Source organism: Littorina saxatilis, linkage group LG16, assembly GCF_037325665.1.
Source record: "Littorina saxatilis isolate snail1 linkage group LG16, US_GU_Lsax_2.0, whole genome shotgun sequence".
NCBI classification, from domain to species: Eukaryota; Metazoa; Mollusca; class Gastropoda; order Littorinimorpha; family Littorinidae; genus Littorina; species Littorina saxatilis.
The window spans coordinates 7,269,687-7,341,264 of NC_090260.1; the positions used below are offsets into that span (position 1 = coordinate 7,269,687).

Genomic DNA, 71,578 nt, shown 5'->3' on the forward strand with positions numbered 1-71,578 from the left:
ACCCTCTTACGTCATAATGTGACGTCAATGTAATGTGACGTCTTCAAATGTTAGAGTTTCTACCACAGACATACACACGCACGCACGCACGCACATACGCACATACGCACATACGCACGCACGCACAGACAGACAAAGTTACAATCGCATAGGCTACACTTACGTGAGCCAAAAATCAAGTACTTTTCAATGACTATTTAACAAAACTCTATTTTCAAGCACTTTTCAAGGCCTGGAAAAGGTTTTCCAATTTTCAAGGAGTTTTCCAGGGTTCAAGGACTCTGTACGAACCCTGCCACTGTGTGACAAAAACAATAGGACATTTGTCCTCCTGCATGAAAAATGTATAGGACATTTGAAAAAAATATCCTCATATGTCCGATGTGGATGTGAGGCCCTGAACACCCCAGAGGTGTGTGAAGAGAGAGAAGAAGAGCACGACTCACCATATCTGAAGCTTGATCTTCTTCCCATCCAGTTCGATGGTTCGGATTTTGAAGTCAATACCTGCACAACACAAGTTGAAATGTTAATCCCGGTTATAACTTATAAGTTAAGTATTAACTATCGTACAGTGGAAAATCAGTGATGGTGCTAGTATTTTTTCAAACCAGTACGCAAACTTTTACAATGCAAACCGTCCAGAAAACCCCCGGAAGACTGGTCATTGGAACCAGACACTGAGTCACAGTCCAACTCAAGAGAACTGCTTTTGTTGTTTTACCAGCGAAAACAACCGGTAGGTCCAGACCTGCCTACCCCAAAAATTATAAGGAGTAATGAGCCCAGCCAAAAAGAGTAATCTGGTGGTAGAAAGAGTAGTTTTTCGTTGTGAAAAGTAACGGCCATCGGTGGGTGTGACTGAACAATGAAAGGAGAACCCAAATAAAGAATATGACACTACCTTGCCTGTAGACATCCTCATTTTTCTCCCAACGAAGAATTAGTTGTTCATAAAGTCTTGCAGGACACAAACATTCTTCTGCACACTTTCTGTTCATATTCAGTTGCTTCGCAAAAATAAAATGTCATTGATTTTCTCAAATTGTGAAGTCAATCAAAACGACCCTAGAACACAGCACTGGGAAACTACACTGATTGAAAAGATCTAGGATGACGAAAGCAAAATATGTCATGTGGTCACACGAAGATGACCCACAGTGGTTCCTGCAACGTAAAAGATCCAGATCCAGATCTCAAGAAATCAGCCTCGCACATAACCAGCGCTCCACCATTAGTGTAATCAAGAGTTTGCTGAATGAGCATAGAGTTTATTTGGAGGTGGAGGGCTTTTTTCAAAGACTTGTAATACTAATAGCATGACTTAAATGTGCCAAGTTGTGCTTGGCTGTACTGCCTGGTGCCGAAGGTTCCTGATCTTGATTTCAGGAGGAGCAGACTCTCCAATGTCTCATCTGACAAAGCTCGCAAAGCTCGGCAAGAGCAAAAATACGGATCGGATTTGTATCGGGACGAAATGCAAAAAATCGTACTTTCGGTTTCTTAAAAATCGTATTTCCATCGCGGAAAGCGTAGTGGCGTAGTTTGGAATAAAAATCGTAGTAAATTACGCCCAAATCGTAAGGGTAGGCAGGTCTGTAGGTCATACCGGCAGCCAAGTTTGATCCGGTATTTTCTTATTTCAACCGGTAAAATACCGGTTAACGCCAATACTGTAAAATTAAACACGTCCTTCCTTTTCATGTGATATGAGTCAGTCATGGCAGTCTGTACTGACCAGTGCTGAGCACATTTTTACTCTGAGCACATTTTGAATCATTTGTATGAAACACTGTGATGTAGTATACAGTTGTACCAGAACCTTAAATCTATAGAGCGCTGTAGGCATGAATCGCGAACAGCGGTAGCTCTACTAGCTTGCCTACCAATCCACCCGTTTCATTTTCATAGACTGTACACTATCCACTTAGTCTTTCACTCTGGCATCCTTTGGTGCACCAACCAGTGAGGATAATAGACCTTTTCGGTATACACGTATCTGAGCAGCTCTCGCGAGACACGTTCTTTGTTATGCTTTGAACGTCGTGAGAACTTCGAACCTCTGCTTTTGCAGATAGCGCGAGATCGCTGTACCACATGCTTTGCTATGCTCTGAAGTTTGCAAGAGCTTACGAGAGCTTGGAATACCGAAAGGGTCTATTGCCCTTTGGCTTTATAGGGATTCCCTCAGTACGAAGAAGAAGATGAACTTATTTCAACATGTATTGTAAAGGGGTTCCCTCAATACAAAGAAGAAGATGCACTATTTCAACATGCATTATAATTTGTATAGGGATTCCCTCAATACAAAGAAGAAGATGAACTATTTCAACATGTATTGTATAGAGATTCTCTCTCAATACAAAGAAGAAGATGAACTTATTTCAACACGTATTGCATAGGGATTCCCTCAATACGAAGAACTTACAATAAGTTATTACAACATTTTTCACTGAAGCTGATCGAAAATATGTATAAGTATAACCAGACCATGAGCCTCGCCCTACACACCAGCTGGTCTGTCAAGCAGTTATCAAAACATGGTTTGAGTGTGTGCAAACGACACTGTAAGTGCCACGACCACGTAGAGTAGGAAGTTGTGTGTGACGGTGGAATCCTTACACACCGTGTTACTGTTAACGCGTAACAGACATTCCGATGCAACTCTCGCACTATAACACATCACAGGGTTCACAGCTGGCCCCCGCACAGTTAAATAATAAAGGAACAGGGCAATGCATGCAACATGACATAGACGCAATAGGCGTGTAATAATACTAAAATGCCTTCCAACTTGTCGTCACATGGGGTCGGTCGATTTGTGGAATCTTCGCATCCCAGTCACCGAAAAATGCCACTTGGCAGACTACTTGTTGATCCAGACTTTGTACTTCACGATCCAGGCTTCCTACGTGATCAACTCACCTATCGTGGATATAAACGTCGAATTGAATGCGTCTTCTGAAAATCTGAAGAGTAAACATGTTTTTCCGACGCCAGAATCACCAATTAGCAGAAGTTTGAAAAGGTAGTCGTATGTCTTAGCCATTTTGGCCAACTAGCGGAAACACCCTCATTTACATAAATGCTGATGACGTCTGTAAAAGGGTCACTTCCGTTTGAAGAGGTCATATTCTCATGAGTCACCGTCACGCTAACTGGACAAAGTTTGTTTTACCGTTTTGTCGTGTTTAAACTTCCTGCTTACATCTAACAGTGAGCACATTAGGCGATGCACTGAGCAACTACCCAGTTTTCCCCAACCCAACGGCAAGCGAAGCTCAGAGTCAAGCTTTTCGCGTTGGGTCTCATGTGGTAGCAGACGACGTTTGTGAAGTCAAGGCAGATAACTGATACGTCACGCACCTGACAGTGCAAACCAGAACTTGTCACATACATGATGACGCAAAGACCGCCACATGTACACTGCCCTCGCTTGCTTGTTACATCGTTGACTAATTTACTTTCCATTCACCGGTCTGCCCCACTGTTACCAGCAATAGCAAGTTAGTAATTGTATAGGGAATGGGCTACGACTATGAGTTTTGAAATAAGTCCATCACCTAACAAGTCTGATAAATTATAATCATTGGCACTGGCAGTCTTGTTTTGTGTCATGGATAGTGTGACATGCCAGCGCAGTACTGTCTGATTAAACTCAACAAACTGGTCTGAACAATACTGTTTTGTCGATGGAGGATATATCGATATGATGAGAGCTTCAGACGGAAATTGTTTCGTTGTCACTGTTTTGTGATAAAGGTTATGTGTGTGAATATTCGATATTTCCTTTTTTTTCAAACCCACATTTACACACAGGTGAGCACGCGTGAAAGCATGCACGTGACGCAGATCACTTTGTATTCCTCCACAGCATGTTGACAACCACTCGGGAACTTATCATACATTGGGGTAAGAAGATGAGGGTGCATGGCAGTTGTCTCCCTGTAAGGTTAATATAAGCTTACTTGATGAGGAAGAAAAGGTCTTGCTTGAGTGCCTGTGGTTTTGGTCTATTTAATCTATGGGTGGTTTGATTACGAATTAAGACAGCTGTACGTAGTTCTTACCACTCGAGACAACTACACCATTCTCAAGCGTGCATGCCGTAAAGGTTTGTATTGATGCGTCTTGCCAAGTCAGCAATCCTTAGTCTCAATCATTGAATGAAAACTTAGATGCGACTAGGTGTTACTTTCAGTTTCAAAACTTTGTGTAGAGGTCGGATTCCGGTAAACCAAGAAGGCACAAACTGCACTGTGCTAAATCCGACTGTATGTAAACTTTAGCGTGTTAAATTCATAGTTCATAATTCAGAGGCATTTAAGTCTCCAAATTTGTAGAACCTGCACTTGTAGATCATAAGTCATTTAAGATCCCTTTGAAATTTCGGAATGAACTTCGATGAACTGCACGAATGCATTTCGTTTACATGGGTCAAAGAAGGAATTATCCGTATGAGCGGACAAGGGAGACAACTCTTTCATGTAAATGATGTCCCATGGTTGACAACGTGCGCCGTTTTCCGTGCATTTTTGTCGATTGAACAACCAAATTAATCAATTATGCTAAAGTTTGGAGCTCAAGATTACCACCTAACGATGTGAATGAGCTCATTTATAGAAATGCCCCGCCAGTTGAAACAAGGTAGGGGTCAGTCTGTGGAAATTTCCCCAATTGGGCCATAGCGTCGCGCGTGAGAAAACTTGCGTTTCTCCTGTTTGTTTGAAAATTAAATGTGACGTGTAAACGCAAATACTGAATAAATAAACAACACAGAACAAGGCAGAAGGTATCATTCTTTATTTTAATAACAAAATAAATCATCAAAGGCAAAAGGAAAGTGGTGTTGAGCTTGGTGAAAGTTGCATCATTTTTAAAAAAAATGGCTGCCTCAGTCAGTCAGTGGGACTACCTACCATTAGGGTGAAATAATAGGAGAGAAGGTTATTCCAGCTTGCAGGTTGTTTGCATCAGATACAGCTTGACCGTGATAGACAGATGACAATGTTCTCTCTGTGTACCCAGACCGTGATAGACAGATGACAATGTTCTCTCTGTGTACCCAGACCGTGATAGACAGGTGACAATGTTCTCTCTGTGTACCCAGACCGTGATAGACAGGTGACAATGTTCTCTCTGTGTACCCAGACCGTGATAGACAGGTGACAATGTTCTCTCTGTGTACCCAGACCGTGATAGAGACAGGTGACAATGTTCTCTCTGTGTACCCAGACCATGATAGAGACAGGTGACAATGTTCTCTCTGTGTACCCAGACCGTGATAGAGACAGATGACAATGTTCTCTCTGTGTACCCAGACCGTGATAGAGACAGGTGACAATGTTCTCTCTGTGTACCCAGACCGTGATAGACAGGTGACAATGTTCTCTCTGTGTACCCAGACCGTGATAGAGACAGATGACAATGTTCTCTCTGTGTACCCAGACCGTGATAGAGACAGGTGACAATGTTCTCTCTGTGTACCCAGACCGTGATAGAGACAGATGACAATGTTCTCTCTGTGTACCCAGACCGTGATAGACAGGTGACAATGTTCTCTCTGTGTACCCAGACCATGATAGACAGGTGACAATGTTCTCTCTGTGTACCCAGACCGTGATAGAGACAGGTGACAATGTTCTCTCTGTGTACCCAGACCGTGATAGAGACAGGTGACAATGTTCTCTCTGTGTACCCAGACCGTGATAGAGACAGATGACAATGTTCTCTCTGTGTACCCAGACCATGATAGACAGGTGACAATGTTCTCTCTGTGTACCCAGACCGTGATAGAGACAGGTGACAATGTTCTCTCTGTGTACCCAGACCGTGATAGAGACAGATGACAATGTTCTCTCTGTGTACCCAGACCGTGATAGAGACAGGTGACAATGTTCTCTCTGTGTACCCAGACCGTGATAGAGACAGGTGACAATGTTCTCTCTGTGTACCCAGACCGTGATAGAGACAGGTGACAATGTTCTCTCTGTGTACCCAGACCGTGATAGAGACAGGTGACAATGTTCTCTCTGTGTACCCAGACCGTGATAGAGACAGGTGACAATGTTCTCTCTGTGTACCCAGACCGTGATAGAGACAGGTGACAATGTTCTCTCTGTGTACCCAGACCGTGATAGACAGATGACAATGTTCTCTCTGTGTACCCAGACCGTGATAGAGACAGGTGACAATGTTCTCTCTGTGTACCCAGACCGTGATAGAGACAGGTGACAATGTTCTCTCTGTGTACCCAGACCGTGATAGAGACAGGTGACAATGTTCTCTCTGTGTACCCAGACCGTGATAGACAGATGACAATGTTCTCTCTGTGTACCCAGACCGTGATAGAGACAGGTGACAATGTTCTCTCTGTGTACCCAGACCGTGATAGAGACAGGTGACAATGTTCTCTCTGTGTACCCAGACCGTGATAGAGACAGATGACAATGTTCTCTCTGTGTACCCAGACCGTGATAGAGACAGGTGACAATGTTCTCTCTGTGTACCCAGACCGTGATAGAGACAGATGACAATGTTCTCTCTGTGTACCCAGACCGTGATAGAGACAGGTGACAATGTTCTCTCTGTGTACCCAGACCGTGATAGACAGATGACAATGTTCTCTCTGTGTACCCAGACCGTGATAGAGACAGGTGACAATGTTCTCTCTGTGTACCCAGACCGTGATAGAGACAGGTGACAATGTTCTCTCTGTGTACCCAGACCGTGATAGAGACAGATGACAATGTTCTCTCTGTGTACCCAGACCGTGATAGAGACAGGTGACAATGTTCTCTCTGTGTACCCAGACCGTGATAGAGACAGATGACAATGTTCTCTCTGTGTACCCAGACCGTGATAGAGACAGGTGACAATGTTCTCTCTGTGTACCCAGACCGTGATAGACAGGTGACAATGTTCTCTCTGTGTACCCAGACCGTGATAGAGACAGGTGACAATGTTCTCTCTGTGTACCCAGACCGTGATAGAGACAGATGACAATGTTCTCTCTGTGTACCCAGACCATGATAGAGACAGGTGACAATGTTCTCTCTGTGTACCCAGACCGTGATAGAGACAGGTGACAATGTTCTCTCTGTGTACCCAGACCGTGATATACAGGTGACAATGTTCTCTCTGTGTACCCAGACCGTGATAGACAGATGACAATGTTCTCTCTGTGTACCCAGACCGTGATAGAGACAGGTGACAATGTTCTCTCTGTGTACCCAGACCGTGATAGACAGGTGACAATGTTCTCTCTGTGTACCCAGACCGTGATAGAGACAGGTGACAATGTTCTCTCTGTGTACCCAGACCGTGATAGACAGGTGAGAATGTTCTCTCTGTGTACCCAGGCCATGATGGTGACAATGTTCTCTCTGTGTACCCAGACCGTGATAGACAGGTGACAATGTTCTCTCTGTGTACCCAGGCCATGATGGTGACAATGTTCTCTCTGTGTACCCAGACCGTGATAGACAGGTGACAATGTTCTCTCTGTGTACCCAGACCATGATAGACAGGTGACAATGTTCTCTCTGTGTACCCAGACCATGATAGAGACAGGTGACAATGTTCTCTCTGTGTACCCAGACCGTGATAGAGACAGGTGACAATGTTCTCTCTGTGTACCCAGACCGTGATAGAGACAGGTGACAATGTTCTCTCTGTGTACCCAGACCGTGATAGAGACAGGTGACAATGTTCTCTCTGTGTACCCAGACCGTGATAGAGACAGGTGACAATGTTCTCTCTGTGTACCCAGACCGTGATAGAGACAGATGACAATGTTCTCTCTGTGTACCCAGACCATGATAGACAGGTGACAATGTTCTCTCTGTGTACCCAGACCGTGATAGAGACAGATGACAATGTTCTCTCTGTGTGCCCAGACCGTGATAGAGACAGGTGACAATGTTCTCTCTGTGTACCCAGACCGTGATAGAGACAGATGACAATGTTCTCTCTGTGTACCCAGACCGTGATAGAGACAGGTGACAATGTTCTCTCTGTGTACCCAGACCGTGATAGAGACAGATGACAATGTTCTCTCTGTGTACCCAGACCGTGATAGAGACAGGTGACAATGTTCTCTCTGTGTACCCAGACCATGATAGACAGGTGAGAATGTTCTCTCTGTGTACCCAGACCGTGATAGACAGGTGACAATGTTCTCTCTGTGTACCCAGACCGTGATAGAGACAGATGACAATGTTCTCTCTGTGTACCCAGACCGTGATAGAGACTGGTGACAATGTTCTCTCTGTGTACCCAGACCGTGATAGAGACAGATGACAATGTTCTCTCTGTGTACCCAGACCGTGATAGAGACAGGTGACAATGTTCTCTCTGTGTACCCAGACCGTGATAGAGACAGATGACAATGTTCTCTCTGTGTACCCAGACCGTGATAGAGACAGATGACAATGTTCTCTCTGTGTACCCAGACCGTGATAGAGACAGGTGACAATGTTCTCTCTGTGTACCCAGACCGTGATAGAGACAGATGACAATGTTCTCTCTGTGTACCCAGACCGTGATAGAGACAGGTGACAATGTTCTCTCTGTGTACCCAGACCGTGATAGACAGGTGACAATGTTCTCTCTGTGTACCCAGACCGTGATAGAGACAGGTGACAATGTTCTATCTGTGTACCCAGACCGTGATAGAGACAGGTGACAATGTTCTCTCTGTGTACCCAGACCATGATAGACAGGTGACAATGTTCTCTCTGTGTACCCAGACCGTGATAGACAGGTGACAATGTTCTCTCTGTGTACCCAGACCGTGATAGAGACAGATGACAATGTTCTCTCTGTGTACCCAGACCGTGATAGAGACAGGTGACAATGTTCTCTCTGTGTACCCAGACCGTGATAGAGACAGGTGACAATGTTCTCTCTGTGTACCCAGACCGTGATAGAGACAGGTGACAATGTTCTCTCTGTGTACCCAGACCGTGATAGAGACAGGTGACAATGTTCTCTCTGTGTACCCAGACCGTGATAGACAGATGACAATGTTCTCTCTGTGTACCCAGACCGTGATAGACAGATGACAATGTTCTCTCTGTGTACCCAGACCGTGATAGACAGGTGACAATGTTCTCTCTGTGTACCCAGACCGTGATAGACAGGTGACAATGTTCTCTCTGTGTACCCAGACCGTGATAGACAGGTGACAATGTTCTCTCTGTGTACACAGGCCATGCAGGTGAAAGCAAAGGAGGGCGAACAGTTGCTGAGTAAGGTAGCGTTACCATGGAGACGCCCTCTGAGCGTCCTGCTGCAGCGGTCACATGACCCTCACCGACTGGTTGCCATGGCTACCATGGTATACAGACGAGGAGGGAAGCGGACGTGTGAGTCGTGGGACCAGCTGCTTACCTCCCTTGGCAACAACCACCCCTGTGTAGACACAGCGGGAAACCTGTGTTTGTAGGTCACACCTTGCAGCAATGATGGTTATACAAATATTATACATTATTTGTATGTTTGACCAAAATATGACATTTTACACAGATCGAGACAGCCAGTGTTCATCCGAGCGGTCGAGATCTGTGTAAAATGTCATATTTTGGTCAAGAATGCAACTAACATTTATGTATCGATCGATTCTGGTTAAAATTTCTTTTAGTTTTATGATTGAATGCACACAAACATGCACTGTTTTGTAGTCTCGGCTGGCTGCCTAAATATGAAGTTTTGTCGGCCTCTGACGTCACATAACTCAAAGAAGGGAAATCGAGTGTTCAATGGATACATTATATAGTGTTAACATCCCTGTATGGAGGAGATATCTGGCATGAATAGAAGATGTTGGGCAATAACTCTGTTCGGTTTGTATGGGTTTGAAAGAGTGAACAGGGCAGGGATGTAGCTCAGTCAGTAGCGCGCTGGATTTGTATCCAGTTGGCCGCTGTCAGCGTGAGTTCGTCCCCACGTTCGGCGAGAGATTTATTTCTCAGAGTCAACTTTGTGTGCAGACTCTCCTCGGTGTCCGAACACCCCCGTGTGTACACGCAAGCACAAGACCAAGTGCGCACGAAAAAGATCCTGTAATCCATGTCAGAGTTCGGTGGGTTATAGAAACACGAAAATACCCAGCATGCTTCCTCCGAAAACGGTGTATGGCTGCCTAAATGGCGGGGTAAAAAACGGTCATACACGTAAAATTCCACTCGTGCAAAAAACACGAGTGTACGTGAGAGTTTCAGCCCACGAAGGCAGAAGAAGAAGAAGAAAGAGTGAATAAACTTTGCTTTTAATAAGTAAACATTTCCCACATGACAATATAGGCCAGTCACTAGCGTAGTAGCGAAGAGTGTGTTCAAGACGCTAGGACAAGGAGCATGTGTTGTTTCAAGCTTGTCTGACTAAAAGCAAGAGCAGTAACCGATACAAGGCAGACAGAGTCCTTACTCTGTAGACAGAAATGGACCCTGTAGAATGTTAGCAGAAGGAAATGAATAGAGTCAACATCTCTATTACAATGGTAGTGAGAGTCAACATCTCTGTTACTATGGTAGTGAGAGTCAACATCCCTGTTACTATGGTAGTGAGAGTCAACATCTCTGTTACTATGGTAGTGAGAGTCAACATCTCTGTTACTATGGTAGTGAGAGTCAACATCTCTGTTACTATGGTAGTGAGAGTCAACATCTCTGTTACTATGGTAGTGAGAGTCAACATCTCTGTTACTATGGTAGTGAGAGTCAACATCTCTATTACTATGGTAGTTAGTTAAAGCCATATGTACTCGATGACTATACACGCTAATTGCTTTACCAACAGCTGGAGACATGCTAAATTAAGTTCCCTGCAAAATATTGTGGTCTAGGACCCCTTCAATGTTGAGATATGTTAATTTTCATTTTGATCTGGATCGTCCTATTTATAGATTTGCCAACAGAGGTAGCGTTGACGCAAGGGAAATAACTCCGCGTCTTTGTTTACATCCAAAGTTTTTGAGACTCTAAAACAAGCTGTAATGCATGTATATGGTCCGCGCATGGCGACATATCGTCATTACATGGTCTTATGGTGCGTTTGACATCGATTATGGGCAAACTACACTTTGTAAACACGGGAGCGCGTACATATGCCTTTAACATCACCTGTTACTATGGTAGTGAGAGTCAACATCTCTATTACAATGGTAGTGAGAGTCAACATCCCTGTTACTATGGTAGTTAGAGAACCGGCACGGTTGGCCTAGTGGTAAGGCGTCCGCCCCGTGATCGGGAGGTTGTGGGTTCGAACCCCGGCCGGGTCATACCTAAGACTTTAAAATTGGCAATCTAGTGGCTGCTCCGCCTGGCGTCTGGCATTATGGGGTTAGTGCAAGGACTGGTTGGTCCGGTGTCAGAATAATGTGACTGGGTGAGACATGAAGCCCGTGCTGCGACTTCTGTCTTGTGTGTGGCGCACGTTATATCTCAAAGCAGCACCGCCCTGATATGGCCCTTCGTGGTCGGCTGAGTGTTAAAGCCATATGTACTCGATGACTATACACGCTAATTGCTTTACCAACAGCTGGAGACATGCTAAATTAAGTTCCCTGCAAAATATTGTGGTCTAGGACCCCTTCAATGCATGTATATGGTCCGCGCATGGCGACATATCGTCATTACATGGTCTTATGGTGCGTTTGACATCGATTATGGGCAAACTACACTTTGTAAACACGGGAGCGCGTACATATGCCTTTAAGCAAACAAACAAACAAACTATGGTAGTTAGAGTCAACATCACTGTTACTATGGTAGTGAGAGTCAACATCACTGTTACTATGGTAGTGAGAGTCAACATCACTGTTACTATGGTAGTGATCGGAAGATACATATCTGCCAAGGTGACGCCACATTGTTCAAATCATGGAAAGTCAGAAACGGTTCTCTTTGTAACATCCACAGGAATTGAAATATACGGTACTTGTTTATCATACACATGTTTCTTTTTTACATTTAGTCAAGTTTTGACTAAATGTTTTAACGTAGAGGGGGGAATCGAGACGAGGGTCGTGGTGTATGTGTGTGTCTGTCTGTCTGTCTGTCTGTCTGTCTGTCTGTCTGTCTGTCTGTCTGTCTGTCTGTCTGTCTGTCACTGTGTGTGTAGAGCGATTCAGACTAAACTACTGGACCGATCTTTATGAAATTTTACATGAGAGTTCCTGGGAATGATATCCTCAGACGTTGTTGTCTTTTTTTTGTTTTGATAAATGTCATTGATGACGTCATATCCGTGTTTTTTGTGAAAGTTCAGGCGGAACTGCCACGCTCTCATTTTTCAACAAAATTGGTTGAAATTTTGGTCAAGTAATCTTCGACGAAGCCCGGACTTCGGTATTGCATTTCAGCTTGGTGGCTTAAAAATTAATTAATGACTTTGGTCATTAAAAATCTGAAAATTGTAAAAAAAAAAATTTTTTTATAAAACGATTTAAATTTATGTTCATCTTATTTTCCATCATTTTCTGATTCCAAAAACATATAAATATGTTATATTTGGATTAAAAACAAGCTCTGAAAATTAAAAATATAAAAATTATTATCAAAATTAAATTTTTGAAATCAATTTAAAAACACTTTCATCTTATTCCTTGTCGGTTCCTGATTCCAAAAACATATAGATATGATATGTTTGGATTAAAAACACGCTCAGAAAGTTAAAACGAAGAGAGGTACAGAAAAGCGTGCTATGTATCCTTCTCAGCGCAACGAATACCCCGCTCTTCTTGTCAATTTCACTGCCTTTGCCATGAGCGGTGAACTGACGATGCTACGAGTATACGGTCTTGCTGAAAAATTGCATTGCGTTCAGTTTCATTCTGTGAGTTCGACAGCTACTTGACTAAATATTGTATTTTCGCCTTACGCGACTTGTTTTATCCATTTTCCTGACACTCATAAGTAATTAAGATGTGTTTGAGTGTGTGTGCAGCAATGAAATGTAAGGTGTGCTTCGTGTGTGTGTGCAGCCAACCCATGCTGTTGTGTTTCCCAGAAACCTTCATCCAGGGATTCCTTCACTTTTTGCTGAATCAGCAGGACTGCGTATCCCCCGACAGTCTGCACAGGTTTGTCCGTCAGCTGGGCCAAGCGTCGGGTCAGAGGTCACCGCTGGTTCAGCCACTCATGGACAGGCTGGTGTCTCTCGTTGCTGACCGCTGCAGATTGGTGGACGATGGTGCCGATGAAGGTGGAGTGTGTGACAGGGAAGGGGGAGGGGGGAAGGACGTTCTTGTCAGACATGGTGCTGTTGAGTTGGACAGTGCTAGCGTTCATCCTGGCGACAAGTCAGAAAGCGGTGTCAGAGACAAAAGTACTGTGGACATTCACTGTGCAGACAGATCTAAACGGGGGATGTCATGTGGCAGTGGTGTGGGTCTGGGTGTGGGTGTGGGTGTGGGTGTGGGTGTGCCGCCATGTCAGGACGCAAGGGAAAGCAAGTCAGTTTGTGTTTCTCGCTCTGGCGCTGAGGATGGTAGAAGTAAGGTGTGTAGCAACCTGTCCGGCATCACTCGCATGCACAGTCAACACCTGACTGACCTTGATGCACACACAGCTACACTGCCGTCTGACCTTCACCCTGCGACCTTGAGGTCACCTTCTTCCTCAAAGAGGTCGGAAAGGTCATGCGCGGTCAAGGACGCCCAAGAAGCCGACAGTTCAGTCATTGTGGTGGACAGTGATGGGGAGGAGGAGGTGTGCGTTGCCGTGGAGACCGGGGGGAGTGTTGGGAGGGATGAGGCCGACCACAGGGCAGTCTATGCAAACAGCCAGGTGGACACCACTCCAGCACAACTGGATCACCCTGGTCATGGTGTGGCTGACATTGAGGCTGAGTACAAGGTCTGCTCAATTCTTGTTTTGAATCATAATGTTCCTATTTCATTCTTTTGTATTTTGTGTGTGTGTGTGTGTGTGTGTGTGTGTGTGTGTGTGTGTGTGTGTGATTACAAGAGATGTGTTCCTGTGTTCGATAAATTTACGTTCCTTCCTTTGGGTTGCAAGTATTGATTGTGTCGCATGTCTCAGTATGTAGATTTTCATTTGCATCTTGATTTTTAACTTTCATGTTGGGACACAATTATTATTCGTTATTTCTATTTTTGACCAAAATATGACATTTTACACAGATCAAGACAGTCAGTGTTCCTCCGAGACCGCGCTAGCGGTCGAGGTGAACAATGTTTGTCGAGATCTGTATAAAATGTCATATTTTGGTCAAAAATGCAAATCAATCAATCAATCAATCGATGACGCTTATATCGCGCATATTCCGTGGGTACAGTTCTAGGCGCTCTGCAGTGATGCCGTGTGAGATGAAATTTTATACGGCCAGTAGATGCAGGCATGGGAATTGTCCGCCGAATGGCGGATTTCCGCCGAATTTTTTTTTTGTTCCGCCGAAAATGCAAAAGTGTCCGCCGAAAAAATAAAGGGGGGAGGCACACAAAAAAAGCACCGGTTACTTTGGCCTTTGCGCAAAAGCCCGCGAAAACTTTCCGTACTTTGTTCACGCACTACTACCGCCCGCCTCAGTTATTGAACTTTTATGTTTGAAAGTAAACCAGATTGCACAGATTGTGTTACAAGTTACATTTTCCTGTTTGTCTCAACAGATAAATTTTTTTACAAATGTAAACCATATATATATATAATACATGTAAGCAAAATTTGGTATGTTTTTTGTACTAAAAACTCTGATTCTAAAAACAGAATTTAATGGCAAACTTGGAGCTCAGATGACACCAGATTGCACCATCTGGGTTCTTTGGAGAAAAAAATTTCCGGGGGGGCATGCCCCCGGACCCCCCTAGTAAGGCTAGGCGCTTCGCGTCGTCGACTTGACGCTTCGCGTCTTCAGTTATAAATTTTCCGCCTTTTTTACAATTTTCAATTCCCATGCCTGAGATGGTAAATAACATATTTTGGTCAAAAATGCAAATAACATTCATGTATCGATCGATTCTGGTTAGAATTCCTTTCAGTTTTTATGATTGAACACTATTTTTTAGTCTGGGCTGGCCGCCTAAATATGAAGTTTTGTCAGCCTCTGATGTCACATGGCTCAAAGAAGGAAAATCCAGTGTTCAATCGATACATTAGCTAATTTAGCAGTTCTGCAAAGTACATGTAACACAATGCTGACAACAAGCTGAAGCATTAGAGCCTCCTTTTGATGAGGAATTGTCTGAGTTGTTACTCCAACAGGTATTGGTGTTTGTGTTGTCTGACGGAACATTGTTAGCAGTGAACGAGCGGTGAGAAAGGTGTGGTGTGGCTGTGACCTGTGACCCCCATGATCTTGCATCGCAGGGAGACGTACAGAGACTGCGCGAGGCCTTGTCTTCCGGAGAGGAAGATGCACCTGGTGACCTTGACCTCGACTTCCTGGCTGCCCTGCCCGCCTCGCAGGTTGAAACTATATAGTTCTTTTCAGTCAAAAAAACCAACACATTTATCAGTTGAACTATTTTGAAACTCTCTTTGTGCTTTGGTGGCCCTTGCCTTGAGCTGTAGCTCTATAATCTGATACATTGGTCATTGTAGCTCTATAATCTGATACATTGGTCATTGTGTTTATCCAACATATGTGAGAGAGACACCCGTGAGATAATAATCGTTCAAATCACACGTGTGTATATCATGTAAATGAGGTCATGTCAAGCAAGTCTGGCAGGGACCTGTTTTTCCACAGCTTATGATGCCAAAGTCACCGAGACAAACGTCATTATAGAAAAAAAAATTGCGCTCGCTAATTATCCTCGATGAATCTTTAGAACTAACACGTCACGCCACACTCTCAGAGTGACGTTTCTTTGCTTTGACGTAATAGATTGCACGAGGCTTTAGAAGAGATCGAGGTTCCAAAACAAGCGTCTTCAATTTAGCTGCCTCGACTGCAGGACATTTTCAGTAAAATACACGTAAGTACAGTATGTAGGATAAACAGAATACTACATGGCTTGCTGTGTCGTACCAGATTTACACTCGTTGCTTTTTCAAATAGTGAACAGCTCGCTTTCGCTCGCAGTTCAATATTTAAAAAAAAACCTCGTGTAAATCTGGTACGACACAACAAACCATGTAGTATTCTCTATTTCTCAGAGTTAACCCCCCCCCCCCCCCCCCCCCTATCGCTCGGCGTCCTTCTTTTTAAACTCTCCTCCTGAACCCCCAGAGGATCAAGCGAGGTGGGTGTGTGGGGAGGAGGGTGGGTTTGGGGGTGGATTTCACGCATCACTGCAAGTTGCCCCCCCCATCCCCACAGCCCTGAACGTCAACCAAATGTTGTACTAGCCTTTGGCAAGTGATTCTCAACATTTACTAGCCAAAGAGCAAACTTTACTTGCCAAACCAACCATTTGTTTCAGCAAAGTTACTCGCATTTGGAGAGTAGGTGAACATTTTTACTTGCCAGTTACATGTTTCTTCTTGCCATGGCGAGTGAAATACTCGCCACTTTTAGGCCTGCCTCACCCTAAATGGCGGGGTAAAAAACGGTCATACACGTAAAATTCCACTCGTGCAAAAACAACCACGAGTGTACGTGGGAGTTTCAGCCCACGAACGCAGAAGAAGAAGAAGAAGGCCTGCCTCACAAATAGCAGTGGTGACACCGACCACAAATAGCAGTGGTGACTGTTGTGTGCAGGTGGCGGCGGTGTGTCAAGGGGTGGGGCTTGCTGTGTGCAGGTGGCGGCGGTGTGTCAAGGGGTAGGGCTTGCTGTGTGCAGGTGGCGGCGGTGTGTCAAGGGGTGGGGCTTGCTGTGTGCAGGTGGCGGCGGTGTGTCAAGGGGTAGGGCTTGCTGCAGTCCAGTCCTTCCTGCTCCCTGATGTGCTGCAACGTGTGGTGACCCTCTCCAACAAGTTGAGTCATGGAGCCAGCACAGCATTAGTCCAGGCTATCATCACACACACAGTGAGTAGTGTGACCCTCTCCCACAAGTTGAGTCATGGAGCCAGCACAGCTTTAGTGCATGCTATCATCACACACACAGTGAGTTGCGTCTTTGAGTCGTCTGTATGGATCCCGTCATGTCTGTGTACAGACTCTATTAAAGCGACGGGCATGACAGTAAAATGTCTATAAGACTCAGGTTCCTTCATTGGAACCTCCTTTCTAAACCTGAACAAACACACAGAGCATGAGGTCTCACAAAATGGACGGAGTCTTAAAGTGGTTAGGGTAAATTCACACATTTAATATAACACAAAATCAGAAAAATTAAGGTCTTAAAAATGGGGAGTCCACACTCTTTGTTAAAAGCAAAAATAGCAGTCTAAAAAATAGCAAGTGCGCTGGCTGTTCTTTGAGTTAAAATGGAGGTTGAGATGAAGCGTGGTTTGCTGTGCAGTTGATGAGTGTGGAGGTTGAGATGACGCGTGGTTTGCTGTGCAGTTGATGAGTATGGAGGTTGAGATGAAGCGTGGTTTGCTGTGCAGTTCATGTGTGTGGAGGTTGAGATGAAGCGTGGTTTGTTGTGCAGTTCATGAGTGTGGAGGTTGAGATGAAGCGTGGTTTGCTGTGCAGTTCATGAGTGTGGAGGTTGAGATGAAGCGTGGTTTGCTGTGCAGTTCATGAGTGTGGAGGTTGAGATGAAGCGTGGTTTGTTGTGCAGTTCATGAGTGTGGAGGTTGAGATGAAGTGTGGTTTGCTGTGCAGTTCATGAGTGTGGAGGTTGAGATGAAGCGTGGTTTGCTGTGCAGTTCATGAGTGTGGAGGTTGAGATGAAGTGTGGTTTGCTGTGCAGTTCATGAGTGTGGAGGTTGAGATGAAGTGTGGTTTGTTGTGCAGTTCATGAGTGTGGAGGTTGAGATGAAGCGTGGTTTGTTGTGCAGTTCATGAGTGTGGAGGTTGAGATGAAGCGTGGTTTGTTGTGCAGTTCATGAGTGTGGAGGTTGAGATGAAGCGTGGTTTGCTGTGCTGTTCATGAGTGTGGAGGTTGAGATGAAGCGTGGTTTGCTGTGCAGTTCATGAGTGTGGAGGTTGAGATGAAGCGTGGTTTGCTGTGCAGTTCATGAGTGTGGAGGTTGAGATGAAGCGTGGTTTGCTGTGCAGTTCATGAGTGTGGAGGTTGAGATGAAGCGTGGTTTGCTGTGCAGTTCATGAGTGTGGAGGTTGAGATGAAGCGTGGTTTGCTGTGCAGTTCATGAGTGTGGAGGTTGAGATGAAGTGTGGTTTGCTGTGCAGTTCATGAGTGTGGAGGTTGAGATGAAGCGTGGTTTGCTGTGCAGTTCATGAGTGTGGAGGTTGAGATGAAGTGTGGTTTGCTGTGCAGTTCATGAGTGTGGAGGTTGAGATGAAGCGTGGTTTGCTGTGCAGTTCATGAGTATGGAGGTTGAGATGACGCGTGGTTTGCTGTGCAGTTCAAGAGTGTGGAGGTTGAGATGACGCGTGGTTTGTTGTGCAGTTCATGAGTGTGGAGGTTGAGATGAAGCGTGGTTTGTTGTGCAGTTCATGAGTATGGAGGTTGAGATGAAGCGTGGTTTGCTGTGCAGTTCATGAGTGTGGAGGTTGAGATGAAGCGTGGTTTGCTGTGCAGTTCATGAGTGTGGAGGTTGAGATGAAGCGTGGTTTGTTGTGCAGTTCATGAGTGTGGAGGTTGAGATGAAGCGTGGTTTGCTGTGCAGTTGATGAGTATGGAGGTTGAGATGAAGCGTGGTTTGTTGTGCAGTTCATGAGTGTGGAGGTTGAGATGAAGCGTGGTTTGCTGTGCAGTTCATGAGTGTGGAGGTTGAGATGAAGCGTGGTTTGCTGTGCAGTTCATGAGTGTGGAGGTTGAGATGAAGCGTGGTTTGTTGTGCAGTTCATGAGTGTGGAGGTTGAGATGAAGCGTGGTTTGCTGTGCAGTTCATGAGTGTGGAGGTTGAGATGACGCGTGGTTTGTTGTGCAGTTCATGAGTGTGGAGGTTGAGATGAAGCGTGGTTTGTTGTGCAGTTCATGAGTGTGGAGGTTGAGATGACGCGTGGTTTGTTGTGCAGTTCATGAGTGTGGAGGTTGAGATGAAGCGTGGTTTGCTGTGCAGTTCATGAGTGTGGAGGTTGAGATGAAGCGTGGTTTGCTGTGCAGTTCATGAGTGTGGAGGTTGAGATGACGCATGGTTTGTTGTGCAGTTCATGAGTGTGGAGGTTGAGATGAAGCGTGGTTTGTTGTGCAGTTCATGAGTGTGGAGGTTGAGATGAAGCGTGGTTTGCTGTGCAGTTCATGAGTGTGGAGGTTGAGATGACGCGTGGTTTGCTGTGCAGTTCAAGAGTGTTGAGGTTGAGATGAAGCGTGGTTTGCTGTGCAGTTCATGAGTGTGGAGGTTGAGATGAAGCGTGGTTTGCTGTGCAGTTCATGAGTGTGGAGGTTGAGATGACGCGTGGTTTGCTGTGCAGTTCATGAGTGTGGAGGTTGAGATGAAGCGTGGTTTGCTGTGCAGTTGATGAGTGTGGAGGTTGAGATGAAGCGTGGTTTGCTGTGCAGTTGATGAGTGTGGAGGTTGAGATGACGCGTGGTTTGCTGTGCAGTTGATGAGTATGGAGGAGACAGCGTCACGTGACATGACGTCATGCCTGAGTGACCTGGCCGCCGCCTTCCCAGAACAACTGGCCGCTGTTCTGTGTGACTGTCTGCAGCAAGCACCGCTCAGTGGGTTCCTTGTCTGTCTGTTTATCTGTCTGGCTCTCTGTCTGTCACACTCTCTCTCTCTCTCTCTCTCTCTCTCTCTCTCTCTCTCTCTTAGACTGACCGCTGTTCTGTGTGACTGTCTGTAGCAGACACCGCTCAGTGAGTTCCTTGGGTGTGTGTCTCTCTGTCTGTCTGTCTTTGTCTCTCTCCCTGTCTGTCTCTCTGTCAGCAAGATTGGTGCAGTACTGTACCAACCCTTGAAGCGGTCGTCTCATGTTGCAGGCAGTGTTCAGGCAGAAGTGATGTCGTCAGTCTGCAAGAGCTGGGACCCTCCCGCCCTGCTCGGCTTCATCAGGTACATGTATTGTTTGTCATCACTCCCTGTGGTCAAGTATTTTCTGTAGTGCCTAGCTGTTGTACAGAGAAGGCTACCTTCATCAGAATTGTATCTGATACATGTAGTTCATTGTATAGTGTAATATAGCCACACACACACAAGCTTGCACACACACACAAACATACACACACACACACACACACACACACACACACACACACACACAAACAAGCTTGCACACAAATATACAGACAAACACACACCATACACACACCCACACACACCAAATTTCAACTTTCATTTTTTCAATTCCCCCCCCCCTCCCCCCCCCCCCCCCCCCTGTCAGAGGTGTGTGCAGGTCAGACAGACAGGTAGACCAACACCTGGTCACAGTGCTGCAAAGTGCGGTCAACAGACATGTGGATTTGAACCCCGATGACCTGCTGGCCGTGCTGCGTGTGCTGGAGACAGGGGCTTTCCCCTTAGCCGCTGACGTCAAATACGGCCGTCTAGTGCTCACCCTGGTCAGGGCCCACAGGAAGCAGGTAAGGACCTTAGTCGTTGACGTCAAGTACGGCCGTCTAGTGCTCACCCTGGTCAGGGCCCACAGGAAGCAGGTAAGGACCTTAGTCGCTACAGCCTGGTCAGGGCCCACAGGAAGCAGGTAAGGACCTTAGTCGCTACAGCCTGGTCAGGGCCCACAGGAACCAGGTAAGGACCTTAGTCGCTACAGCCTGGTCAGGGCCCACAGGAACCAGGTAAGGACCTTAGTCGCTACAGCCTGGTCAGGGCCCACAGGAACCAGGTAAGGACCTTAGTCGCTACAGCCTGGTCAGGGCCCACAGGAACCAGGTAAGGACCTTAGTCGCTACAGTCTGGTCAGGGCCCACAGGAACCAGGTAAGGACCTTAGTCGCTACAGCCTGGTCAGGGCCCACAGGAACCAGGTAAGGACCTTAGTCGCTACAGCCTGGTCAGGGCCCACAGGAACCAGGTAAGGACCTTAGTCGCTACAGCCTGGTCAGGGCCCACAGGAACCAGGTAAGGACCTTAGTCGCTACAGCCTGGTCAGGGCCCACAGGAACCAGGTAAGGACCTTAGTCGCTACAGTCTGGTCAGGGCCCACAGGAACCAGGTAAGGACCTTAGTCGCTACAGCCTGGTCAGGGCCCACAGGAACCAGGTAAGGACCTTAGTCGCTACAGCCTGGTCAGGGCCCACAGGAAGCAGGTAAGGACCTTAGTCGCTACAGTCTGGTCAGGGCCCACAGGAACCAGGTAAGGACCTTAGTCGCTACAGCCTGGTCAGGGCCCACAGGAACCAGGTAAGGACCATAGTCGCTACAGCCTGGTCAGGGCCCACAGGAACCAGGTAAGGACCTTAGTCGCTACAGCCTGGTCAGGGCCCACAGGAACCAGGTAAGGACCTTAGTCGCTACAGCCTGGTCAGGGCCCACAGGAACCAGGTAAGGACCTTAGTCGCTACAGCCTGGTCAGGGCCCACAGGAACCAGGTAAGGACCATAGTCGCTACAGCCTGGTCAGGGCCCACAGGAACCAGGTAAGGACCTTAGTCGCTACAGCCTGGTCAGGGCCCACAGGAACCAGGTAAGGACCTTAGTCGCTACAGCCTGGTCAGGGCCCACAGGAACCAGGTAAGGACCTTAGTCGCTACAGTCTGGTCAGGGCCCACAGGAACCAGGTAAGGACCTTAGTCGCTACAGTCTGGTCAGGGCCCACAGGAACCAGGTAAGGACCTTAGTCGCTACAGCCTGGTCAGGGCCCACAGGAACCAGGTAAGGACCTTAGTCGCTACAGCCTGGTCAGGGCCCACAGGAACCAGGTAAGGACCTTAGTCGCTACAGCCTGGTCAGGGCCCACAGGAACCAGGTAAGGACCTTAGTCGCTACAGCCTGGTCAGGGCCCACAGGAACCAGGTAAGGACCTTAGTCGCTACAGCCTGGTCAGGGCCCACAGGAACCAGGTAAGGACCTTAGTCGCTACAGCCTGGTCAGGGCCCACAGGAACCAGGTAAGGACCATAGTCGCTACAGCCTGGTCAGGGCCCACAGGAACCAGGTAAGGACCTTAGTCGCTACAGCCAAACCCCCATTTTAAGACCACCAACATTCTGAGAAAATCAAGTCTTAAAAAGTATTCTTAGGAGGGAGTCTTAAACTGGGGGTCATTTGACAGAGGTCAAGCCTCACATTGATAGGTTGAAGTCAGTTTCATGAAGAAATGTGACCACAGTTATGCCGGCGGTCACCCGTCTCTGGTTTGCAAGTCTCAGCACTCTATAGTGGGTTCTCTCCCTTTGTCACTATCAAGCAAGTCTCTGCGCTCAATAGCGGATTCTTCACAAAGCTTTGGCACTGAATTGACTGTAATAAAACTTTGGCACTGAATTGACTGTAATAAAACTTTGGCACTGAATTGACTGTAATAAAACTTTGGCACTGAATTGACTGTAATAAAACTTTGGCACTGAATTGACTGTAATAAAACTTTGGCACTGAATTGACTGTATTAAAACTTTGGCACTGAATTGACTGTAATAAAACTTTGGCACTGAATTGACTGTAATAAAACTTTGGGCTCAATTAATATCTGGCTTTAGGTCATCGCACAAAGTTTATTTTTAGGTATTCCTGGTGTGTGGTCACCTAATTACATCCCCCGAATTGAGCTGTGTAGCTCTTGGGGCGATTGAGACTGTTTTCTTGTTAGTTATAATCCCTTTACCAGAACATGTGAGCAGTACTATTTCTGTGTTAAGTCTGTGTCTTTGGTGTGTGTAGGTGTGATTGTCATTGTTACCGTGTATCACGTGCAGATGACGTCGCTTCACTCAGCGGTGCTGCACAGCATTGCCGGCGTTCACACCTCACTGGTTCGCAAGTCTCTGCGTTCCTTGGTGGATTCTCTCCCTTCCTTGGTGGATTCTCTCCCTTCTTAGCTCTGAAGCCAGTCTTTGCAACACTGCATGTTTGTGTGTGTATGTATGTGTGTGCAAGCGTGTTTGTTTGGGCGTTTATCACTATGTGTGTGAATTGGTATGTGAATGTGTTTGTGGTTTGTCAAACTATGTGACTAAAGATTGTTTTTCTGGTGTGCATTTGTTGAGCAATAAACTATTGATTGACCACATTGCTGATTTCACTAGTCTGTGTTATAGTGAGTGTGGAATGTGTGTGTGTGAGTGTGACTCCGTTGTGTGCATTAAGTGTGCTTGTGTCCTGTTTGTATGCACAAGTATGTGTGTGTTAATAATGTGAATGCTGTGTGTGTGTGTGTGTGTGTGTGTTAGAGAATCTGCAGCCTTGCCAAGTTCTTTGTTTTGCAAAAACAGAAAACGTAGATGTAGAGAATACTACATGGCTTCCTGTTTGATACCAGTTTTACAGGAGTTGTGTTATTAAATATTGAACTGCGAGCAAAAGCAAGCTTTTCAATATTTGAAAACGCAACGATCAGTGTAAATCTGGTATCACATGGGAAGCCATGTAGTGTTCTGTTTATTCTTCATATTATACTTTGTCTATAGCTCCAAACGTCCCTCATTTGAAACGCCAAAATTGAAGATGCTTCAAAATGGAACCTGGATCTCTCCGAAAGCCTTGTGTAATCTTTGACGTCAAAGCAATGAGACGTCACTATAGAAAGCATATTGTAACGTGTACGTTTTTAATTCTTCCCCAGTGTTCCAAGAATGACGTTTGTCTCGGTGACTCGGCATCACGGGCAGTGGAAAATCAGGTCCCTGCCAGACACGACCTCTTCACATGCACTGTGGAGTGAACAATATTGTTATGTTATATGAAGTCTTATATCGCGCGCGTATCTCCAGACTCGGACTCAAGGCGCAGGGATCTATTTATGCCGTGTGAGATGGAATTTTTTACACAATACATCACGCATTCGCATCGACCAGCAGATCGCAGCCATTTTAGCGCATATCCTACTTTTCACGGCCTATTATTCCAAGTCACACGGGTATTTTGGTGGACATTTTTTATCTATGCCTATACAATTTTGCCAGGAAAGACCCTTTTGTCAATCGTGGGATCTTTAACGTGCACACCCAATGTAGTTATGACATGAGTGGTATGCATGGCTGTCAACCTTTTGACTATGAAATTCCTGTGGGGGTCCGGGGGTCGAAGAGTTTTTAAAGAGTGATGGTGCTAAAAAATAAATATTCTGGTATGTTAATTGTTAATTTTATGCTAAAAATTGCGGTTGATTTGTAAAAACCTCACGTTAGTCTTTGGTTTTTGATCTTTTTTGTTGCCATTTTCGGCTGCATTTTTAGAAGGCCAAAACCGGAAAGAAGCACAACTTATTTTCTGTACATGCGCACATTGACATTGGCTGGTCTCAGTTAACCAGAGCGTCTTTTCACCAGTTTCGTCCGAAAAAAGAGGCTGCTTTCGATTTCACAAATTATTTAAAGAAAATTCCTTTTCGTGAAAATCGATTGGGTTAGTAGCTATGGGTATGTCACACGTATATATATGTAGGATAAATAAGTTTATTTACTGCTCAGCAGTAGTTTTTTAACACAATAGCCAGCAAATGGTCTTTACCAAATTTTATTGTTAATCTTCAGAACACCAAAACTACAGCCATATTTTTCATCTCCTCTGTTTAGGCCAAAACACCGGACAGGTAACAGTAACATTACACATTGTCTTAAAGGGATGTTCCAGTGTATTGCATAGTACAATGAATCAAATAAATTAATAAGACATGAATCCATTTTTAACATTATCAATCACAGACACTGCATGCCTCATCAGACTACAATCATCTCACCTCATCAGACTACAATCATCTCACCTCATCAGACTACACTCACCTCATCCAGACATACACAACACACTACTCTGTCAGAACCACACACCTTTCACTGCCTCATCAGACTACACTCATCTCACCTCATCCAGACATACACAACACACTACTGTCAGGACCACACACCTTTCACTGCCTCATCAGACTACAATCATCTCACCTCATCCAGACATACACAACACACTACTGTCAGGACCACACACCTTTCACTGCCTCATCAGACTACACTCATCTAGACATACACAACACACTACTGTGTCAGAACCACACACCTTTCACTGCCTCATCAGACTACACTCATCTCACCTCATCCAGACATACACAACACACTACTCTGTCAGAACCACACACCTTTCACTGCCTCATCAGACTACACTCATCTCACCTCATCCAGACATACACAACACACTACTGTCAGGACCACACACCTTTCACTGCCTCATCAGACTACACTCATCTCACCTCATCAAGACATACACAACACACTACTGTCAGGACCACACACCTTTCACTGCCTCATCAGACTACACTCATCTCACCTCATCCAGACATACACAACACACTACTGTCAGGACCACACACCTTTCACTGCCTCATCAGACTACACTCATCTCACCTCATCAAGACATACACAACACACTACTGTCAGGACCACACACCTTTCACTGCCTCATCAGACTACAATCATCTCACCTCATCCAGACATACACAACACACTACTGTCAGGATCACACACCTTTCACTGCCTCATCAGACTACACTCATCTCACCTCATCCAGACATACACAACACACTACTGTCAGGACCACACACCTTTCACTGCCTCATCAGACTACACTCATCTCACCTCATCCAGACATACACAACACACTACTGTCAGGACCACACACCTTTCACTGCCTCATCAGACTACACTCATCTCACCTCATCCAGACATACACAACACACTACTGTGTCAGAACCACACACCTTTCACTGCCTCATCAGACTACACTCATCTCACCTCATCCAGACATACACAACACACTACTGTATCAGAACCACACACCTTTCACTGCCTCATCAGACTACACTCATCTCGCCTCATCCAGACATACACAACACACTACTGTATCAGAACCACACACCTTTCACTGCCTCATCAGACTACACTCATCTCACCTCATCCAGACATACACAACACACTACTGTATCAGAACCACACACCTTTCACTGCCTCATCAGACTACAATCATCTCACCTCATCCAGACATACACAACACACTACTGTCAGAACCACACACCTTTCACTGCCTCATCAGACTACACTCATCTCACCTCATCCAGACATACACAACACACTACTCTGTCAGGACCACACACCTTTCACTGCCTCATCAGACTACACTCATCTCACCTCATCCAGACATACACAACACACTACTGTGTCAGGACCACACACCTTTCACTGCCTCATCAGACTACACTCATCTCACCTCATCCAGACATACACAACACACTACTGTGTCAAAACCCCACACCTTTCACTGCCTCATCAGACTACACTCATCTCACCTCATCCAGACATACACAACACACTACTGTGTCAGGACCACACACCTTTCATTGCCTCATCAGACTACACTCATCTCACCTCATCCAGACATACACAACACACTAATCTGTCAGGACCACACACCTTTCACTGCCTCATCAGACTACAATCATCTCACCTCATCCAGACATACACAACACACTACTATGTCAGAACCACACACCTTTCACTGCCTCATCAGACTACACTCATCTCACCTCATCCAGACATACACAACACACTACTGTATCAGAACCACACACCTTTCACTGCCTCATCAGACTACTCATCTCACCTCATCTAGACATACACAACACACTACTGTGTCAGAACCACACACCTTTCACTGCCTCATCAGACTACACTCATCTCGCCTCATCCAGACATACACAACACACTACTGTGTCAAAACCACACACCTTTCACTGCCTCATCAGACTACACTCATCTCGCCTCATCCAGACATACACAACACACTACTGTCAGGACCACACACCTTTCACTGCCTCATCAGACTACACTCATCTCACCTCATCCAGACATACACAACACACTAATCTGTCAGAACCACACACCTTTCACTGCCTCATCAGACTACACTCATCTCACCTCATCCAGACATACACAACACACTACTGTCAGGACCACACACCTTTCACTGCCTCATCAGACTACACTCATCTCACCTCATCCAGACATACACAACACACTACTCTGTCAGGACCACACACCTTTCATTGCCTCATCAGACTACACTCATCTCACCTCATCCAGACATACACAACACACTACTGTGTCAGGACCACACACCTTTCACTGCCTCATCAGACTACACTCATCTCACCTCATCCAGACATACACAACACACTACTGTGTCAGGACCACACACCTTTCATTGCCTCATCAGACTACACTCATCTCACCTCATCCAGACATACACAACACACTACTCTGTCAGGACCACACACCTTTCACTGCCTCATCAGACTACACTCATCTCACCTCATCCAGACATACACAACACACTACTGTGTCAGAACCACACACCTTTCACTGCCTCATCAGACTACACTCATCTCACCTCATCCAGACATACACAACACACTACTGTCAGGACCACACACCTTTCACTGCCTCATCAGACTACACTCATCTCACCTCATCCAGACATACACAACACACTACTGTGTCAGAACCACACACGCTTTCACTGCATCCATAATTATACATTTGTGATGGCGCAATAAAAGACCAAGTGTATTAGATTCAGGATTAAAAATTGAGTTGTTAAATCAATGCACTGGAGCCGGGGGAGATAGCCAATAAAACACACATAGTTCTCTGCCTCCATAATTATACATTTGTAATGGCGCAAAAAAAACACCCAGTGTATTAGATCCAAGATTACAAATTAAACTTTCAAATCAAAGTACTAAAGTTAGGGGAGATAAAAAAAAAATAAAAAAAATTAATTCCTCTTTTGGAAATGTCCAGCTTGTGAATGCATGACCAACGCCACAGCCAGCACTCCTGTCAGTGGTAGTCAGACCGGGGAACCCCTGTTTTGCATTTGGAGTATTCTCAAACAAACTTGGTGTACTTGAGCGTACTCCACACAGCATTTGAACATCCATGATTCAAACATGCTTCGCACGCGTCTGTCGCGCCAATAATCAAGTTTATCAATACATTTAAAATACATGCTTCTTTCAATATTTACCGACAAAAACTGTAATCATGTGTCAAAAAAATGGATCAGCTTTGGGATGCGCTTGTGAAGAAAAGTAGTCTAGGAATTTTTTCTCGTTGGATTTTTTCCACTAACAGTACTGATCATATTCTAGACAATCATGCGTGCAAAATAGTTTGGGTTTCTAGGTGTGGCTGATTGAACACAGGGGGGCAGGGACCTGACATGAACTGTCTGCGGGGTACAGAGGCTACAAGGCAAAGCAACTCGACAGATTCAGTCAGTCTGCTAATATGAATTGTTGATGCGAGGGCTGGGGGAAGTCTGTGGCGTATTTCTGCAGGTAGGTACACGACAGACGCATGGGGGTTGACGTCCCTGCGAAGTGATCCAGTGCCGCCTGCAACAACAACACATCTGTATCATGTACACTTTACACACACACTATCACAATAACAATGCAACACGCACACCATCACAATAACAACGCAACACACACACCATCACAATAACAACGCAACACGCACACACATCAACACACAACATCTGTATCATGCACACTTTACACACACACCACACTATCACACCTAACTATAACATCTCTTATAATTATGTGATTTGTATTTTTGATCAAAAGCTGTCAATTTGCACACAGTCAGCGTACCTCCGAGACCGCACCAGCAATCATTCTTGAGATCTGCGTAAAATGTTATAGTTTGGTCAGAAATACAAACACCATTTATGTCTGGTTCAATTTTAGTCAGAAGTGCTTTCTTTTTCTCTCTAGATTGAATGCACACAAACATGGCCTCCCTTGTAGTCTCGGCCAGCCGCCTCAATATCAGTTTCAAACTTACTCTGACGTCACATGGCTCAAAGAAGAAATGTCCAATGTTTACTTAAATAACACGTTAACTACTATGCAGTGTAATGAATTGACACAATGCATTGAGTGTCCTAAGAGTGCTCTCCCCTTGTATGAAGGCCACTGTGAAGTAACGGACGACAACCTGCTGCTGTGAAAGTAGACCATCTAGAGTGCTCTCCCCTTGTATGAAGGCCACTGTGAAGTAACGGACCACAACCTGCTGCTGTGAAAGTAGACCATCTAGAGTGCTCTCCCCTTGTATGAAGGCCACTGTGAAGTAACGGACGACAACCTGCTGCTGTGAAAGTAGACCATCTAGAGTGCTCTCCCCTTGTATGAAGGCCACTGTGAAGTAACGGACCACAACCTGCTGCTGTGAAAGTAGACCATCTAGTGTGCTCTCAGTCCCCCTTGTATGAAGGCCACTGTGAAGTAACGGACCACAACCTGCTGCTGTGAAAGTAGACCATCTAGAGTGCTCTCCCCTTGTATGAAGGCCACTGTGAAGTAACGGACCACAACCTGCTGCTGTGAAAGTAGACCATCTAGAGTGCTCTCCCCTTGTATGAAGGCCACTGTGAAGTAACGGACGACAACCTGCTGCTGTGAAAGTAGACCATCTAGAGTGCTCTCCCCTTGTATGAAGGCCACTGTGAAGTAACGGACGACAACCTGCTGCTGTGAAAGTAGACCATCTAGAGTGCTCTCCCCCTTGTATACAGGCCACTGTGAAGTAACGGACAACCTGCTGCTGTGAAAGTAGACTATCTAGTGTGTGGATGCTTAAACCTTCACCGGATCACGCCATGTAGGACACATACTTTCTAAAGAAGGATTCAACGTAAAAAGTAAAGGTTGTACACGACCCACGCCATCTGAATAGGGATAAACTCTTTACCAGCTCTCTACAGAGCATGGGTCGTCTACAACCAACGCCATCCCAATAGGGATAAACACTGTAACATACCTTCTTTAATTACATATGGCTAGTTCACGACACAACATCGGGACTGTGTATAGTTCAATTAACTTACGTCAGTGTTTAATTGTTTGTTTACAAAGAAAATCCTTCAAAAATTGATCGATAGGAAGGTTCAATGGTGTTAGGGGATTACATGAAGTCTCAATCAAAATCTCAGAATAGTTTTAGAGATCCAGACACTTTAGTTAGTCCTGGTTGTCAAAGACCCAGGAAGGTGAAGATTAAACTAACACACACATCAACACACAGGGTTTCATTTACTAGTGCACCCTGCGTCATTGGCGCATCAAATCTGAAAATGTCCCACCACTATTCCCTTCAGTGCGTCAAAGGGCGCATTGAGATTACGTACCACTGCGCCATCAAATGTACACTTTACACAGATAACACGATATAGCGGCTAATTCTCAGATGGCACCATATTGCACCATATTGCATCTTCGGTAACAACAAAAAACCGCATACAGGCCTCGTATGCGCGTCTTGCCTTCGACTATGTCCCATGGGAATTTGGCTGAGGGGGACAAATGTCCCATTGCCCTTTTCTCCCAGGCTAAACCCTCAACACATAACACACGTATCATGTATGATTTGCACAAACACCATCACAATAGCATCCATATTAATATTATTAACTATTCAGTCGTGTAATAAGTTCACAGAATGTATCGAGTAACTTGGAACGAGTGCTCTTGCCCTGGTGTCATGGTCAGCGTGAATTAACACCAGTAACCAAATACCACCTCCTCCTGTGAAAATAGACTCTTGTGTGTATGCTTGAAGCATGACTACTGAGTGTTGTCACATTCAACACTGCAATAGTTTACCTCTACCATTGATGCTCACACAATCAGACCACTGTTGGAACCAAACTTGCATCAGTCATGGATGGCCAACAAAACCATAACCAAGCAACTTCCCTCATTCTCTCACCTGTGTGAGGAGTTTGGCCACACCTGTCCTCATTCTCTCACCTGTGTGAGGAGTTTGGCCACACCTTTCCTCATTCTCTCACCTGTGTGAGGAGTTTGGCCACACCTGTCCTCATTCTCTCACCTGTGTGAGGAGTTTGGCCACACCTTTCCTCATTCTCTCACCTGTGCGAGGAGTTTGGCCACACCTTTGCCCCTGAAGGCTGGCGGTACCTCCGTGTGCCACAGGTCCACGGTTCCATCATCACCTCGCTCGTACTGCAACAAGGCCTGGTCTGAAAAAGGAGAACAAACAACTTTATTATTTCACCTGAAACATGATTCCTGCAGCGACTTGAAACATGCAACGCAAGAAAATGTCATCGTCTACCCTGAAACATGAGATGCAAAACAATCTTATTACATGTATCTTGACTGAACAATGAGACGCAAAACAACCTTATTATCTCCCCTGAACTATGGGATGCAACTGCTAGGTGTAGCAGAACAAGACAGAAATCCATCATTGGACAACTTGTTTTCATGCCCCCAGCTGATGCAAGCAGGAGGCTTTTTCTTATCATGCGCGCGCTCCCCCCCCCCCCTCCCCCCCCCCCCCAACACCTCCTGTATTAAACACGAGATGTTGGTGGGGAAAACGGTCTTCATTCATGATTGCAACGCTCTGTGTAGGTACAGCAAGTGTCTCCAAGGGATACTGTACAGACTACAGAGATGCAGCTGCTTCCCTCATAACATTAGGCCTAAAAAAAAAATAGGTGTGGTTACGGTAACCCGACCTACCCTATTTTTAGGGGCCGACCCTATAACTTTTTATTACATTTGTAAAAAACAAAACAAAAAAAACAAGAAAACGAGTGCAAAAAACGCAATGAAAGCGAAAGCGCCCGAGTCGCACACTTATTTCCCTGTCAAGTAGGCTTAATTTGTACACATTAGAAAAAAAAGTTTTAAAAAAAAAAGTGATTGCCTACCTTCCTACCCTATTTTATTTGGCTATGTTACCGTAACCACACCTATTTTTTTTTTTTTGCCTTATCACCAGACATGACACTTTCCCTTATAACATTATCACCAGACATGACACTTTCCCTCATAACATTATCACCAGACATGACACCTTCCAACAAGAGAATTAAAGTGCCCCCACCTTGACCTATTGTGATGACAAACTGGTTGCCGCTCTCGTCGTGACGCACGGTCAGATCCTGATTGGCTGGCTCGGCCTGTGTGGTGGGGGGGGTGGAGGTGCTCATCGCTGCTCGAGGTGACACACTCTGCTTGGCAACGCTTGGCTTCACTCTGCACGCTTCACTGCACACACACCCTGCCCCTGTTGCCCAGACTGTGGCCCTTGTGGAGGCAGCAGAACTGAAAATCTGCAACATGCATTTCACACATTTCTCATTCAGCATTCTTCACACTTTTGGCTGAAAAATGCATCAGACTTTTTTCCAGCTCCATATTTAACAATTTGAGAGCAGCAGAAAGGGGTCAAGTCTGACCAAAGTGTTTGTACTATTGCAGATTCAATCTTGAACCCGATGGAGTTCCTCCGAAAGCGGCGTATGGCTGCCTAAATGGCGGGGTAAAAACGGTCATACACGTAAAATTCCACTCGTGCAAAAACACGAGTGTACGTGGGAGTTTCAGCCCACGAACGCAGAAGAAGAAGAAGAACCCGATGGAGTAAGCAAAATTTAACACCAGGCCAGTGTTTTTCCCAGGCTCATAGTCATAGAACCAGGGTGGAAAACATTTACAGGTCCACATTTCCTGGGTCAAAAAAAACCAAACAAGAAGGGCAAAGCCCATACGACTCACATGCTTTACACATTTTTCCTACCAAAATACATGTGACCTTGACCCAAGGTCAAGGTCATCCAAGGTCATGCAACACAAAGCTGTTAATTCAAGACATAGGAAGTACAATGGAGCTTATCAGGCTCTTTCTACCATGAGATATGGTCACTTTTAGTGGTTCACTACCTTATTTTGGTCACATTTCATAAGGGTCAAAGTGACCTTGACCTTGATCATATGTGACCAAATGTGTCTCATGATGAAAGCATAACATGTGCCCCACATAATTTTTAAGTTTGAAACAGTTATCTTCCATAGTTCAGGGTCAAGGTCACTTCAAAATATGTATACAATCCAACTTTGAAGAGCTCCTGTGACCTTGACCTTGAAGCAAGGTAAACCAAACTGGTATCAAAAGATGGGGCTTACTTTGCCCTATATATCATATATAGGTGAGGTATTCAATCTCAAAAACTTCAGAGAAAATGGGAAAAATGTGAAAAATAGCTGTTTTTTAGGCAACATTTATGGCCCCTGCGACCTTGACCTTGAAGCAAGGTCAAGATGCTATGTATGTTTTTTGGGGCCTTGTCATCATACACCATCTTGCCAAATTTGGTACTGATAGACTGAATAGTGTCCAAGAAATATCCAACGTTAAAGTTTTCCGGACGGACGGACGACTCGGGTGAGTACATAGACTCACTTTTGCTACGCATGTGAGTCAAAAACGGTAGGATGTCAAAAATGTCTGTCTTGGCCACAATACAAAACATGTTGCTGCACAGTATTACACTTACAGGCTTGTTGAGACCACTTGAATACAATCATGTTCAGCTACTAATATTATTACTGAGTAATATCACCTACAAGTTCACAGACTCACACTGACACAGAGACACACACGCGATCAGACCCCTGCCAATCTCGTGCAAGGCATGGAATTGAGTTGTGTTTTATTTGCTGTCATAAAACAGGGATTTGTCCATGTGCCAGGAAAACAACTTCTGGGTACTTCCCAATTATAGGAAGTGGACCATTTCTACCCAACAGTATGTGTGTGTGTGTGCTGTGTGTGTGTGTGTGCTGTGTGTGTGTGTGCTGTGTGTGTGTGTGCCGTGTGTGTGTGTGTGCTGTGTGTGGGTCTGTGCAGTCAAGAGACATAGGTGTAGGTACCAGGGATTCATTATGTTGGGTCTGTGCAGTCAAGAGACATAGGTGTAGGTACCAGGGATTTTATTATGTTGGGTCTGTGCAGTCAAGAGACATAGGTGTAGGTACCAGGGATTTTATTATGTTGGGTCTGTGCAGTCAAGAGACATAGGTGTAGGTACCAGGGATTCATTATGTTGGGTCTGTACAGTCAAGAGACATAGGTGTAGGTACCAGGGATTCATTATGTTGGGTCTGTGCAGTCAGGAGACATAGTGATAGTTGTAGGTACCAGGGATTCATTATGACCAACATCTTATGGTGAGAGTCCACAAGAGCTTGACAGGTGTGATTTATAGGTTGCACTGACGTCAGTCTTCGGTCGTTTTGTGGGTTCATGCAATACAAGACCTATTTTGCATAACGACATGCCATGGCTACAGTTATATCAATTAAAAAAAACACCACCACACAATGTTTTGCGCACCTGAAAAATGCAACACAGTTACACACAATTTTGCAATGAGCACTACCCTTGCAGTTTTGCACTGTTGCAGAATTAAAAAAAAAATGTATAAGTTGAAATGTTCATGCTCTCTTCATAATGGCCACTGTTCTGAGCGCGCCACCAGCTCAATTCGGGGGCTACGTAGCCAGGCTCAGTCAGTAGGCTGTCACTGACTGACTGAGTCAGTAGCTTGCGACGACCTTTGAACTGACACTGACCACAGGCGGAAGTGCACTGACACCGCGAGTATGCATCACAGACATCAAATACACACGGCGACTCGCTGTGTCTTACTAACATGTGCAGAGCTTTACACGACATATGGTATGTACCTGATGATTTCTCTTGGCCCATGCAACGTCTTGTCGTGAATGTCTGCACAGCACACCAGCAGTCTGTAGAAAGACCACTTGAATCGCTCGAAAGGAGGTCATCTTGAATCCGTAAAGTGGCCTCCCCTGCGTTTCCTGTTTCGTTTCACAGTCAGACGTAACCTTTTATTTCATTCACTTGATGTATTCGGCGCCTTAAACATCGGGGAATGGATGCGTCTGTTATTAAAAAAAAGTAAAATTGAAATTAATGTTATGGAGATTGATAGCTTCAAATTTCATTCACACTGAAAACAGACATTTTGTTTTTCAAGTTGTAGCAGACGACGATTTGTTTGAATGGACATTATTTCTCAAGAAACCGAAAATACGATTTCGTTTTTCATTTGCATAAGTTTTATTCAATGGTTAAAACTTTAGGGAGAATGTCCAGATTTATATTTAGAACAAAGCAACAGCTGTTAATTTTACTGTGGTATATACCTTCTAATTTTGTTATGTCAAAAAAGACATTTTTGTCAAAGTTGTAGCAGACGACGTTTTGTTCAAGAGGGACATCCGGTCCGACTAAACTACGCGCCAGCACGCGCTAGCACGCGCTAGCACGCGCCAGCCAGCACGCGCCAGCTTGAACCATAGCACTTATATACTTTATTTTTATATTTCTAGTTAGTTCATCGTCCATTCTCACATAATACAAAATTTCAAACTTCAATGATAAAAAATACGGAAGTTATGACGAGTTTAAGGAGAGCTAATGCACTACTCTCAAATCCGACGATTGTCGGACATGGAGCCACGGCCTTAGCTAGGATAGCTCTCCTATAACGCGTCTTAGCTATCGTAAATTTTATCACTGAAGTTTGAAATTTTGTATAATGTAAGAACTGACGATGGAATGACTAGAAACATACATATAAATTATATTATATAACAGCTATGAATCTCAGTAGCGTCCACTTAAATTTGGTAGCGCGCAGTTTTAGTCCGGATTTTGTCGGATTTGAGAGTAGCGCATTAGCTCGCCTAAAACCCGTCATAACTACTGAAATGTTCAACACTCAAGCTTGAAATTTTGTATTATGTAAGAATGGACAATTAACTATATAGACTATAAAAATAAATTATGTAAGTGTTATGGATCACCGGGTAGCGTCTACTTCAAAGTGGTAGCTTGCAGGCTGTTTAGTCAATGGCGGAAATCGTCGGATTTGAGAGTAGTGCATTAGCTCTCCTTAAACTCGTCATAACTTCCGTATTTTTCATCATTGAAGTTTGAAATTTTGTATTATGTGAGAATGGACGATGAACTAACTAGAAATATAAAAATAAAGTATATAAGTGCTATGGTTCAACTGGCTGGCGCGTGCTGGCGCCTAGTTTGAAGTAGAGTGATCGATAACACTTACATAATTTATTTTTATAGTCTATATAGTTCATTGTCCATTCTTACATAATACAAAATTTCAAGCTTGAGTGTTGAACATTTCAGTAGTTATGACGTGTTTTAGTCGAGCTAATGCGCTACTCTCAAATCCGACAAAATCCGGCAGTGACTAAAACTGCGCACTACCAATTTTAAGTGGACGCTACTGAGATTCATAGCTGTTATATGATTTATCTGTATGTTTCTAGTCATTCCATCGTCAGTTCTTACATTATACAAAATTTCACACTTCAGTGATTAAAAACAATGTCGGATACGGAGTCATTCGTTCGAACACAGTCAGTCGGATGCAGAGCCACTCATTCCTCTGTGTGTGTGTGTGATCCATAGCACTTACATACTTTATTTTTATATTTTTTGTTAGATCATCGTCCATTCTCACATAATACAAAATGTCAATTTTCAATGATGAAAATTACGGAAGTTATGACAAAACTTCGACATTGACTGAATACAGACATTAAGGCCAAAAAAAAAAAAATTGTCTGTTTAGGGTAACATGACCAAAAAAAGTAGGGTCGGTAGGTAGTTTTTTTTTTTGTTTTTTTTGTTTTGTTTTGTTTTTTTGTTGTTGTAAATGTTGGCTGAACATTCACTTCTTATATTTGATGAATACATGTTTCAAAACTAACGTATAAATAAAACAGAGAGAAAGGGAGAGAAAGAAACGCCAAATGTCTTTTTTTAGCATTTTTACCTCTTTTTTTTTTTTTTTTTTTTTGAAATCAAAAAAAAGTTTTTGGGTCGGCGCCAAATCGATAGGGTCGGTCGGGTTACCCTAAACAGACAAATTTTTTTTTTTGGCCTAATGCATACCAACTGTACAACCACTTTGAAGCAGGCACTGCCTTGACCTGTATCATTTATGTTACTTTATTCTTTAATTATACACAATTTCAGCTCCATAAATCAAAATGGTGATGGTTGTGTTGGATGATAGCAGAACTGCTAGGATAGTCTCAACTTCAAAGAACTTAGGACCAGCATTAGTTATAATTATACAACACGAAGCCGGTGGCGATCTGTCGGCAACTATTTTTAGTGAAGTATTTGAGCAGCAACAATGGAAAGATACGTCAGTCATGTATTTGCCATTATGTCAAAGAAGGGCGTTGTTGGTTTTTTTTTCGTCGGAAAGGGTTTGAAGTTTTTGAGCATAATTATTATTATCATTTTATCATTATTCTTCTTCTTATTATTATTATTATTATTATTATTAATATTATTATCATTATCACTATTATTCTCATTACTAATGCACATTAAGTGCGCTCACCCCCCCCCCTCCTCCTCCCCCCCCCCCCAAAAAAAAAAAATTCTTTGTTTTCTCCCTCTTGTCTCTGTACCTGTGTCCTTTTTATATTTAGTCAAGTTTTGACTAAATATTTTAACATCGAGGGGGAATCGAAACGAGGGTCGTGGTGTATGTGCGTGTGTCTGTGTGTCTGTGTGTGTGTGTGTGTGTGTGTGTGTGTGTGTGTGTGTGTAGAGCGATTCAGACTAAACTACTGGACCGATCTTTATGAAATTTGACATGAGAGTTCCTGGGTATGAAATCCCCGAACGTTTTTTTCATTTTTTTGATAAATGTCTTTGATGACGTCATATCCGGCTTTTCGTGAAAGTTGAGGCGGCACTGTCACGCCCTCATTTTTCAACCAAATTGGTTGAAATTTTGGTCAAGTAATCTTCAACGAAGCCCGGACTTCGGTATTGCATTTCAGCTTGATGGCTTAAAAATTAATTAATGACTTTGGTCATTAAAAATCTGAAAATTGTAAAAAAAATTTAAAATTTATACAACGATCCAAATTTACGTTTATCTTATTCTCCATCATTTGCTGATTCCAAAAACATATAAATATGTTATATTCGGATTAAAAACAAGCTCTGAAAATTAAATATATAAAAATTATTATCAAAATTAAATTGTCGAAATCAATTTAAAAACACTTTCATCTTATTCCTTGTCGGTTCCTGATTCCAAAAACATATGGATATGATATGTTTGGATTAAAAACACGCTCAGAAAGTTAAAACAAAGAGAGGTACAGAAAAGCGTGCTATCCTTCTTAGCGCAACTACTACCCCGCTCTTCTTGTCAATTTCACTGCCTTTGCCATGAGCGGTGGACTGACGATGCTACGAGTATACGGTCTTGCTGAAAAATGGCATTGCGTTCAGTTTCATTCTGTGAGTTCGACAGCTACTTGACTAAATATTGTATTTTCGCCTTACGCGACTTGTTATCTTTCACCATCTCTCACAAATAACACCAACCACACCCCACCCCCACCCCCCCCACACACACACAAAGTTAACACACACACATCTCCTCTCTCTCTTCTGGTCTAGTTACTGTGCCGACTGTGTGTATGTCTTCGGTGTTATCTTCGTGGGTTTCTTTGTACGTCTCGTTCTTAACCCTTCATCGAACGATGCACTGTATGTAAGTGCCGTCCTCACAAAGAGGATTTCTAACCTGCAACTCATCGAAATCGTATCCTAGTCACTCTTCTTTACATCTACACCAAGATAAAGGGAGGTAAAGCTAGCTAACAAACAAACAACTGTTCCTGCACTTTTTGATTGTTTTGCCATGCTATACAACTTATTTTAATTAATTTTTTAATCATTGTTTTTAATTAATTTTACTAGAACGGTAGCATATCAACAACATTCGGCTTAAAAAGGCTTGTTCATCCTGTGAGGACGCAAGACTTCAAGTTTGTCCAAATAAATACATGCTGAAAAGTATGTTGTTTCTTTGCCCTGTGAAGTAATGAACATGTCCATTGTTCTGTGCTGCAAAGTGCAGAATGTCATTTAATTTTAACTTTGATATGCTTAACTCGGAACATGGCGATATGCTCATTTGCACCTCGTGTCCATGGGTGTATCGTCGGGGCTTCCATCCCCAACCGAGCGGGTCCCCAGGTGGTGGATAGGGGAACGGCCCCAGGGGGGTCAGCTGCGAATCAGAATAAGCAGCCAAACGGGTAGCGTTCACACACACACACACCGTGGCACACAGAGGAATGACTGGCTCCGCATCCGACTGACTGTTGGAACGAATGACTCCGTATCCGACATTGTCGGACATGGAGCCACGGCCTTAGGATAGCTCTCCTATAACGCGTCTTAGCACTTATATACTTGATTTTTATATTTCTATTTTTATAGTTCATCGTCAGTTCTTACATTATACAAAATTTCAAACTTCAGTGATAAAATTTACGATAGCTAAGACGCGTTATAGGAGAGCTATCCAAAGGCCGTGGCTCCATGTCCGACAATCGTCGGATTTGAGAGTTGTGCATTAGCTCTCCTTAAACTCGTCATAACTTCCGTATTTTTTATCATTGAAGTTTGAAATTTTGTATTATGTGAGAATGGACGATGAACTAACTAGAAATATAAAAATAAAGTATATAAGTGCTATGGTTCAAGCTGGCGCGTGCTGGCGCGTGCTAGCGCGTGCTGGCGCGTAGTTTAGGCGGACCCGGGACATCATTTCGCACGGAACTAGAATATAAATTCTTTTTATTTAACGTATTTTAGATTCTCTGGTACATATATGTTACACCTTCTAAATTTAGAACACATTCAATAATTATAGAACTCCCAATTATAATGTTATTGCAGTCCAAGAAGAAATTCGAAACTTGCGAGATGTGGTGAAATGACCGCGCTTGCGCAGAAGGCTTTCCGTCCACCCTGCAAAACCACGTGAAAACCCCACACTACAGTCTTTCTTTTACTCATCTAGCTTCAAGGCGAAACCATGCCTGTGAGTATGGCGACTGAAGTTCATTCGTTTTCTTAACCGATGAAGTACATTTAGTTCAACGGGGTAATTTCTCCTAAAGATCGTAACTCGTTGGAGTTTATCATGCGTACTTTGCGAGAGGGGAAGCCATCTTACCTTGTAAAACATGGAAAATACTGTGCAGTGAGAAGTGGACCACGAGATGTGATGAATGCAGGGTTCACGGGGATTAGACAGCGAGCGTAACAGCCGTTGTCTGGGGTTTTATAGGACATATTTCGTTTTGTGTTGAATTATATGCTCCATATTATTACCTCTCGGCATACAATTATTACCTCTCAATCGTAGTTCGACGACACGTTTTGTACTTAACGGTGTAAACAAACATGGCGGCGAAATCTCACATCGCACTCACGTGGTTCCAAAAATACTCGTAGCCAGTGCTTTCAACCGGTAATTTTAATTTTATTTATTTTTGACCAGATGCATTCCATATTAAAATTTGTGTCAGCTGACAACTAGTTTAGGGGCCAGTTTAGGTTGTGTCTCAAGTGAGTTTTGTTGTGCTGAAGTAACTTTGAATGTGTTTTGTAGCTCGCAAAGGATTTGTTGCACCCTTCTTTGGAGGAGGAGAAGAGAAAATGCAAGTTGAAGCGCCTGGTCCAGAGCCCCAACTCCTACTTCATGGATGTTAAGTGCCCCGGTAAGTAGTTCCTCTTATTGTCAGTTGAATTTCAGCGTGTTAAATTCATAGCTCAGAATCCAGTGACATTCTTTACTTATTTTTGATACAAGTCCATGTAAGCAAGCCAAAGAACATTTGTCGTGAAATTAATTGACGGATTGAGCTCCAAACGTAAGCATAATTAATTAATTTGGTTGTTCAATCGACAAAAATGGCGTAGGTTGTCAACCATGGGACATCATTTACACGAAAGAGTTGTCTCCCTTGTCCGCTCATACGGATAATTCTTTGTTTGACCCATGGCCATGTAAACGAAATGCATTCGTACAGTTCATCAGAGTTCATTCCGTAACTTCAAAGGGATCTAAAATGACTTGTTATGATTACAAGTGCAGTATCTACAAATTTGGAGACTTGAATGCCTATGAATTATGAGCTATGAATTTAACACGCTAAAGTTCAAGATTACCATTGATCCGTTAATTTAAACAGGGATCGCGTTAACGCATGGTTTTTGAGTCACTTGAGAAAAAGTGACTCTATGTAATCGGTCAGTGTTAGTCTGTCCGGCCGTCCGTCCGGCCGGCCGGCCGTCCGGCCGGCCGGCCGGCCGTCCGTAGACACCACCTTAACGTTGGACTTTTCTCGGAAACTATCAAAGCGATCCGGCTCATATTTTGTTTAGTCGTGACCTCCAATGACCTCTACACTTTAACGATGGTTTCGTTGACCTTTGACCTTTTTCAAGGTCACAGGTCAGCGTCAAAGGAAAAATTAGACATTTTATATCTTTGACAAAGTTCATCGGATGTGATTGAAACTTTGTAGGATTATTCTTTACATCAAAGTATTTACATCTGTAGCCTTTTACGAACGTTATCAGAAAAACAAGGGAGATAACTAGCCTTTTCTGTTCGGCAACACACAACTTAACGTTGGGCTTTTCTCGGAAACTATAAAAGTGACCGGGCTCAAATTTTATGTGAACGTGACTCCCAGTGACCTCTACACTTTGACGTCTGCTTTGGTGACCTTTGACCTTTTTCAAGGTCACAGGTATGTCTTGAAGGAAAAAAATTGAAATATCATATCTCTGAAACTATTCATCGGATTTGATTCAAACTTTATAGGATTATTCTTTACATCAAATTATTTACATCTGTATTGTGTTGTGAATAGCAATTTCTTCCTGTCCATCTGATGCCTCATATAATATTCAGAACTGCGAAAGTGACTCGATCGAGCGTTTGCTCTTCTTGTTGCGTATTTGACGCGTTTTAAAATCCGCCCACGCATTTTCCCGACGCTTATGCGTAACGCCTACAAAACGGCATGCTCGACAGCACATCCCAATACTGACTCAGACTATAGCACGCGCGCGCGAGTTTAGAATCTCTAGTCTGTTCTGGATCAAACATAGCACAAGCGCGCGAGTTCAAATCTAAAGTCTGTTTTGGATAAAACAAAATGAGGTGACGTGCTCTTGGCATAAGAGTGACGCAAAGCAACGCCGGTCGGTTTTAAAAGTGTTATATGGCTCAAAATCATGTAACTATGTAGCAGTTTTTCTTTTATGGTGCTTGTAAATTTATCGACCCGGCGGAAAACCGTGAAAGTTGTAGGTATAAAACGGGTTACATCTTTTTATTACTGGAAATTAAAATGAGTAATCTTCTGTTAAGCTTTGCAGATGTGGTGACTAGTGCGTGCACTTGTTACTTCTTTGGAAACCTGTAAAGCCTATTTGATTCTTGGACCTAAGTTGTTCCCTATTGGAACATTTTAAGGATGGTCTAAGACTTCTGCTTCTGCTATTTTAACTTCAGTAAGAACCGGACGGATAAATCCCCCCTTCGTTACCTAAGTGTTTTGTCCCTAAACCTAAATCAAGTTTCCCCCTTTTAGAAGTACCATACGCAAAACAGGCGGGACACCAAAAGGAGCTTATCTGAGTTTGCGCAGGTCACCTAATGTTTAATTTCCCACCTAACTAGCTATTTTAGGACCGTTCAATCAAACGTCCCCTGGCCTTAACAGTCCGGTTGTTTATTTTCTGACCAACTACGAAATTTCCGCCTATTTACTTTTAAACCTTTACTGGGGTTTTGAGGTAAACAAACCAGTAGCATGCGAGGTTATCCTTTGAAGCTATCTATTCCTATCTGTCCTGACTTTGTGAAAATGTGGCAAGATTCTCTAAGCTATCTATTCCTATCTGTCCTGACTGTGAAAATGTGGCACGGTTCTCTAAGTTATCTATTCCTATCTGTCCTGACTTTGTGAAAATGTGGCAAGATTCTCTAAGTTCTTTTAGTTTTACACTGCGTTTTCCCTACGCTATCCCGTAGAAAGAATGCGAAGTCTCTTCTTCTTGTCCCAATTCTAAATCTTGATCTAGTCCACCTTGCCTCTCCTCTCTAACTATTCTAATCCCTAACCTAGCGCCCTCAGTCTATGTCCTTAGGCCAAAAAAAAAAAAATGCTTTGGTTACGGTTTCCCGACCGACCCTAACTTTTTGGGCCGACCCTAAACTTTTTTTTGGTCCTAAAGCTAAAAATAAAATGAACCAAACACATACATACACAAAAAAAGCCCACACACACACACAACAACCCACCGAAAACGACAACACCACGGCACAGAGAAAACATCGATCGCCGGCGAGCAGACAACAACAAGCCCGACAAGGGACACCACTCCGCCTTTTACAACTCCCATATCCAAGGGAAGTCAGTCTCGTGCGTGCGTTCGTTCGTTGCGCGAACGTAAAAAAAAATGTCGTCTGCATTTGCAATCGTATTCGGAAAGTGCGTTCATATCGAACAAACACAACTGATAAGTCGGTACTCGAAGAGTGCAACCTTGGTGGACATTTTTCATGATTTTCATCCAACTTTGGACGGCAAACTGTTCGGGATAAAATGATTGTGTTGGGTCGACGAAAATAAGTGCCGAGCCCGAAGACTCTTTCGAACTGGACTTTGGCATGACTCTCGAAAACTTGGAAAGTTTCCACATCAAATCACTTCACTTCAAGTGTGTTCGTTTGACTCCTGATGGCAGTGAAGCGGACGAATACACCAATATGAAAATACCTCGAATATCCTGCATACACAAATATTTTTATCATTTCAAGAGGGACCAACAAAAAAACAAAAAAAAAAAGAAGTTTAATCGACCTACCTACCCTATTTTTTTTGGCCATGAAACCGTAACCAAAGCATTTTTTTTTTTTTGGCCTTATTCTAACCCATTCTACTCTGTCATAAAGCCTGTCCTAATGCGTGTAGGAACTTCATTTTACACTGTCTTTTATACCAATCTGCATGGCAACGTAAACAAACACACAGAACCAGAGGCAGATTGGCTGACCGAAAAAAACATTAACCGCAATACTTTTAAAACATTACGCAGCCAATGTAGTCCGTCCTTTTTCCTTTATCTTTACACTTTCAGATCACAACAAGCGCTCTTTTAATAACTGTTCGCAATATTTAAGCAACCTACAACACTATCTTCATCAAAGAAACCTTGTCTCTCCTCTCTTTACGAATTCTGTTTCTCCAAGTAAGATCACTGAACGACTAGCGTTTAACGTTATTGCCACAACGAGTCGCTATGACTTTCACGTTGCCTGACTAAATTGACAACTATCTTACAATGGCTTGAAAGCATATTTCAAACACTTTCATTCACATTTCCACCTTTTATCATATTAACTAACACATTTTCCCAATGAATATGAATCTTTTCTGGCACCGTCCAAAATGGCCGACCGAAACAGAAAGTTCAATTACCTCCCTTGCGTCGTCTATCAATCTCCTTCTACCTTGGTTTCAATACCAATTATACTTCGTTAGGCTGGGGCGAGCGATAGCACGACGGAGGGAACTCTGCATGCCATGGCAGTCCCAAACCTTCAATCATTTATTTTATCAAATGCTAACTTTTTCAAACATGGCTCTCCCGCACAACTATTACAAGTAGGTGTGTGCACACCTTGCAAAGGAAAAATTAAAACTTTGCTGTGTTCTGTGTTATAGTGAGTGATGGTGTGTTACCGACTGCTACAAGATCACCACAGTGTTTAGGCCACAAAAAAAAATTGTCTGTTTCTGGTCACCCGACCGACCCTAAATTTCGACGCCGACCCTAGACTTTTTTTTTCCAAACTCAAAAATTTTCTCTTTTTTTTGGTGGTAAAGGACAGGGTGAGAAAATGAACAACAAAAACGTGTGAAAACGAAAGTCCGCTGACGATTTTTAAATGTGTTGAGTGTCTTGTCTCTATGTATAGTGAATCCAGTCTCTGCGCGATTTTTAAAAGTTAGTTTTATTGGTCTACATTTGGGGTAAAAAAAAAATTAAAAAAAAAATATCCCTACCTCAGACATGGGACTGGTCCGATTTTTATCGGAATTCCGATATTTTCCTTAGCTCACAGACCATTCTTGAGATCGATGCAAATTCGTTGAGAAAAAAGGGGGGGGGGGGGGAGTTGGTATGAACCGTTCAGCTGAAGCTGTCTGCGTCTGAAGTCAGTGCATTCGCTCCCCAGCACTCGCGTGAACCCATAGGTGGTGGTATGAACCGTTCAGCTGAAGCTGTCTGCGACTGAAGTCAGTGCATTCGCACCCCAGCACTCGCGTGAACCCATAGCAGTATCATGGGTCGCGTTTGATTGGCTGTTGATCTCCGACGATTATTGCCGAGGCTTAATTATTCACCGATGGTTGTTTTGATTGGCTCCCGATCTCCAAACACCGTAGCATCATGGCGTCTGGATTCCATATTGTTTTGTCGGCTGTGGAAGCTCTTACGATCGACGACCAAAGTGTGAAAAACAAGTGGAAAGCCAACTGGCTGTCAGAAGAAGTGACTGTCACTATCAACAAGAAAGAAAGGCGCCATTGGCGACAGTATCGCCAAAATAGTATCCATTCCCGGTCAGGCCGTGTGCACGTGGTGCGACAACGGCCACTGCGTGGTGAAATACGGACTTAGTGGAAAAAAGGTGTTGGTTCGTCACATTGAAAGCAAGAAGCACAGAGGGCTCTTGGAAGCACGTCTCTCTCTCTCTCTCTCTCTCTCTCTCTCTCTCTCTCTCTCTCTCTCTCTCTCTCTCTCTCTCTCTCTCTTTCCCTCCATCCTGTCTGCGCTGAGCCGATGACCCGCAGTTGCTGGTAGGCCTGAATAAGGAAAATTAACACCAACTCAAGGCAAAACAACCGATTTATAGATTAGAACCTTTTTTTTGGGGGGGTAGGTGGGGTGGGAGGGAGAGGAGGTGCACTCTGTTCAGACATTGTAGCAGCTTTGATGAGTTATCTTGATTGCTTTTTGGCTCACGTAAGTGTAGCCTATGCGATCGTAACTTTTTCTGTCTGTGCATGTGTATGTCTGTGGTAGAAACTTTAACATTTGAAGACGTCACATTATGGCGTAAGAGGGTTAGACGTCACGCGAAGGAATTACTGAAAGTCTCGGTCATTGTCATTTTGAGCGAGCCGAGACTAGTTGGCAGTCGTGTCCCTGTAAGTTACAGGCTACATGCAGACAGACAGATCTAGATCTATAGTGTCTCGCTTTCTTGCACAGTGTCACCTATGCTTACTGTGTGTGTGTGTATGTGTGACGGAGTGATTGAGTTTGTGTTACTGTTTGTCGATTTCTTACGTGAGCCTTGAAGGCTTCGCCTCTTGTTTTCTACATTGTCATTATCATGTGATTACAGGCACCTGTGGATGTGAAGCAAAATGTTTTGTTTAAAATGCTAAAACATATTATTCTTGTGGTTTTTATAGCTTTTTAAAAAGGCATGATCTATTTTTTTGCTATCAGGAGAGGCCCCAAAATGGCCTTTATAATTCTAACATTCATTTTCCGTCAGGGGGGCTTCGCCCCCCTGAACCCCCCAAAGGGGCGTTGCCCCTGGACCCCACCAGGGGCCTGAGCGGCCCCTGGACCCCGGCTTAGTTTCCTATTTTTTGAACGTTTGCTGGTCTCATGCCTGCTACCTACCGACCCTATTTTTTTTAGCCATGTTACCAGAAACAGACATTTTTTTTTTTTTGGCCTTAGCCATGCCCAGACCGTTGTGCTGTGTGTTACAGTGTGTGATTGTGTGTGATATTGTGTTCCAGGCTGCTACAAGATCACCACAGTGTTTAGCCATGCCCAGACCGTTGTGCTGTGTGTGATGGTGTGTGATATTGTGTTCCAGGCTGCTACAAGATCACCACAGTGTTTAGCCATGCCCAGACCGTTGTGCTGTGTGTGATGGTGTGTGATATTGTGTTCCAGGCTGCTACAAGATCACCACAGTGTTTAGCCATGCCCAGACCGTTGTGCTGTGTGTTACAGTGTGTGATATTGTGTTCCAGGCTGCTACAAGATCACCACAGTGTTTAGCCATGCCCAGACCGTTGTGCTGTGTGTTACAGTGTGTGATATTGTGTTCCAGGCTGCTACAAGATCACCACAGTGTTTAGCCATGCCCAGACCGTTGTGCTGTGTGTGATGGTGTGTGATATTGTGTTCCAGGCTGCTACAAGATCACCACAGTGTTTAGCCATGCCCAGACCGTTGTGCTGTGTGTTACAGTGTGTGATATTGTGTTCCAGGCTGCTACAAGATCACCACAGTGTTTAGCCATGCCCAGACCGTTGTGCTGTGTGTTACAGTGTGTGATGGTGTGTGATATTGTGTTCCAGGCTGCTACAAGATCACCACAGTGTTTAGCCATGCCCAGACCGTTGTGCTGTGTGTTACAGTGTGTGATGGTGTGTGATATTGTGTTCCAGGCTGCTACAAGATCACCACAGTGTTTAGCCATGCCCAGACCGTTGTGCTGTGTGTGGGGTGCTCCACCGTGCTGTGTCAGCCAACAGGAGGCAAAGCCAGGCTGACAGAAGGTGAGTTGTCTCCGTCTTGACAGGGACCTTTATTCTTACAATGTTTCACACTTGCATTGGGCCACCTTGTGGTTCGCTCAGGGTCCGGCAATGTTTCACACTTGCATTGGGCCACCTTGTGGTTCGCTCAGGGTCCGGCAATGTTTCACACTTGCATTGGGCCACCTTGTGGTTCGCTCAGGGTCAGGCAATGTTTCAATCTTGCATTGGGCCAGCTTGTGGTTCGCTCAGGGTCCGGCATAGTAACTCCCAACTTCGTTCTGCCAGTGTACTGATTACGTGGGGTCTCATTTCGACTTTTTAAGGCAGTGTGTCGCCTTTCAGGCACCGGCACGGTTGGCCTAGTGGTAAGGCGTCCGCCCCGTGATCGGGAGGTCGTGGGTTCGAACCCCGGCCGGGTTATACCTAATGTAATAACACCATATTTGGGTGCATGCATATGAGCAAGAGTACAACAGAGCGTCGAGTGCCTGTATCACGAGTTGGTCACAAAACTAGCCTTGTAAAGGCAACCATTCTACATGCACCTCAATCAAACCTGTTCTAATCTGTTCAAAATAAGTTGATTTCAATATGCATGTCTTCTTGTGTTCAAATCTGTGTCTGTTAAGTTATATATCTGTGGATTAGTTCGAAAAAGTCGGTTGTCGGCGAAACGCGAAACGTGACACAATTCACACACTACACTTTGAAGCTGCATGTTCGCTTTACCAGAGACAATTTGAAACTGAATCAATCATATCATGTTATGAAAGACAAAACAGTTCAATGCAGGTTTACTGTCAGGACGAACGAATGACCGGCGATGTGTATAATTGCGTTCAAAGGACGGCTGCTTGCGCGTAACCGTCGCGTTAGTTTTTCGTACCGAGTTCGTCTTCATTTTAACAACGAGTTGGAAGTCTCGCGTAGGTGGGAAACAGCATGATTTTAAAGCTTCTGTCGCTGCCTTCATTTCGGCATAGGACTTTAAGCGGTTTCTTGATTCCACTCTACATAGCAGTCCAAGGGAAAAAATAATTGAAAACCGCGTAAATCTTATGTTACGCGCATGCAACAAAAAACGATCCCTCACTAGGACGTGAACGAGATTTTGCGTAAGCGGCGGCCATTTTGAATATTGTTTACAAAAGAGCTGGCCACATGCTGTTTTGGTCGAAGCATTGATGGATCATTGTGGCGAAAAAGCATGAGGTAAGTTTTGCTGTTTATGGTTACGTTTATGCAGTTTTGTCAGTGAAAGACATGAAATGCAAGTAAAGTGACCAAAATACATTATCATTTTTATGAACAACGGCATGAACGTGAAAACAGTGTTAGCAGGGGTTATCTTAGTCGCATTTGGAATTGTGGAAAATGTTTGTTGATTTGTTATGAGCACATGTTTGTGAGTGACCATGCTTACTTTTGGTGTTACTGTTTTTAATGTTACATGCGTGAATATGTTTGCTTTAGGAGAATGATTTTCACATGTTTTTTAGCGAGAAGACCAATTTTGGACGTAGTGTTGTGAGATCTCGAAGGATTAAAAAAACATTTTACGACTTACCATTTTTTTACCATCTTGACGCGTGATTGTAACTTAACACGAAAGTACATATCGTTAACGTTACGTACAAGCAAGTGCTGCATTCATTTTAGATCGGGGAAATTTTAAAGGAAAACAAATATGCAATAATCTGAACATTTGCATTCTCGATGAATGTGGATGGCCCCGGTACGATCTTAAACCCAAGTTTGAATGTTCTGTTCGTACGTAACCTAACGCAATCACAGTGACAACATGCCCGTGTAAAGTTACATGCTAACTATCACCTTGTTGATGGAAACTGAATCTGCAAGTACCTGTCTGATTTTTCAAGATGATGCGTTTTGAATGGCGATCTTTAACTTCAGTTTGTGTTTTCGCCTGCACAAGGGATGTTTTAGTGATATATGTGTTTGTATGTAACTTTACTCCATAAAGAGTGGTGTTAAGTTACACTCATGTATTTTTCATCACACAAGTTTGGTATAGCAAAATCTATTGAATAGGAGCTTTTTAATACAAATGAATTGTTTGCTTCATGGTAACATTTGAATTATAATTGTGCATTATGTTACATGCAGTAAAAACGTGCATGCAAGTAACTTAACACGATAAATGCATGTTATGTACCTGCAGTCATACTGACATTTTCAAATGGCATTGCTAAGATGAACTCAGGATTTCATTGACTGGTTCCATCCCACTTTGAAAGGTGACTGGATGGAAACAGTCAACAATTTTGCTTTTCAAACTGTTTAATGCTTCAAAATGGATTTAATATCATATTCTTACTCCGAATCACATTAGCATTGAGTCACCTGAGATGCTTATCACTGAAAAACGCTTACCCGGCTAAAGAATTTAAAGGGAAGCAACCCCATCACCAAAACGAAAGTGAAAGTAGCTTTGGTAATGGGCCAGTACACCGGGAGTTACCTCCCATACGGGTGTATGCCACGTCACTTCCTCTAGGAACACGTGCCTATTATCATACGTCTTTTTCACCTCGGAGAGGACGGTTTACTTTTTGACGCTCTGTGGCTGACCTTGGTGTTTGAGTGACACCCGCCGGCCACGTTACCCAGCTTGTCTGCTCGCCTTGCCTACAGTTTGGTGAGCTCGTTCCCGTTTGTTGTTGGTTGTTTGCGCTGTTTCGTTACTGTACGTTGTCCGTTTTTTACGGACTTGTGTGTCAGTGACTTGCGTGTTTCGCCATTTTGTTGTGTGAGTTAGTTAGCTAACTCGTGTGACTTTGCTAGTAGCTCTGCGTGCCCTCTTTCTGTTTGGGCAAGTGTAGCTTTAGTATTTTGTTGACGCGTAAGCGTGTGTGTTTACTGTGTTTTCAGTCGTTTTGACTTACGTTTCAGTAAATCTTTTTGGCTTTGCCACGTGTTGTTGACGTTTGTGTCAGTGTCTTGCGTGTCGACATTTTGTTGTGTGAGTTAGTTTTCTAGCTCGTGTGACTTTGTTTGTAGCTCTCCGTGCCTCTGCTTGTGGGGCAAGTTTAGCTATAGTATTTTGTTAACGCATTAGTGCGTGTGTTTACTGAATTTTCCAGTCGTTTAGACTTATGTTTCAGTAAATTTTTTCGCGTTGCCACGTGTTGTTGTCAACATGTCTGATTCAGACAAGCGCCGTGGCAAGTCGGACCCCAAGGGGAAAATTAAGGCTAAGTCTTCCTCTTCCAAAGCAACGTTACTTGTTACAGACCAAGAGCGTAACACTTTGTTGGCTGTACCAATTTCGGCGCCTAGCGCTGTTACTACTTCTGCTTCTTTTGCGGCGCCTAGCGCTACTGTTACTTCTGCACCTGTCTCTACATCGGAGACTTCGTCTTCTTTGTTAGCACCTGGACAAGGTGCGTTGGTTTCCTCTCTGTTAAAGTCACTGGTTCCAGAAATCCGCAGCTTGGTGCAGGCAGAATTTCAGCGTTCCGTCGCCAGCAGTTCGGCGTTTCCGGCATCTGGCAGTGACGTCCGGGCATTGGCTTCCGTGTCTTTGTCCTCCACTTCCGGCTTGGAGCAGCGTCCTCCCTCTTCAGCGTCGGTTGGTAAGCAGAGCTGGTCCGATAGCCCTCGTGAGGCGCCTGGACGTTCTCCTTCGGGGGACAGCTCTTTCGCATCGGGTCACGACCGATACCTTGCTGATCTTTCATTTCCGGCGATAACCTACGAGGCCCCGGACTTGTTCGAACAGCGGCGGCAGTCGGTTTCGACTGCCGCATTTCCGGCACTTGCCGGAAGTGATGATCCGTCCGCTCCGGCACGCTATGGCGGTCGCGGCAGGATGGAGTATTCACTGACTTCCGGTCCTTCCGGATCGCGAAGTCAACCAGTGCAGTCTTCACTTCCGCATTTTGCGGTTCCGTTGACTACACTTCCGGTTTCGGCCGGAAACGCTTCTTCCTCTTCTGGTGGTTCCTTCCGGATACCAGATAGTGGATTACAGCGTGCGCCTTCCGGCTTTCAAGCGCCTAGGCTTGAGCAGGCATCACTCCACTCAGTCGGGGGAGTGACGTCAGCTCATCCAGCTCCGGTTTTTGCGGATGGTCGTCCTGCTTACCCTTTACCTTCACAGGATTTTGGGCGGCAGGATGACGTTAGTGCTCAGGCTTTTCCGGTTTCCGGTTTGCCAGGGCATGCTTCTGCTTCCGGAACTGGTGACTTCGGTCAGGGTTCCACGTGTGACTATTCTGATGCTCCATCAGTGGTCAGCGAGGAGTCGCGGGGCGTGTTTCCGTCGAAGCTCAAGTCTGTTCTTGACGTCGCGGCGGAAGTAACGTCTCGTTATTTTCCTGAAGGGGTGGTGGCTGCGGACTCTTCCGCATCATTCGTTCCTTCTGCCATGGCGGACTTCCGGCCGGCACAGGAGGATGTTTCTTCCTTCCGGTTCGCCGAGTCTCCGTCAGTGGCTTACCAACTTTCGCATTCACTGGTTCGTCCAGCACATGCGGGGAGTGGTATTCGGCCAGTGCCTGTTCCGTTACTGCTTCCTTTTGGTCCAGTTCCGGAATCAGCTCAGCAGTGGGTGGCTTCAGCTGCCCAAGCCTCTTCCTTCGTGCCTACGGCCAAGAGGAAGCTTGGCATGCCCAATCAGAGCCAGAATTGGCTGGCGTCTTTTGCACTCCCTAGGGCTACCCTTCCGGTTTCCCGGGAATTGCTGCCTCTTCTGACTAAACCGATCAAGCGTGATTCGGTTTTGCCGGTTTCCGAGGCTTCCCTCCTCTCTGCTGAGGAGGTTGGACGTCGGCAGATCGAACTGTCCTCCATTGCGGAGACTCTCGTTCGGGCTCTGTCTCGGGCATTGACCGATTCGCTAGTTCCTTTCACTCTCAGTGAAGAACAGAATGCGGACGATGTCTCTGCGCTTTTGGCCGCATTGGCCAAGGTCAATGAGGAACAATTGCGTCTTTCCTCCCTGCAGTACACCCAAGCGGTACTCTGCAGGAGGGATCTCTTCCTCTCGCAGTCCCAATTCACGGAACTGGCTACTAGGGAGACCTTGAGAGTCTCCCCGGTCTCAGAGGAGTCTCTCTTCTGTCCGCTGGCACTGGATGCCAGACAGAAGGAGATTCAGTCAAACAAGGACAGTCAGTTCCTTGACTACACTCTGAAGGGGGTGAAACAGTCTCAGCCTTCTAAACAGAAGCAGGCTCAGACATCGTCTAACCCCAAGCCAGCTCAGAAGCGGCAGGCTCCGCCGGCCGCTCGTGGTGGGAAGAAGAGGACGGCATCGGGGAGGGGGCGTGGCGGCTCTGGAAGTAAGCCACACCCCCAATGAAGCGCTCCCGATCTCACCTCCCTCCCGCCCTTCCGTCGGGCTTCCGTCTACTCTGGCGGGAGGAAAAGGCGCCTCTTACCCGAGTGCCTCCGCGGTTCAAGCCCCCCTTCTCGCAAGAAGCACGTTCCGTCTTGCAGTCGGAAATCAGATCTACCAGTTTCGCGCACTCCCTTTCGGGCTGTCTCTCGCACCATGGATTTTCACCATGGTGGTGAGACAGGTCTGTGCACTGGTGAGGTCCCAGGGTATCCGTCTGCGGGCTTATCTGGACGACTGGCTCATCATGAACCAGTCCCAGAGCGGCTGTTCGCAGGATACCCTGACGGTTCTTCGAGAATCCAACTCGTTGGGGTTCTCGATCAACCGGGTAAAGTCGGAGCTGACCCCGTCACAGACATTCACTTATCTGGGGATGTCTTTCGACACGGTCGCTTGGACTGTCCAGCCTTCTCAGAGAAGGGTGGACAAGCTCCAAGCCCAGATTCGCTCCACTTTACCTCTCCTGATGGCTTCCATCCGCTCGCTCGCCTCCATCTTGGGGCAGATGGAGTCTATGGCTCTTCTGGTTTCACTGGGCCGGGTCCACAAACGTCCGCTTCAGTTCGCGCTGAAGCCGTTTGTGGACTCTCCTCTGGTGGACTGGGACGCCCTCATCCCTTTGCAGGGATGGTTCCAGTCTGCGACCCTTCCGTGGTTGGACACGGAGTGGGTCTGCAGAGGTGTTCCGATCGTCGTGCCCCTCCCCGACCTGGACCTCTTTACAGATGCGTCCAGGGAGGGTTGGGGGGCACATACAGATCTTCAGACTACTTCCGGTCTGTGGACGACGGAGCAGTCCTTGTGGCACATCAACTTGCTGGAGCTAGAGGCAGTTGCTCTAGCTCTGGCCAAGTTTCTGCCCTCCCTGTACGCCAAACATGTTCGTCTGTTTACAGACAACATGACAGTGGCGGCGTACATCAACAAGCAGGGAGGCTCGCGGTCCCCGTCTCTCTCGGAGAGGGCTTGCGAGATCCTGGTGTGGTGCTTTCAGCATCATATCACGATCTCGGCCAGGTACCTTCCAGGGAGGCTGAACACTTTGGCGGATGCGCTCAGTCGTTCCGGTACAGTGCTTCAGTCGGAGTGGACGATCACTCACGGGGCACTGCTTCGCCTTTGGGCCCAGGTCCAAAAGCCTCTGGTGGACCTTTTTGCCACAAGGTACTCAAAGAGGCTTCCGGTGTTCGTCTCGCCATTCCCGGACCCTCAGGCATGGCGAGTGAACGCTCTGGACTTTCCCTGGACGGGTCTGGAGGCGTACGCCTTTCCTCCCTTTCCGTTACTCAGCCGAGTAATCCGGAAAGCGGAGATGGAGGAGCCGGCCCTTCTTCTTCTGGTCGCTCCTCTGTGGCCGTCGCAGGTCTGGTTTCCAGATCTTCTTCGGCTCGCCCAAGGGCCCCCCATTCCTCTCGCACTCGTGCGAGGGGAACTAGTGCAGCCCCGAACAGGCATTCCACACGAGGAGCCCAGTCTTCTGAAGCTTCACGTGTGGAAGTTGTTCGGGACTCGCTGAAGCGCTCTGGGGCGTCGTCTTTGACTCTGGACTTGGTGGCTCGCTCGCATAGAGCGTCCACCTCTTCAGTTTATGCTTCCCACTGGAAGGCATGGACTGCCTGGTGTTCAGCTAGAGGGGTGAGTTCGGTGGCTCCGCGCTCTATTCAGGTCGCTAACCACCTCTCTTTCATGTCTTCGCAGGGCGCCTCAGTCTCCTCGTTGAGGGTCCGGCGCTCCGCTATCTCGGCGACTCTTAAGCAGATTGGTCGTTCTGTTCGAGTCGGGGGCGTTATAGCTGCAGTCATTAAAGGGGCTGCTCTTAAGGAAGCTAAAGCTCGTTTGCCCGCTCCCAAGTGGGACTTGTTTTTAATCCTGGAATTCCTTCGTTCTGCGGATTTTGAGCCTTTAAGCGAGGCCAGTCTGTTCAATGTCACTCGCAAAGCGCTGTTTCTCCTTTTGTTGGCTACGGCCCGACGGGGTAGCGAGGTCCACGCCCTGTCGGGTCAGCCTGGAGATATCTCCTTTGAGCCGGACGGTTCCGCATCTTTGCGTTTCCGGCCTGATTTCCTGGCCAAGAATCAGTCTCCGGGGCAGGCCTCTCCGCTGGTTAGAGTTAAGGCTCTGACCAGCGCGTTGGCCCCGGATGACCCCGATTCGGTCAATTGCCCTGTGAGGGCACTTCGTCTGTACTTAGCCCGGACTCAGCCGATTCGGTCTAGTTCTCAGAAGTTGTTGTTTATCTCTCTCCTTACTAGGCGCGAGAAAGATTTGTCGAAGGTAACGTTGGCCCGGTGGGTGTCCTCGCTCATCAAGCAGGCTTATGAGTGGAGTCGCACAAAGAGGGGGGGGGTTATGCCCTCCTTGCCACTTGACTCGGCCCGAGCCCATGAAACGAGGGCGTGGGCATCCTCTCTGGCAGTTCTGCGCTCCAGACGTCTAGAGGAGGTGCTGACAACTGCGTATTGGCGTTCCGAAGATGTTTTCATAAACTTTTATCTTCGGGACGTCACAGCTCTTCGACAGGATGGCTCCAGAGGCCTTCCAGCGCTCATAGCAGCAGGCCAGTTCCTGTCCAGAACTTGATGGTGAGTTTTGATTCATTTCTAGCCCACCGCCTTGTTGATGTTATCTGCTAATGTGATTCGGAGTAAGAATATGATATTAAATGGAAAATTTCCTAAATAAATTATCATTTAATTAATATACTTACCCGAATCACATACTGTATTCCCTCCCACCTGCCCCGCTTATGGTTTTAAGATTTTTTAAAGCCGTATGATAATAGGCACGTGTTCCTAGAGGAAGTGACGTGGCATACACCCGTATGGGAGGTAACTCCCGGTGTACTGGCCCATTACCAAAGCTACTTTCACTTTCGTTTTGGTGATGGGGTTGCTTCCCTTTAAATTCTTTAGCCGGGTAAGCGTTTTTCAGTGATAAGCATCTCAGGTGACTCAATGCTAATGTGATTCGGGTAAGTATATTAATTAAATGATAATTTATTTAGGAAATTTTCCATTAAAGGTGTTTGCATGTAACATGACACCATAGGTTTTGTGTAAAGTTACTTTCAAACGTATCTTGAAGAATTTCACATTTTTGTGCACACTAATTGCACACTATAATGTTCAAAGAGTGGATCATTTAGTACAAGCATTTTTTTTAAACATGTGTTTGAATGTCACATAACACAAACATAATCATAGACTAAGGGATTATTCGGTGTTAAGTTACATGTATGAGTAAAAATTGCCGTCAACATAGTTTATTATCTTTTCTTTCTTTTCTGTGGATGCTTTTTTTTTAAGGCTGCTTAACAACCAAGATATGGTTTAATGCAGGTCAACAAACAAACAAAAACCCACTTAATCTATTGCTTGAATGTAACTTTACTCGGTAAAAACAAAAATTCACAAAGAAGGTGAGTGTTTTCAGACTAAGAGTGAATAATTATGTATTAGGATGAGTTTTAACAGTATGTGTTTGAATCACAATGTAACATAACACACACATGATCAACAGCATTAGGAATGCTATTTCAGGACACAAAAAAGTTTGTTTCATCGGTCCAGCATTTAATTTTTTTTAAATTTTCTTCCTTCCCTGGACACTATCAACTGAGACAACATCCAGTGAAGTTTGCAGAACAGAGTGGTGTGGACTCAGCTGACAATACTGTGACCTGCATTTCCAGGGGTAAGAGTACAAGGACTTCAATACATTCAGGAAGAAATTGTGAGAATTGAGGCACTGGGGATTTATTTTGTTTGTTTGTTTCAGTACCAATGATACTAGTTTTTGTTTAAATGTACACGAATATATTAACATGCATGGTAATTTATGTTTAATTCAATCAAATTGATGATTTTCATGAGATTAGTTATGTGGAACTGGTACGCTTTGAATATCACCTCGGAATTTCTTGTTATTTTGTGTTGCAGATTCAAGCCCTCATTGGTGATGGTGCAGAAGTACATTTCCTGAAGAAACAGCGTGAGAGCAAACAGACTTCTATGTGTGGCCCTTTGTTCCCATGCACTAAGATTTCTGAAGCTGTACTGTTGTCATGTATTTGTTTAGCATGAGGTCAACCAGCCTAGATGCATTCCCTCCATAATAAAAAAAAACAATAAAAAATAATACGAGTGGGTGGAACGCTGTTTTGTTAATATTTCAAAACTGTCATTGATTTTCATGTATGCAGAGGCTCTTCTATTCCATCTGTCAGTGCCACATCTGTGGTTAGCAGCTTCATGTTTGTTTTTGAGTTCATGTTGTGCTGTTGTCTAGTTACAATCTGAAAGATAGGAAAGGCTGGTTGGTAGCAAAGTTTGGTTGGTAGGACATTTTTGGTTGTTGCCCAATGTTTTGTCTAACATTTGCTGTTTTGTTTGAGTATTTCTCTTTTGATTACTAAGGTGTAGCTGAAGTAATAACAAAAGTTGAATGGATATGTTTGCCTTTCCCTTATTCGGGATATTTTGTTTGTTGCCTAAAACTGGCTCTGAATCCACTTAAATTCAATTATTTCACTGTCTTAAGCACTCAATAGGTCATTCAATATTAAGAGAATGTTTTCTTCAATTACTAGTACGATTTAAGTGATTAAGAGGCTGTATAACAATTATTTCACCTTCAAATAGCACTAGTTGGTGTAAAGTTACTTGCATACGTCTTTTCTTGTTATTTATTCTTTCCCTTTATCACTTGGACTCACATTTTTGGATGTGAAATATGTTTATATCTATGTATTTACTTGTAGAACATTTAATTCTGGATGGATTTCCTTTTCTGGTGAAAAATGGGTAAGAAAAAGGATAGGTCACAGTGTTATGTTACATGCATGTATTGCTAGGTTTTCTATTTTATACATTAAAACGAGTAAAACAATTGTTGGGATACTTTAACCTTAATTAATACTTTAACTGAAGTATTTCATACCTTGACAATGTAGGAGCCTTTAATACAGTACATTTACTCAGTCATTTTACCTTGAAATTAGGAACGCCTGATGTTGTAAATGCATGGTGCATTATAACATAATTCAGAAATTGGAAAAATGAACTTTTTCTTCTTACAATTAAATATAAAGATAAGGCTTAACATATTTGAAGACTTTTTGTTTGTTTATTTTACTTAAATATGTTACTTTTTTAACATTGTGAGTCAAATGTTCTGCTTTGTGTAAAGTTACGTACATGCAACAGTTACATGCAGTTTTCAATACTGTATCAGACTAGAACACTGTTGTTATGATTTAATCATTGAAAGTACACTTGTAGCAGGCTGTTAAAGTTAAATAAAGACCTGGAATTAAACTGGATTTGTTTTAAGTTGATGTTGATTGAAAGGGTCACGGTGTTACCGTTACATGCAAACCAAATACATTTTCTTCAAATACTACTCAGTAAATAGCCCATTTGAAATTTCTTTCGGTAGGAAGTATCAAGATAACTATATGCTCCAATTTAAGTAAAAAAGATTGTTTTATGACAAAATTATATTTGTCATGCTCATGTCACAGAGACTGGACACTATTCTGTACTCTTGACCATATGTAAGTGCTGGTAGTCAAGCGGTGAACAAAAATATGTTGGATTGGATTGGATAAGATTTACAGTCCAGTGAGGTTACCCTCATGGAAATTCGGGCTGCTTTCTCCCCGGGGAAAGCGAGCTGCCATACATACGGCGCTACCCATAATTTTTTTTTCCTGCATGCGTGTATTCATGTTTCCTGAGACTTAATGCCGTGCGAGATGGAATTTGTTTTACTTTATTCCAAGTCCCACGGGTATTTGATGGACATTTTTGATCTATGCCTATACAATTTTGCCAGGAAAGACCCTTTTGTCAATCGTGGGATCTTTAACGATGTAGTGTACACGAAGGGACCTCGGTTTTTCGTCTCATCCGAAAGACTAGCACTTGAACCCACCACCTAGGTTAGGAAAGGGGGGAGAAAATTGCGGCCTGACCCAGGCCTGAACACGCAACCTCTCGCTTCCGAGCGCAAGTGCGTTACCACTCGGCCACCCAGTCCAGTTGAATAACCATGTGAAGGTAGCTGAGGCGATGCTGGTTTGGTTTACAGCTATTGCACATACATTGCAAGCAGAAACCATTCAGAAACCATATGGTCTACACTTTACCAAACACAAACCATATGGTCTACACTGTACCAAACACAAACCATATGGTCTACACTGTACCAAACACAAACCATATGGTCTACACTTTACCAAACAGGTTTAAAGTGCTGTTCACATGGCAGACTTGCAACTAATTTTGACCCAACTTAAGGGGGTTGAAAATTGCTCCCAAGTCGTTGAGGCTGAATCTGCCATGTGAACAGCCCGAGCAATTTAGACACGATTTGGGCCAGACTCATCAGCAACTCCCCTTTTGTCCGGATTTTTCTTACCGCACTTACTGATTGGTTAGCTCTAGCCTTCAATAATCCAGAAAACCATGAGGGTGACCAGACAACCCTGGTTACCTCTGTTGTGTATAGGTGCGGTGTTTGATGTTAGTTGCTACTCTGTGTTGTGACTCAGTGATTGACCTTACCTGTGTTGTGTGTTGTGACTCAGTGATTGACCTTACCTGTGTTGTGTGTTGTGACTCAGTGATTGACCTTACCTGTGTTGTGACTCAGTGATTGACCTTACCTGTGTTGTGTGTTGTGACTCAGTGATTGACCTTACCTGTGTTGTGACTCAGTGATTGACCTTACCTGTGTTGTGTGTTGTGACTCAGTGATTGACCTTACCTGTGTTGTGACTCAGTGATTGACCTTACCTGTGTTGTGACTCAGTGATTGACCTTACCTGTGTTGTGACTCAGTGATTGACCTTACCTGTGTTGTGACTCAGTGATTGACCTTACCTGTGTTGTGACTCAGTGATTGACCTTACCTGTGTTGTGACTCAGTGATTGACCTTACCTGTGTTGTGACTCAGTGATTGACCTTACCTGTGTTGTGTGTTGTGACTCAGTGATTGACCTTACCTGTGTTGTGACTCAGTGATTGACCGTACCTGTGTTGTGGCTCAGTGATTGACCTTACCTGTGTTGTGTGTTGTGGCTCAGTGATTGACCTTACCTGTGTTGTGTGTTGTGACTCAGTGATTGACCGTACCTGTGTTGTGGCTCAGTGATTGACCTTACCTGTGTTGTGTGTTGTGACTCAGTGGTTGACCTTACCTGTGTTGTGTGTTGCAGGATGCTCGTTCAGGCGAAAGCAACACTGAGAATGAACTGCGCTCCTCCTGTTGTGTTAAAAATAAATGCTGTGTAAAGTATTTACATCTGTGTGCTCTTCTCTTTTGTCAGGCAGCGAGTGAGGTGAGAGCTAGTGTGTGTTGAGTGGTGTGTGTGTTGAGTGAGTGTGGTGTGTGTGTTGAGTGTGTGTGATCAGACTATGGGGTCTTTGAATGAGTGTGGAGTGTGTGTGTTGTGTGTGTGTTGAGTGTGTGTGTTGAGAGTGTTTGAATGAGTGTGTGTGTTGAGAGTGTGTGTGTGTGTGTTTGATCAGACTGTGGGGTCTGCAGAAACGGCACAGCAGGATCACTCCTCTCCCTTACACTCTAAAACAAACAACACTGCAGCATAGAAACTCTTTCTGAATGTGTCGTCAATACCCTTTGACAAGCTGTTTGGTTTAAAGGAAAGGACATCCTGATTTGATCTTGACTGTGAAGAGGTACATTATGAACCATTGCACCAAAGTGCTTGTGCTTGTCTTCATCTTGTAAAGTGGTATTGCCCAAATTTACTTTCAATAAAATCCGAATTCTGTTGTCTGCCTAAATTTAATAATTCAATTTTAGTTTGATTGAAGAGGATGTTCCATTTTTTTTAGCCATTCAAAAATATTACTCGAGTCTGAATTTAAAATCTCGGCTCTAAGAGCAGGACTTTCAATGGATAAATACATACTTGTGCCATCAGCAAATAATTTAATAACAGATTCAATATTTTTAACTAAACTTGGCCAACAAACTATTGAACAAATTTAGAACCCGATTTAAAGCATTAATTCCAGTGTCATTTCATCAAAACGTTATATTCCAGTTAAGGCCGTTCACTCAACTATCAGAATCACCTTTTGCATTAAAAAATTCTTTTACATGGATAACGTGACCGCCGCTCAAATAAAGGTACCCTCAAAATCGACCAGACACAAACGGAAGGGCCAAATGAAAATTCGACAAAATCACAACAGGCAAAATTTTGCAACTCTGACATACGAGAAGAAAGTCCGATCAATTATCTACCCTGAACAGATTGTTTTGTTTTGCAAAATGTCCCGTGTTTGACCGCTCTTGCGATCGACACCTGCAGCAGTAGGAATAGCATAGCACACGAAATACGCAAGGTAGCTAAACAAAACAATCTGTTCAGGTTAGATAATTGATTTGAATTACAAGTTTCCGCCGTCGCGACACGCCCTACACAACACCGACTTATGGGCCGCACGCCGCACGAGAACTGAATCCTACATTCCTCAGCAAGCTCAAGTGGGAAAAGCGTGTTACACTAGATGTCAATCACAGTGAGGGAAGGGGATTCCCCTTTTGGTAACAAGCGTATAGTATCATGAACTAGATGATTACCCGCTTCGCCGGGAAGAAGTAGAGCCGAATACCACGCTGCGCCTGGGACCCGACTTTGTCGGGTGTACGCTGGCTTCGCCGGGGCACGAAGGAAAGGAGATAAACGCGCAAAACACTGGACACCTTCTAAAAATAGTAACGTGCAGTGACCTTCTAAAAATAGTAACGTAGTAACGGGAATATGGATTGACGCCACACAGAGGAAGGGAGATAATTGCGGCTGAAAACGCTGGAGAAGATGAGGAAGAGTTACTGGTAGTGGATCCCGAAAAAAAAAATCGGTTCACCTGAGAGCACGTGTTGAAATATGTCATCGATGAGGTTGTGTCCGGGGTGTAGCTGAATACGGTGTCCAAATTTGAAAAAGATCCACCGAGAACTTTGGCCGTGCATCGCGAACAGGCAGACAGACAGACAGACAGACACTAAACACGCACACATGCGAGCAAGAACACACACACACCAACATAATTATGTCACGATTAAATAACCAACCTACGCCAAATAACCACTTTCTCTAGTAAAACAAGACAACTCTCTCTCTCTCTCTCTCTTTCTTTTTTTCTCTATCTCTTTCTTTTTCCCCTCTCTCTCTCTCTCCGACCTCTCGCTAGTTTCCTCCCTCTCTTCCCCCCCCCCCTCCACTTTATCTCTCTCTCTCTCTCTCTCTCTCTCTCTCTCTCTCTCTCTCTCTCTCTCTCTCTCTCTCTCTCTCTCTCTCTCAGAGAAATACATTGAATTAATCGAAGATATTAAGTACAGAGTCCCATGGGGTCGCCTTCACGCGGCGGGAGCGTTTAAACAGAGCTACCCCACCCCTTTACTTCTCTTCTTTTGTCTTATTTCTGCCTTACCAGTCCTTTCACCTATATTTCCTTCCAAGAAAACTCTCCCTACTATTCCCTGCAGTTTTCCAATTCTTTTCTTGTTGTCTTATTTCTACCTGACTGGATCCATCACCTTTATTTCACTTACTGCCAAAAGTCTTCTTTTCCACATCCTTATTTCTCTGCACCCCGCATGTCGTAAGAGGCGACTAACGGATTCTGTTTCTCCTTTTACCCTTGTTAAGTGGTTCTTGTATAGAATATAGTCAATGTTTGTAAAGATTTTAGTCAAGCAGTATGTAAGAAATGTTTAGTCCTTTGTACTGGAAACTTGCATTCTCCCAGTAAGGTCATATATTGTACTACGTTGCAAGCCCCTGGAGCAATGTTTTGATTAGTGCTTTTGTGAACAAGAAACACTTAACAAGTGGCTCTATCCCATCTCCCCCCTTTCCCCTATCCCATCTCCCCCCCTTTCCCTCGTCGCGATATAACCTTCGTGGTTGAAAACGACGTTAAACACCAAAGAAAGAAAGTACAGAGTTGCTCTTGCTCGTTTCCGCGCAGGAGTATCCGAAATCAACGCTCACAAGTTTCGGTACGCACCAAACCAAACGACAAGAAACTGTCCTCTCTGTACAGCTGATAAAGAAGATGAACACCATGTTGTATTTTTAAGTCCTTTTTATCAAGACCTTATTGAAAATCTCGAACTCTGAGACGCTGCAACAACAACTTGTGTAGGCCTATTTCTGTGGCAGTAATGAGGATAATGTGATGAACAGCTTCAGCAGATCTGTGTTCTTTATGTTACAGAAGAGACGAACCCTTATAAATCAGGTTCAGTGACATGTCATCAGGGTCTTAATGTATTCGTTGAATTTTATGCGTGACTACAATTTATAACTGTGCAGATACTATTGCTGTTATTTTAACCACTATTGTAAGGGGCTGTGGCCTTAGACAATTAAAGATTTGTTCTTGTTCTTGTTCTCTCTCTCTCTCTCTCTCTCTCTCTCTCTCTCTCTCTCTCTCTCTCTCTCTCTCTCTCTCTCTCTCTCTCTCTCTCTCTCTCTCTTTTTACATTTAGTCAAGTTTTGACTAAATGTTTTAACATAGAGGGGGGAATCGAGACGAGGGTCGTGGTGTTTCAACGTGTGTGTGTGTGTGTGTGTCTGTCTGTCTGTCTGTCTGTCTGTGTGTGTGTGTAGAGCGATTCAGACTAAACTACTGGACTGATCTTTATGAAATTTGACATGAGAGTTCCTGGGTATGATATCCCCGGACGTTTTTTTCGATAAATACCTTTGATGACGTCATATCCGGCTTTTTGTAAAAGTTGAGGCGGCACTGTCACACCCTCATTTTTCCATTAAATTTATTGAAATTTTGGCAAAGCAATCTTCGACGAAGCCCGGGTTTTGGTATTGCATTTCAGCTTGGTGGCTTAAAAACTAATGAGTGAGTTTGGTCATTAAAAATCGGAAACTTGTAATTAAAATTATTTTTGTATTAAACGATCCAAAAACAATTTCATCTTATTCTTCGTCATTTTCTGATTCCAAAAACACATACATATGTTATATTTGGATTAAAAACAAGCTCTGAAAATTAAAAATATAAAAATTATGATCAAAATTAAATTTCCGAAATCGTTTTAAAAACTATTTCATCTTATTTCTTGTTGGTTCCTGATTCCAAAAACATATAGATATGATATGTTTGGATTAAAAACACGCTCAGAAAGTTAAAACGAAGAGAGGTACAGTAAAGCCGGGTCTCTCACGCTAGTAATTCAATAAAACTAAACAAATTAATTACCCCAACCCCTAGAATTGACCTTTACAAATCAAGTCTTTCTTATTCTGGCGCCTTATTGTGGAACTCCATTCCTGATTTAATTAAAATGCAATTCAGTGAAACTTCCTTCAAGGAACTCTACATGCTGTTTCTCTTGGAAACAAGTAACTAATTATGTGATAATATTACATCATTGCTTGATATTCAGAATGCATTTTGAAATGTCTTTTTAATTTGTTGACATGTTAATTATATAAATTGTATTGTAATTAACTTAACTTCTATTTCTTCTTGTTATTAATCGAGTTACCCTCAATGGGCGAGGGCCGGACGAAAAAAAGCATGTATACTTTGCTTATTCTGTTACCCTCGATAAATAAATAAAGTTCAAAGTTCAAAGGTCTGTCTCTCTCTCTGTCTCTCTCTCCGACCTCTTTCTCTAGTTTCCTCCCTCTCCCTCTCTCCCTCCCCCCCCTCTCTCTCCCCCCTCTCTCTCTCTCTCTCTCTCTCTCTCTCTCTCTCTCTCTCTCTCTCTCTCTCTCTCTCTCTCTCGCGGCTTTCCAATTCCGTCTCTGTCTCTCTACAGGGCCTAAAACTGACCCTCATGGTACGCCTTACCGTATAGTATGCAGGCTGTATGGTATGGCGTACCACATGGGTCAGCTTTAGGCCCTCTCCTCTTCTCAATATACATAAATGACCTTCCACTTCACATTAAGAATGTGTGTGATTTGTTTTGCAGATGACACTACCATACATTCTAGTAACACCAATTAAAGTCGTTTATCAGAATCACCGCAAGAAAGTTAAAACCAATTGAGTGAATGGACTGAGCTGTATATTATGTCCCCTAACCCACAAAATGCAAAACGCATGATAATGACAGAACATAGCCTCAACATTTCCCGATCTAACGGATAAAATTATTGAAAAAGCCGACCATCATAAAGTTGTTGTGTGACCGTCATTGATAACAACCTATCTTGGTCACATCACATCGAACAGCTTTCTAAATTCGTGTCCAAGAAAGTATATGTCTTTGTCTAGATCTTTTCTAGAATCAAGCACCTTCTGAATTTGGAAGCCAGGAAGTTATTCTTTAATGCTCATATTTAATCTGTTATTGATTACGCGTCTACCTTATGGGACTCGGCATGTGATTATTCATTAAAACCGTCCACTTTGTAGATTACACAAACGAGCGCTTAAAGTAGTCTTATAACAGAAAGCAACCCTTTCTGAGTTAGACTGCATTAACTTTGGCATTGTCCCTCTGAAGAAGGCAAGGCTAGGTTATGATAAAGGTTATGATAAAGGTTATGATAAAGGTACCCGTATGCATAAACTTGATAATGGATGTGTACCTGAAACTATACTTTCCAAACTCTCGTTGAGAAATTCACGCCAGTTGATGATGTTAAACACTCTCTTCCTAAGGATGACCTGTTCAAGCCTAGTTTAGTTTATTCAGGTAGCAGTCTCTGGATGTAGAACTCTCTTCCTAGGGTTGACCTGTTCGTCTAGTTTAGTTTATTCAGGTAGCAGTCTCTAGATGTAGAACTCTCTTCCTAGGGTTGACCTGTTCGTCTAGTTTAGTTTATTCAGGTAGCAGTCTCTAGATGTAGAACTCTCTTCCTAGGGTTGACCTGTTCGTCTAGTTTAGTTTATTCAGGTAGCACTCTCTAGATGTAGAACTCTCTTCCTGGGGTTGACCTGTTCGTCTAGTTTAGTTTATTCAGGTAGCAGTCTCTAGATGTAGAACTCTCTTCCTGGGGTTGACCTGTTCGTCTAGTTTAGTTTATTCAGGTAGCAGTCTCTAGATGTAGAACTCTCTTCCTGGGGTTGACCTGTTCGTCTAGTTTAGTTTATTCAGGTAGCAGTCTCTAGATGTAGAACTCTCTTCCTGGGGTTGACCTGTTCGTCTAGTTTAGTTTATTCAGGTAGCAGTCTCTGGATGTAGAACTCTCTTCCTAGGGTTGACCTGTTCGTCTAGTTTAGTTTATTCAGGTAGCAGTCTCTAGATGTAGAACTCTCTTCCTAGGGTTGACCTGTTCAAGTCTAGTTTAGTCTATTCAGGTAGCAGTCTCTAGATGTAGAACTCTCTTCCTGGGGTTGTTGACCTGTTCGTCTAGTTTAGTTTATTCAGGTAGCAGTCTCTAGATGTAGAACTCTCTTCCTGGGGTTGACCTGTTCGTCTAGTTTAGTTTATTCAGGTAGCAGTCTCTAGATGTAGAACTCTCTTCCTGGGGTTGACCTGTTCGTCTAGTTTAGTTTATTCAGGTAGCAGTCTCTAGATGTAGAACTCTCTTCCTGGGGTTGACCTGTTCGTCTAGTTTAGTTTATTCAGGTAGCAGTCTCTAGATGTAGAACTCTCTTCCTGGGGTTGACCTGTTCGTCTAGTTTAGTTTATTCAGGTAGCAGTCTCTAGATGTAGAACTCTCTTCCTGGGGTTGACCTGTTCGTCTAGTTTAGTTTATTCAGGTAGCAGTCTCTAGATGTAGAACTCTCTTCCTGGGGTTGACCTGTTCGTCTAGTTTAGTTTATTCAGGTAGCAGTCTCTAGATGTAGAACTCTCTTCCTGGGGTTGACCTGTTCGTCTAGTTTAGTTTATTCAGGTAACAGTCTCTAGATGTAGAACTCTCTTCCTAGGGTTGACCTGTTCGTCTAGTTTAGTTTATTCAGGTAGCAGTCTCTAGATGTAGAACTCTCTTCCTAGGGTTGACCTGTTCAAGTCTAGTTTAGTTTATTCAGGTAGCAGTCTCTAGATGTAGAACTCTCTTCCTAGGGTTGACCTGTTCAAGTCTAGTTTAGTTTATTCAGGTTTGAGCTTCCTGCGGCAAACTGTCAGTACACATGTTTTTCAGACCAGATATAAATCTAATCTCATTAAGTCAAAACAAAGGTTATTTGTAGGTTGAAGGGGCGTTAAAAACCAATAACCAACCTAATTAGCGGTGCTTTTAAACAATGTATTATTTCTTTTAACGTAGAGGGGGGAATCGAGACGAGGTGTTTGTGTGTGTGTGTGTGTGTGTGTGTGTGTGTGTGTGTGTAGAGCGATTCAGAGTAAACTACCAGACCGATCTTTATGAAATTTTTCATGAGAGTTCCTGGGTAAGATATTCCCAGAAGGTTTTTTTCATTTTTTCGATAAATGTCTTTGATGACGTCATATCCGGCATTTTGTAAACGTTGAGGCGGCACTGTCACACCCTCATTTTTCAATCAAATTGATTGAAATTTTGGCAAAGCAATCTTCGACGAAGGCCGGACTTTGGTATTGCATTTCAGCTTGGAGGCTTAAAAATTAATTGATGACTTTGGTCATTAAAAATCTGAAAATTGTAATTAAAATTATTTTTTTATAAAACGATTCAAAGGTACGTTCATACTATTTTTCATCATTTTCTGATTCCAAAAACATATAAATATGTTATAGTCGCATTACAAACAAGCTCTGAAAATTATTGATATACAAATTATGATTAAAATTAAACTTCCGAAATCGATTTTAAAACAATTTCATCTTATTCCTTGTCGGTTCCTGATTCCAACAAAATATAGGTATGATATGTTTTGATTAAAAACAAGCTCAGAAATTTAAAAAGAATAGAGATATAAAAAAGCGTGCTATCCTCCTCAGCGCAACCGCTACCGCGCTTTTCTGGATTGTTAATTTCACTGCCTTTGCCACGAGCGGTGGACAGACGATGCTACGAGTGTACGGTCTTGCAGAAAAAATGCAATGCGTTCAGTTTCATTCTGTGAGTTCGACTGAGCTTGACTAAATGTATTTTCGCCTTACGCGACTTGTTTGTTTAATGATTTTGTTAATGCAGTGTATGGCTATATGGGCATGGTATGTTGTGTCAGTGCAATCTAGTCTATAATACTTGACTCATATCAAATGAACTCACATTTATCTTCCTCCATTCCCAGAATCGGCAACATTTTTGCCCATTTCGCGTAATCGACAAAACGCTGCCCATTACGTGAAATCGGCAGCGTTTTGCCGAAAATGCGGAAAGGCTTCTAATTTTGCCCATTTCACAAAAGCGACAGCCAGTCTGTTACTTTTTGTGTCACCAGAACATTGCATTAACATTGCTTTACCTCCCTACAAGCGCTTAGAACTGTACCCACAGAATACGCGCTATATAAGCTTCATATTTATTGATTGATGTTGGTCTCTGTCGTGCATAACTCCGGAAACGCACGAAAACTACACTTTTTTGTGCATAACTTGCCATAACTTATCAAATATTGCTAAATGTATTCATTCGAGTATCTATAGCTGTCCAAGCGTGATGATGTCCAAGGCATTTAAGAACTTTAAAACCAAAACGTGGCTGCCGATTTCGCAAAATGGGCAAATGTTGATAGCCTTTACGCGTTTTCAGCAAAACGCTGCCGATTTCGCCTAATGGGCAGCGTTTTGCCGATTACGCGAAATATGCAAAAATATTGCCGATTCCGCGAAGTCGGCAATTACGTGAATTCGGCACGACATATACATTTATAATGTGTTCTTCCTTCAGTTTACATATGTAGGAGTTGTTTTCTTTACTTGCTTATTTCTCCATTTTAGATTTATCCATCTTTAGGGCGAGGGCCATATATTATATATATTATACAATACAATACAATACAATACAATACAATAAACTTTATTAATCTGTAAAAGAGAAATTGCATTGCTGAGCTTTTGTGTCCGTAATGAAACATACATAAAACATTCAAAAATAAACATTTGTTCTTTGTCATTCATACATTCTTGTGTTCTTATACATTTCTTCAATTCATACATCAATATTCTATCATAATTATGTACATACATTTATTCTCTTTTAACAGTCTGTCTTCAAACGCATCTCAGAGAGGAAGGCTAGAGATTTGTGTTGTGCCATAGGTAAAATCATGTGCTTAGCTATGAAGTAATGTTATCACATGTTATTTAAGGAAAATGAGTAAATATATGTACCAAGCGTATAACATCAGCAAAACTGAGAAAATACAGCACATTGGTTATCACATAAGTAAGTATGTTAAAAATAAATTAACATGCATTCACCATCAACAATGCACAAACGAAAGTCAGCACCTTGCCGGTTATCACATATTGTCTAAGAGAGTAGAATAATAGTATATAATCATGCAAAACAAAATCAACACTACTGAAACAATACAGAACACTACAGAACACTGACCCCGTGCATCAGAGCGACAACACCAGCATCTACCGCCCCACCTGAGAATTGAAGATGTGAATTGCAGATGGAATGAACGAATTTCTGTAGCGTGTGGATCTTGCGGTTGGTTGTCTGAATCTGTTGCTCCTGTCTGTCCGTCTACTGTCAAATTCCGGTCTGAGTGGGTGCGAGTCGTCAGCCAAAATCTTCTGTACCTTGTCAGTCAGTCGTCGTTCATGTGTTGATGTGAAATTGTCCTGCTTCCTCCCAACCACCCCACTTGCTTTCCTGATGAATTTATCTAATCTATCCCTGTCTTGCTTGTTGATGTTGCCACCCCAACACACGGAGCCAAAGTACAACACACTATTGCACGTTGAAGTGTAAAACATCTGAAGGATTTCTTGTCTGATGTTAAAAGACCTGAGTTTTCTCAAAAAGTACAGGCGAGAGTGGAGTTTCTTCACAAGGGCATCAGAGTTAAGTTTGGTTTCCATGTCAACTTATTGTCTATAATCACCCCCAAATACTTATACTGCTCTACCTTCTCTACGACCTCCCCCTTGATCACTATCTCCCTGTGTACATGTTCCCCCCTCCTGTTGTCCATTATCATTTCCTTTGTCTTCCCCACATTAAGCTCTAAATAGTTGTTTTCACACCACCCCACAAACCTATCTACCTCCTGCCTGTAGTCAGAGTCGTCGTCATCAGTCAGCAGTCCGGTCAGTCCAGTGTCGTCAGCAAACTTGGTTATGGGGCAGGAGTCACTAGAACTTCTAAAATCTGCTGTGTAGAGAGAAAAAAGAAAAGGTGAGAGTACTGTGCCTTGTGGTGCCCCTGTGTTTGTGCAGATTGTGTCTGAAACTGATTGCCCCCCCCACCCTAACATACTGTGGCCTGTTTGTCAGGTAGTCCATAACCCAGAGGATGGTGGCTGCTGGGACATTCATGCTAAAAAGCTTCTCCGCCATTAAATGAGGCTGTATAGTATTAAATGAGGCTGTATAGTATATACCGGCCTCGTTAAATAAAGAATGGACATTGTCATTGTCATTGCCTGTCTCTTTATGTTGTGAAAGTGGCGGAGAAACCCAGTTACAACGACGAATACTTGATTTCCAACAAGGCGGATCTTGCCGGAAAAAACACTTGAGCTGAACTGATGATATCTGACACTGCGTCACCCTCACACGACTTTCACATCCCCTGGCTGTTTGACTTTGACCTGTTAAAAACCACTGTGTTGGAGATAGAGAGAAAGAGAGAGAGAGAAAGAGATAGAGAGAAAAAGAGAGAGAGTGAGAGATCTAGAGAGAGAGAGAGAGAACGAGAGAGAGAGAGAGAGAGAGAGAGAGAGAGAGACAGTCAGAGACACAGAGAGAGACAGAGAGACAGAGACAGAGAGAAAGAGTGAGAGAGAAAGAGCGAGAGAGTGAGAAAGAGAACGAGAGAGAAAGAGAGCGAGAGAGAGACAAAGCGAGTGAGAGAGAGTGAGAGAGAGAACGAGAGAGAAAGAGAGTGAGAGAGAGAGAGTGAGAGAGAGAGAGAGTGAATTGAATTGAATTGAATTGAATTGAACTTTATCTAACAAGGATTAAGATTTAAGGCTACGCCTGTTCTTACAATCTGTCCTTGGGACGCACAGACACACAATGATAGAAACACAAATTTAAATTAAAAAAATAAAAATTAAGCCGGAGAACTTAAGCACGTGATGATAAAGATGACGATGATGATGATGATGATGATGATGATGATGATGATGAAGATGATGACGATGATGAAGATGAGGCATGAAGAGCATACAAATGGTTTAAACAATGTTTTATTAAATCAAACATGATACAAAAATACAACGATAAACAATAGGGACACGAACTCAAGCAAACGCTTATATTACGCGCCCTACGAAGTAGGAAAATAACGCAAATATGATGTCGGACATGCAATATTTATCAATTGTTGAACTATCTACAAGAAGAGCATAGTTAAAGTAAATCAGAAAGAATAAGAAAAAGCTAGCAGGAGGAAGAGGGGGGAGGATGGAGGAGGGAGGAGAAAACGGTAGGTACATATAAAAGATGAAGTTGGCAGCGCATACAAATAAGAATATACATAGTACATTACAAACCATAGTCCTGTGGCAAGTAAGCAGTAGCTCGCTAAATATACATTTGAAAAATGCATATAAAATAAGGTTTGTTGGCTTGAATATGGGTACTGAGTCAAATCAACAGAAACGACCAGATTCATGGATAAACGATTGGACACTTTCAAAAACAAGCTTGTTAGTGCAAAGAGAAAGGTTTTCGCTACCATTTAACAG

General features: G+C 43.9%; 4 protein-coding genes across 10 annotated transcripts in view; 2 read left to right on the forward strand and 2 right to left on the reverse strand.

The window, feature by feature from the left end:
• LOC138950284 (ras-related protein Rab-8A-like) overlaps window positions 1-3,103 on the reverse strand; it is a 24,555-nt gene extending 21,452 nt beyond the window's left edge. For all 4 annotated transcript variants that reach the window (XR_011450590.1, XR_011450589.1, XR_011450588.1 and 1 more), the window contains exons 1-2: window positions 2,926-3,103; window positions 447-507 (exon numbers count right to left, since the gene is read on the reverse strand). Coding sequence is in view for 1 of the 4 variants with exons in the window: in XM_070322034.1 (XP_070178135.1) it covers window positions 447-507; window positions 2,926-3,049 (185 nt within the window). In the remaining 3 variants the exon portion in view is untranslated. The remainder of the gene's footprint in view (window positions 1-446; window positions 508-2,925) is intronic.
• An 8,058-nt stretch (window positions 3,104-11,161) lies between these two features.
• Window positions 11,162-23,103, forward strand: LOC138949831 (uncharacterized). The gene is made up of 9 exons (XM_070321609.1): window positions 11,162-11,214; window positions 12,986-13,859; window positions 15,330-15,428; window positions 16,792-16,935; window positions 17,812-17,826; window positions 19,543-19,648; window positions 19,910-19,982; window positions 20,311-20,509; window positions 22,796-23,103. Exons 1-9 carry the CDS (start codon window positions 11,162-11,164, stop codon window positions 22,916-22,918), a joined length of 1,686 nt encoding a protein of 561 aa, XP_070177710.1. The 3' UTR covers window positions 22,919-23,103.
• Window positions 23,104-24,538: 1,435 nt separating this feature from the next.
• Window positions 24,539-34,813, reverse strand: LOC138950285 (protein NATD1-like). Of its 4 annotated transcripts, XR_011450592.1 has the most exons (6): window positions 34,657-34,813; window positions 32,012-32,240; window positions 31,027-31,136; window positions 27,604-28,479; window positions 27,392-27,446; window positions 24,539-24,820 (listed from the first exon to the last, which is right to left on the reverse strand). XR_011450592.1 is itself a non-coding variant. In XM_070322035.1 (4 exons), exons 1-4 carry the CDS (start codon window positions 34,756-34,758, stop codon window positions 28,360-28,362), a joined length of 561 nt encoding a protein of 186 aa, XP_070178136.1. In that variant the 5' UTR covers window positions 34,759-34,813; the 3' UTR covers window positions 27,482-28,359. The 4 variants fall into 4 exon arrangements, 2 of the variants coding, with proteins under 2 accessions (XP_070178136.1, XP_070178137.1); XR_011450591.1 differs by lacking the exon at window positions 24,539-24,820 and having other exon boundaries at window positions 27,417-27,465; window positions 27,548-28,479; XM_070322035.1 differs by lacking the exons at window positions 24,539-24,820; window positions 27,392-27,446 and having other exon boundaries at window positions 27,482-28,479.
• A 4,935-nt stretch (window positions 34,814-39,748) lies between these two features.
• On the forward strand, window positions 39,749-60,119 carry LOC138950286 (small ribosomal subunit protein eS27-like). The gene is made up of 4 exons (XM_070322037.1): window positions 39,749-39,893; window positions 40,467-40,575; window positions 47,362-47,472; window positions 60,040-60,119. Exons 1-4 carry the CDS (start codon window positions 39,888-39,890, stop codon window positions 60,066-60,068), a joined length of 255 nt encoding a protein of 84 aa, XP_070178138.1. The 5' UTR covers window positions 39,749-39,887; the 3' UTR covers window positions 60,069-60,119.
• Window positions 60,120-71,578: the final 11,459 nt, after the last annotated feature.

Excerpts from the sequence above, each read along its gene's own strand:
- LOC138950285 (XM_070322035.1), bottom strand. The coding sequence starts at position 34,758 with ATGACCTCCTTTCGAGCGATTCAAGTGGTCTTTCTACAGACTGCTGGT. Across the intron at positions 31,137-32,011 it reads TGTCATCACAATAGGTCAAG|ACCAGGCCTTGTTGCAGTAC; the intron begins GTGGGGGCACTT and ends CTCCTTTTTCAG. Across the intron at positions 28,480-31,026 it reads TGGCCAAACTCCTCGCACAG|GCGGCACTGGATCACTTCGC; the intron begins GTGAGAGAATGA and ends TTGTTGTTGCAG.
- LOC138949831 (XM_070321609.1), top strand. The coding sequence starts at position 11,162 with ATGGTAGTGAGAGTCAACATCCCTGTTACTATGGTAGTTAGAGAACCG. Across the intron at positions 11,215-12,985 it reads GTAGTTAGAGAACCGGCACG|CCAACCCATGCTGTTGTGTT; the intron begins GTTGGCCTAGTG and ends GTGTGTGTGCAG. Across the intron at positions 19,649-19,909 it reads TCTGCAGCAAGCACCGCTCA|GCAGTGTTCAGGCAGAAGTG; the intron begins GTGGGTTCCTTG and ends CTCATGTTGCAG.
- LOC138950286 (XM_070322037.1), top strand. Across the intron at positions 40,576-47,361 it reads CATGGATGTTAAGTGCCCCG|GCTGCTACAAGATCACCACA; the intron begins GTAAGTAGTTCC and ends ATTGTGTTCCAG. Across the intron at positions 47,473-60,039 it reads CAAAGCCAGGCTGACAGAAG|GATGCTCGTTCAGGCGAAAG; the intron begins GTGAGTTGTCTC and ends TGTGTGTTGCAG.